This window comes from Zingiber officinale, chromosome 5B (genome assembly GCF_018446385.1).
Source record: "Zingiber officinale cultivar Zhangliang chromosome 5B, Zo_v1.1, whole genome shotgun sequence".
NCBI classification, from domain to species: Eukaryota; Viridiplantae; Streptophyta; class Magnoliopsida; order Zingiberales; family Zingiberaceae; genus Zingiber; species Zingiber officinale.
In genome coordinates, this window is record NC_055995.1 from 140,080,952 (window position 1) to 140,153,040 (window position 72,089).

General features: G+C 40.6%; 3 protein-coding genes across 3 annotated transcripts; 1 reads left to right on the forward strand and 2 right to left on the reverse strand.

The window, feature by feature from the left end:
• The first annotated feature begins 4,234 nt into the window (after positions 1–4,234).
• On the forward strand, positions 4,235–6,656 carry LOC121986425 (protein DETOXIFICATION 41-like). The gene is made up of 8 exons (XM_042540375.1): positions 4,235–4,599; positions 4,679–5,223; positions 5,295–5,381; positions 5,461–5,517; positions 5,596–5,834; positions 5,928–6,046; positions 6,143–6,229; positions 6,369–6,656. The coding sequence occupies exons 1-8, from the start codon at positions 4,273–4,275 to the stop codon at positions 6,441–6,443; spliced, it is 1,536 nt and encodes a 511-aa protein (XP_042396309.1). The 5' UTR covers positions 4,235–4,272; the 3' UTR covers positions 6,444–6,656.
• A 1,037-nt stretch (positions 6,657–7,693) lies between these two features.
• On the reverse strand, positions 7,694–20,977 carry LOC121987170 (receptor-like serine/threonine-protein kinase SD1-8). The gene is made up of 13 exons (XM_042541063.1): positions 19,672–20,977; positions 19,465–19,596; positions 19,229–19,365; positions 18,934–19,144; positions 18,606–18,843; positions 18,378–18,528; positions 17,966–18,272; positions 10,394–10,542; positions 10,148–10,209; positions 8,529–9,889; positions 8,311–8,447; positions 8,033–8,243; positions 7,694–7,943 (listed from the first exon to the last, which is right to left on the reverse strand). The coding sequence occupies exons 1-13, from the start codon at positions 20,975–20,977 to the stop codon at positions 7,705–7,707; spliced, it is 4,641 nt and encodes a 1,546-aa protein (XP_042396997.1). The 3' UTR covers positions 7,694–7,704.
• Positions 20,978–36,679: 15,702 nt separating this feature from the next.
• On the reverse strand, positions 36,680–47,919 carry LOC121987171. Its single transcript, XM_042541064.1, has 16 exons — positions 47,197–47,919; positions 46,483–47,092; positions 46,257–46,382; positions 46,037–46,173; positions 45,748–45,958; positions 45,424–45,661; positions 45,187–45,337; positions 44,772–45,075; positions 39,302–40,086; positions 38,578–39,187; positions 38,371–38,496; positions 38,151–38,287; positions 37,862–38,072; positions 37,534–37,771; positions 37,297–37,447; positions 36,680–37,185 (listed from the first exon to the last, which is right to left on the reverse strand). Exons 1-16 carry the CDS (start codon positions 47,917–47,919, stop codon positions 36,874–36,876), a joined length of 5,070 nt encoding a protein of 1,689 aa, XP_042396998.1. The 3' UTR covers positions 36,680–36,873.
• Positions 47,920–72,089: the final 24,170 nt, after the last annotated feature.

The window sequence follows — 72,089 nt, forward strand, 5'->3', positions numbered from 1 at the left end:
TTCTTTTACTTCTCAAAGTTAGCAAAGACAACATGTACAGGTTAGTTGAACAAAAAATAATTAACATAAAAGAAAAGAAGAGACAAAATTTACTTGGTTACAACCAAGGAGATTGTTAGTCCAAGCTTCTGAAAGCTCCACTAAAAATATCCTTATGGGGAGTAGTCTCTTACAACAATTAAGTACATAAAGTAGAAAGAAGTAAACAATAGAAGTAAGTGTTTCATTTTCGAGTTGTGTTGAAATAAAAAGGACTAGAGCTCTATTTATAACATGCTGGTTAAAAATGTTCGTTGGCTGATGTGGCATCTCCGGACGCTTGGAGTGGGTCCAGGCGCCCGAGCGATACATTCTATCTTCTTTGCAACGTCTTTTCAACGGCTTTAGAATAAAATTTTATCTTCACCTGGGCACTTGGACCAGTTCGGACTCCTGAAGTGTTGCTGATGTGGATCCAATAGTTATCTGTAGCAATGTCTCGAAAGGAGGTGCATGTTTGGTACCAGGCTGGTCCGAGCACTTGGACTTGGTTCGGAAGCTTGGACAAAGTCAACTATGACTTTGTCTGGCTGCTACTCCGATCGCTTGTGTAATTCTCCGGCCATCCAGAGTTAAGTTCATTCGAATCCAACTCCAGCCTTTATCCTCGAGCAGTCTTCCTCTTTGGCTTCTCGTCCCTTAGAAGCGCCGTGTGCGTCCTTCTCGCTCTGCCGGTGCTCTTCCACATCTTCTTATCCCTCGGATGCACCAAGTCCGTCAACTCGCTTCCCATACCATCCTTCTCGTCCACTGCGTCTTCCGCTTGACTTCTTATGTTCCCAAATCCTTGTACACTTAGACACAATACATCAAAAGCGCAGAGCCTAACTTAACTCGATTGATTACATCAAAACTTACTAAGAGTACTTACGGAAAGCCCTCCTCCAATGAAAGATCATTGTTCCAACAACTTGTAAAAGCTCTGTCTCAGCGAAAGATCCTTTCTTTCTTAGCTCAAACCTCTTTCTTAGGGAATACAAATCCTATTTTTTGTATTGTGTTGACTTCAACATCAGAGGGTTAAAGCTCTCACCGTCAGCCCCCACTGATGTATGTTATTGTCTCATATTGGAGGTTTGCATAGCTACAATGGATTGCTGATGAAGGCCAATCTCAGTACAGAACAGAAGGAGCTCTACTAGTAAGAACCCTTACTTAAATGGTTCGGCAGGCTAGGAGATTTGTAGTCCTGAAGGAGTATATTTTGACCGTATTAATATCCACTAAAAATATAGTTTGAAATAGTTTAAAACTTAAACCATTGCCAATGATATGTAATTGAATCTCTTAGATTTTTTCACTTACAAAAACTAAAAATTTTAATTTCCTTTTCTTTTTAAATTTATTTTTTTTTTAAAAAATAAAATAAAAAGCAAGGGGTATATATATACACCTTGCTTTTTTTTTAAAAAAATTAATTTTAAAATAATAAATTGCATCACCTTCACATGGGAGGACATCCACCTTCTTCGTGTGGGAGGCAGTGTGAATATCCTATCCTTGCTACTTGCTAGGGACACAACCTTCGCGTGGGAGGAACCATACCAACCATTACTAATTTTAAAGTCTTGATAAACATGCGAAAATGTGATGTATTCTATCCTTACTAAGAAAAACATTTATTCGACCAACAATTTAGTATCGTGGTCCGGGACGGATAAATGACCGAAGATTTAGTTTCCTATTGAGTAAATCATTTGTTGTGGGGGATTATTTTTTTTTCTCAAATAATTTAATATCATCTGTCTCACGACAAGATACACATAAATAGGAGTATTTTATCATAATACAGTGACTTTTTATATAAGAAAAATCAGACAACTAATAAAATATTTTACACTGTTAAAAATTAACCCTAAAATTTATTAAAACAATAACTTTCCTTTGCTTTTTAATTCGTTTACGAGTTACTCTCGCCTATATTTGAAATTAATACTGATAATTTTGTTCTGGGGCCACTGATTGTGGTAATACTTTATAGAGGAACATTAAGACAAGGAGCTTTAGTAAATCAAAAATGATAGATTAAATTCATAATTATCAAATAAGAGCAAAGTAATTGAATTTCCCACTATAAACATAGACCCCTTTATATATATATACCCCCGCGTCAATTCAAAATTTTGAATTGATTTTCATAAAATGCAAAATGAAGAAGCCATTATTACTTATTAGATAATATCAAAGAAATTAATGCGACTCGTGAAATCTATTATTATTTAAAGGCAAATTAGATATGGACAGAAGAAAAAAGATCTTCTTAGATTATGCCACCTATAAAAGGGCATCTAAGATATATTTTTTTAATATAAAATATGAAAAATGATACGCCCATGAAAATATTAAATACAGTGTCAGATGTTGACTTGTTTTAACTATTCAAAAATTACAGTTGTTACATTTATGATGGTACAGAAGAGATTCCTTCGCTCCTCACGTCTTCACTCGTCTGTCTTTAGACTATTAAAAAAAAAAGAAGATAAATTATATATAATTACTAATTTTGAACATCTAAATAATATTTAGAAAAAATAATATCATCCTATGCTAGCTGTTCATCCGAAAAAATAATTTTATAATTACTTACGATGGCATTACTATAAATTTTATACAGGATGACTGAAAAATATTACTCTATTTATTTTTTAAATTTTATATTTATAAATAATATTTCTTTAAATTTAAGGAATAAAATTTATTTTCTAATATTATAGAGAAAAGAGAAAAAATAAAGAAATTAATGTAAGGTATAGTGAAAAATGAATACCTAAGGGGGCGTTTGGTATGAGCATGAGAATGAGAATCGGAATGGGAATCATTGTATTGTGGAATGGGAATGAGAATCAGAATGGGAATCACTCTTAAAAGCAATGTTTGGTTAGTTGCATACTTTCTATCGGAATAAATCAATATTTCCTTTTTTACCCTTAAAGGAAAATAAGAGAAAAAAATTAGATGTGAGAGAAAAATGAATATGAGAGAAAACTATAATGAAAGAGAATGATGAGAGAGAAAGTACGATGAGAGAGAAAATGTGATGAGAAAGAATGAAGAGAGAGAAAGTGTGATGAGAGAAAATGAGAAAAGAGAGTGTGATAGAAGAGAGCATGATGAGAGATAAAATATAATGTGAGAGAAATTATGATGGGAAAGGATGAAGAGATAGAAAATGTAATGAGAAAAAATGAGGGGAGAGAGAGTGTGTGATGAGAGAGATTGAGGTGAGAGAAAGTATGATGAGAGAGAAAGTGTGATGAGAAAAAAAGAGAACAGTGAGTGTGATGGGAGAGATGAAGAGAGAGAAAGTATGATGAGAGAGAAAGTGTGTTGAAGAAAAAAAGGAGGGAGTGTGATAAGAGAAATTGAGGAGAGAGAAAGTGTGATGAGAAAAAAAAAAGAAAAGAGAGTGTGATGGGAGAGATTGAGGAGAGAGAAAGTATGATGAGAGAGAAAGTATGATGAAAAAGAAGGAAGAGAGTGTGATGGAAGAGATTGAGGAGAGAGAAAGTATGATGAGAGAGAAAGTGTAATGAGAAAAAAGAGGAAAGAGAGTATGATAGGAGAGAGAAAGTATGTGATAAAATGATGAGAGAGAAAATATGATGAGTGAGAACAAGGAGAGAGAAGTGATATGAAGAAAAAAAAATAAATAAATTTTGATATTTGATATTAAGGGAGAAAATTTTAGTTTTAGGTCAAGGGTATTTTTGTAATAAGAGAATATTTTGATTGATGAAAATAGGGTAATGACTCATTGAAGGGGAGGTACATGGGAATGAGTTATTATCCAATTTCAAAGATTCATTCTCTTATTCCTATTCCTATTCCTATAATCCAAACATTAACAATGACAATCAATGATTCTCATTCCCATTCCCCACTCCTATTCCCCTAAATCAAACGATTTAATGAAGTATTTTTTTTTTTTTAATTTAAAATTATGTATTTGGGATTTGATGTCTTTAATGAGGCACCTATTTTTTATTTTGCCGATGTCTTACTAAATTTCGGCAGTCAACTCTAGCTACTAGTCTTCTTCATGTTTTTTTTTTGTGTTCTTTGTTATCTACCCTTCTAACTCACGCTTGCTAACCATCCATCCTGTTAGATGTCAACAAACACCGCCTGACCGCCGTACAGCACACCACGACTGTTAGCTCCGGGAGAACCACTAAACCCTCCGATACGCCGCCGGCCCCTTCTCCTCAAAATCTTATTTAAGTTTGGGATGCGATGCGATCGGGGAGGGAGATAATGGGGGAGGAGAACAGCAGGTGGCGGGCCGCGGCTTCGGCCTCGCTGCTGGACATCGATGAGTCGTCGCGGGAGTCGGAGGAGATGCTGCAGTGGGAGCCGGTGCCGTGGAGGGTGGTGTGGAGGCTGGCGGCGTGGGAGTCCAAGAACCTGTGGCGCCTCTCTTGGGCCTCCATCGTCGTCCAGCTCTTGAACTTCATGCTCAGCCTCGTGACACAGATGTTCGTCGGCCACCTCGGCTCCCTCGACCTCGCCGGCGCCTCCATCATCAACGTCGGCGTCCAAGGCCTCGCCTACGGATTCATGGTACGATCGATTTTAAATGGATGTTTCATCATGATCATGATCATGATCGACGGTAATTAACTAACTTGCGCGCATGCAGCTCGGCATGGCCAGCGCCGTGCAGACGGTGTGCGGCCAAGCTTATGGCGCCAAAAAGTACCGCGCCATGGGCATCGTCTTCCAGCGAGCGCTGGTCCTCCACTTGATCGCCGCCTTCCTCCTCTCCTTCCTCTACCTGTTCTCCGGCCCCTTCCTCCGCGCCATCGGCCAGTCGGACGCGATAGCGGAGGTGGGCCAGGTCTACTCCCGCGGCCTCCTGCCTCAGCTCATCGCCTTCGCCCTCTACTGCCCCATGCAGCGGTTCCTGCAGGCTCAGAACATCATCAACCCCATGGCCGTCATCGCCGTCGCCGTCCTCCTCTTCCACGTCCTCATCTCCTGGCTCGCCGTCTTCGTCCTCGACTTCGGCCTCCTCGGCGCCTCCATCACTCTCAGCATCTCTTGGTGGGTGCTCGTCCTCTCCACCTGGCTCTACATCATACTCAGCCCTTCCTGCAGGGCCACCTGGACCGGCCTCTCCGTCAAGGCCTTCACCGGCATCTGGCCCTTTTTCAAACTCACTGTTTCATCAGCCATCATGCTCGTGTGAGTCAACCCCTCCGAATTCCTCCCCCTCTCTTCCTCTTTCCCCTCGCTCAAACTCCCATTCATCGCAGCTTGGAGGTTTGGTACGTCCAAGGGTTCGTGCTGATGACAGGCTACCTCCCAAATCCTGAAATCTCACTCGACGCCGTATCTATCTGGTAATCAATGACGACCACACAACTTACTTGTTGCCTATATATCAATTCCTCCTCACTGACAGTAGCTGATCGATTCCAGTGTCAATTACTGGAACTGGGATTTCATGATCATGCTCGGCCTGAGCAATGCAGCGAGGTTAGACGACTACTGCACTCGCAAGTCGCATCGATCTCCATGAATCGTGCACTAACGACCAGAGGCTGTTTGTTGCAGTGTCAGGATAGGGAACGAGTTGGGGGCTGCTCATCCTCGAGTCGCCAAGTTTTCAGTCCTTGTCGTGGTGACGACCAGCTTGATCCTTAGCTTGATCATCAGTGTGCTGGTCCTCGTACTGCGCACGCCCTTGAGCACGCTCTACACCAGCAGTTCTGAGGTGATAGCTGCAGTCGTTAATTTGACTCCCCTGCTTTCCATCTCCATTTTCTTGAATGGAGTTCAGCCAATTCTGTCTGGTATGGCATCGATCTAAAACTCCGTAATTGTTTTTTTTTTAATTTATGGACGATTAATGTGAAGTGTTCATGAGAATGGATTGGGTGATGCAGGAGTTGCTATTGGAAGTGGGTGGCAAGCCATAGTGGCTTATGTAAATGTGGGTGCTTATTACCTGATTGGACTCCCCATCGCCATTGTTCTTGGATTCAAGACTGGTTTAGCTGCGGCTGTAAGTGAAAACTAAAGATTTAATTTTATTTTTTTTTGATCTGTTTTGCTTTGGAAAAATTACTGAACAGTTGTTTCTGATGCTGTTGTGGTTCAGGGAATATGGTGGGGGTTGATAATTGGAGTCTTTGTTCAAACGGTCTCTCTCATCGTTTTAACTGCTAGAACAAACTGGAACAGAGAAGTACACAAACTGCTGCTCATCCATGAAACACTTTTTCTCATAAAAAAACAAAATCAAAATTTTAATTGTCTGAAAATGGAGATAGAAATTTTTTGTTTCCTTCTCTTTCAGCCTATGTGAGAATGGCTTCTTTTTGCAGGTGGACAAGGCGATCGAGCGCTTGAAGCATACTGCCGATGAAGACACTTTAGCGATAGTCGACGACATCGAGTGACAAGTCAGCAAAGTTAAGTTTTGTGAAGATTTAGTGTAGTATGCCCAATAATTTTGATAGAACAAAACCATTGAGTTCTGTGGTTCTATTTCAATTGAAGAGGGAGTTCTTCAGTCTACTTCAATCATTCACAGTCCTCTGAATTCAACAGTTTGAATCTCTAAAGCTAAAGGATTTGTATGTTTGAATTTCTAAAGCATGAACTTGATCGAATTTTGGCTCGTAATGTTCATTACATGGAGAATCAAAGATACAACATATAGTGAACATATATTTGAAATAAAAAATAAGATTTTAGTGAACATAGAAAGAGGTCATCAAAACATGTTTTGAGGTTCAAGAATAAACACTAGCAAAGACTAAGACAATCATAAGCAGAGGCTACCTACCAAGACATGCCTATATATTTGGTATACTAGATGGTTTCATCTCTCGTTACCTTTTCTTAAGATCATAAGGTAGTAGTGCATTGCAAGGTATTCATTCAAGTCTCTTGTTGTTGATGGTGATCCAAGCCAAAATATTTTAATTCGAAACAAGTCACATAATAAGATTAAACAAAGATAGTTATACATGTTTTACCTTTATATATTCGTGTTACATATACTTTAATCATTCAATTCCTATCGACCAACCATTTCAGTGATTGATACTTGGTTCACGGACACTAACTCTCGATTACTAACATCTGAGCTTACAGATGATAGTCTTGCAATAAAAAAGCCTGGTTGTTTAGGTTCTGGTAGGAGAGAAATATTATCGACACTCACCAACATTGTTAACACCGAAGACATTGTAGGTCTATCTTCTGGATGCTTTTGGACACATAAAAGCCCAACTTTTACACACCTTAGCACTTGATTTTTGGATAAAGGATAGCTGAAATTTTTATCGACTAAATCTAAGCATTTGTCTTCTTTCCACATGATCCACATCTGAAAAAACAATTGCAAAATGGATCATGATCTAAAAGAGAACCATATAGCATGTGAAATGAGAATGACCGAATAGATAATTATGCTTACGTTTCCTAGAAGGTTCAATTGTTCCATCGACTGGTCAACATCTCTGTTCCTTTTACCACTTATTATCTCAAGTACCAGTACTCCAAAACTAAATACATCAGATTTTATTGAAAAAATACCATTTATGATATATTCAGGAGACATGTAGCCACTGCCATATTCGTAGAAATATAAAATAAGTATTATGACATAATATGAAAAATAAAAATATTGATGATTCAAATTGTTTATGCTCACTAGGTCCCGACGACTCTCTTGGTAATTGATACGGATTCATCTCCTCCAAATATCCTAGCCATGCCAAAATCTGATATTTTGGGATTCATATTTTTGTCAAGAAGAATGTTACTAGCTTTAAGATCCCTATGAATGATCCTTAATCTTGAATCATGGTGAAGATAAAGTAGACCCCGAGCGACACCGAGAATGATGTTGTACCTTGCTCTCCAATCCAGTAATACAGTTTGAGCTTCACCTAAACACAACAAGCATTCATTTAAATCTGATCTATCCTTTCAAATAGTTTCAGATTATGTAAATTGACAGAGATCTAGATCAGCTAACCAAACAGAAAGTTGTCCAAGCTTCCATTGGACATGTATTCATAGATCAAGAGTCTTTCCCCTCCTTGGATGCAACAGCCAAGAAGCTTAACAAGATTTCGATGTTGCAGCTTCGCGATCAATGTGATCTCATTTTTGAATTCATCCACTCCTTGTGACGATGTCTTAGATAATCTTTTCACTGCTATCTCTTGATCGTCTCCCAATTTACCCTGCACACAATCAAATGTCTCAAACAATTATGTGATACTACTAAACCCCAAATACAGTATTCTGTACCTTGTATACAGGGCCAAAGCCTCCTTGACCAAGCTTGTTGTCTGCTGAGAAGTCATCGGTTGCGTCTTTAATTGTAGTCAAGTCAAACAATGGCAATTCCATGTCCTTTTCTTCTGCTTCATAGTCAATATGAGAACCTACATGTGCCACAAATTAAAGTCTTTTAGAATATATGTAAGCCAAGTAAAAGTAGTTAGGATGAGAATGAACAATAATACTTGTCTTCTTCCTCCTCCAAATCGAGTAAGCAACACAAGCAAGGAAAAGAATTGCCGGTGGAAGAATCACAAACATTAAGATATTACGATTAGCATGACGGGCTTCAGATGGTGATGCTGAAAGATTACAACAGTTTATAACAGAATAAGTAAAAAGACTGCAACATATATAGATTTTGATATATTCAGTTTTGCTTAGTTGCTCACAAATATTTGCCGTTCCATATCTGACATAAAGATCTTGTCCTAGCCCACTGCCATTCACGGTGATATCAGTGAGATCCTCTGTCCATATTAAGCAGCCACTGCCACTGCCACTGCCACTCCCATTCCCACTTATGATCGATGCGGCATATGCTCTGCATGCGCAGTTGCTCAAGCAAAAAAACCTGCACTCCTCAAAGTTCCAGTTTGCATTGAGTACTGTCGATCTGGACGCGTCGGGCAACTTCGTGACACTCAGTCTGAAGAATTCATCGGTATTATTTAGACAGTCCAAAGGCTTCGTCCTCATGCAGCCGGCTTCTCCGACCAGCATGTCCCAGTTATGTTGATTCCTCGGATGAAACCCACGCAAGCATGTGCACGGCGGCGAGATGTTGGAGCTGCAATAACTGTTGGGGCCGCACGGGAACATTTGATCGCAGTGGTCCTTGGGTATGTACCAACTGACACTCCAGCGCTGTTCAGCCTCGATCCACACGAGGAGTTGTAGCTGGCCGGAGGAGTTCATGGTCCACCTCACGATGGTCGAAGACTGGCAGCTGATCTGATTTTTATCCACGTTGAAATTGATGAATCCGACGGCGCCGTCCTTCACCTCTGCGAGACCACTGAAAAAGCGTCCATTCCATGTGCCTCCGCGCCAGAAGGGTCGTGTATCTAACAAGATGACTATTTGGGGGTCGCCTCGCACGTCTAATCCGAAGGTATATTGGCCTGGAGCGGGGTCCGTGGAGCTCATCCAGGCCATGGTGTTGATGTTGAGGATGACCCTTGTGCTAAGTTGCTTCTGCCCCAGCACCATGCCCGGCAAGAGCGTGTCCGTCGGGAAGTCGAAGCTCTGCCATGCGAAGCTGTTAGAGTCGTCGTTGCCGTTGCTGCCAGCCTCTTGGACCACGAAGTTGCCATCGTCGAGTAGCCGTGCGACTGGATATCTGAGGGCCAAAGCCGGCAACTCGGAAGACCAGATGGTAGCCGAGGCGTCTCCGTCGGTGACGATGAGTGTGCCACTAGTGGACAAAGAGAGGTTGCCAGAGCGGGCGGTGATTGGCGGCCGACGGTTGGCGACCCACACGACGGTTTGGTGGGGGATGTTGTTGTACCATATTCCGACGTAGCGGTTGGTGGACCCATTGGGGCTGAAGAAGCCAAGTCGGAGGAGACCAAAGCGGTTACTCCGTCATCGAGGAGAGGCTGATCAGGCGATAAGGTGTCTGCCCCACTGGAGACGGAGAAGGCAGGCCGGCTGAAGATAAGGAGGAAGAGGAGAGCGGAGGAAGATCTTTTAATAATATCAGAGGAAGATCTTTTAATACCAAATTGATAAAATCTACTAGTAATTATTATATTAGACTTTGGAAATCCTAAGCAATCTAAATGCAACTTTATTTTCAAACTTGAGAAACTGAAATGCAATGGCCTTAAACAGTTCGCTCTTTATGTCCAATAAAGCTCGTGTCTGAATATGTGGATATCAGCCAGTTAGCATCATCACGTAATAAGTAATTTGTGAAGTTCATGCAAGCCTCCATGTATGAGTTTAGATCCATGTTTAATTGAACATACTGATTTATATAGTTGTCATGTTGCTGCAGTTGAGAAATTTGAGTTCGTTGTTGCTGTACTAAGTTGTAACGATCAACCTCTCTGTGATAATCATTGCTGCTTTCTCTGTTTTCCTCCGTCTCATTGCCAAACAGATGTAGATCATCATCTTCTTTTGAGACCTCTGCAGAAGATGCAGCAACTGAGACTGCATTTTGGCTTCCAATTTTAACTCCAAGAGCTTCACCTGGAAATCTTGGTGAAAGAACTTCAGAAACGCTCGCATACTAGCGGCTGACATTGGGAAACCCATCTCCAGGCTTCGTGACGGCAACAAACTCTTTAACATCATCTTTGCTGATTTGATCCCCGGAGAAATATGGTTTTCCCAGATGGGAATTCCTTGAGAGTTCTAAGACCGGTTTCGGTGTGCAGATCTGTGAAGGAGCCGCTAGTATTTCAACTTCTTTCTTCGACCTCAATCTTTCTTCATCGCAGCAAATCACAGCCGCCAATGAGGACATGTATGAAGCTTCGATTTGATTTGCTGCCAACGAGGACATGTATGAAGCTTCGATTTCCCTCAAAGGTGGTATATATCCACATGCTCAGGAATAGAAAACTCTAGGGGTGTAAACAAGTCGTTCGTGAGCTATTCGAATCTCGATTCGATAAAAGTTCGTTTGAACTCGTTTAATGAGGCTCGTTAAGATAAACAAATCAAACTCAAGTTTCACAATATTCGGTTCGTTAGCTCGTGAACATGCATGTTCATTAAATTTATGAATCAACTTTTAAATAAAAAAATAATAGTTTGGATATTAAATTTATAAATTTTACACTCTACTTATAAAAAACATAGACAAATATATTAAATTTATTTATTAGAATACAATTATAAATTTTAACAAGAATATTATATTTTTTAAAAATATATAATTTAGTTTTTAATGAATATTTAAATTTATAATTTATATTTATTAAGTTCGTTTATACTCGATAAAAGTTCGAATAAGCTCGTGAGCTATGAATATATTCGTTAAATAAAAAAAAGGTAGATCCGTTACCTTAGCGGCCCCCCTAGTGCCGGCTCCACGGATATGGAGTGAGGTTCATGCAGGTACACAGGTCATAAGCGCATGGCGGGGTAAACCCCAGGTCGTCAGTTCCTGAGAATCGACCCCTGGTCATTACGCCAGAGATACCATGCGCTCATCGTCTGCGCTACGCCCTGGGGACTATATTCGTTAAATAAAGCTCAAGCTCGGTTTGATTATAAACGAGTCAACCTAAACATCCAAGAGTTCGGCTTGACTGGCTCGATTACAATCCTATAAAACTCCCTGCATCGAATAGCTGTAAGAAAAGTCGGCTTCCCTCAACCATCTTATGATTCATGGTTACTTTACTTGTATGAGGTGTTGCCACCATGGTTACTTTACTTCTGCTTTGTAGCTTGTGTTGTGACACCTACTGGAGCAAATGTCTGGAATTTTCAGAAAGGCTTTGTAAAATGACATGATTCTTCGTGTTCTATTTCTGTTGTAATTTGTTGGTGGATTAGTTGCTTATTACCTTGACCTTTGAGTTTAAAGACAATTAATTTTACTTTCACTAATCAGGTACTTCCAATGGATCCCTTGGTTTGTGATGTATCAAAAAATTTAGGAAGATCAATTGGAAATCCGATATCTCCATCTATTCCTCTCGACCACAATTTTCCCAAAACTAAGCATGACTATGATGTGAAAGCGGAACCAAAAACAAGACAAGAGAACTTACGATTTTTAAGATCTCAGACACTATGATCACAGTGTGATGTTTCCTTAGCTGAAACCTGCCTCTCACAACCTCAATCACGTACTTCAGAATTTTCTCAGTCTTACACCACTAGACATTGAGTGAAATAAGTAATTTGTCTATGTAAATTCTTAATCTCATCTTGGGTGCTACAACCAAGGTGTGAGGCTTTCTCAACTGGAACTTGCTTGGCACAACCATGATCATGACTACGACGACCTTCCATTGCATTCAATGCTTGGTTTGTTCAACTGGAATATGTCTGCTCTGATACCATCTGACGTTGGCAAGATAGCGATTATCATGTGAGCTAATGAACAGGGAGAATTGAAGAGGAGATAACAACAGAACCCGTCGTCCTCCAGATTTTTTAGAAAAAACTATCATTTAATAATTAAGGATAATTCCTCAAACAACTAAATAAATGTTTATATAAAATTTAAGCATTAAGACACAAAGAAAGGAAAGAAATGCTAACCTATAAACCTCAATTTCTAACCAAAAAAGGAAAAAGACACGTAATAAATGAACTTAAAATCTAAAAATATAAAAAGCTAAAATTATAAAAATTATCCTAAATATAAAAAAATAAAAATTATCAAAAAAATAAAAATGATTAAAAACTAGTAATAAAAATTTTCACATCCTTGAATAATTTGAAAGTGACCGCACAACCTATCAATTGCTACTATCCCTGAACTGGCAAAAAGCGAAGTGCTCACCTTCCGCATCCTAGTAATTCATCCTAAGTCAATATGAAGAAGCTAAATCATATAACTCAGGAACCCAATGGTCGGAGGGTGAGTTATTCGGTGGAGGGATTTAAACGTCGTCAACCCTGGGTTTACTCATCCCTCACTACAGAATCTAATTCATTCTAGGGTCATTAACTGCGACTTCTGATCATGCTCTCGGCCTGAACACTGTAGCAAGGTTCGAGGATTACTGTACTAGCAAGTCGCATCGATCTCCTTGAATCATCCACTAAGAACTAGAGGATGTTTGTTGCAGTGTCAGGACAGGGAACAAGTTGGAGGCTGCTCATCCCCGAGTCTCCAAGTTTGCAGTCCTTGTCGTGGTGACGATCAGCTTGATCTGTAAGAAGAAGAATAGGGAGAGAGCAAAAAATAATATGATAGCAATAAAATTTATTGTTAATTGATATTTACCCTAAAGACAATATAATATATAATGTTCAAAAGTACTTGGTCAATTGACCAATTAATAAATAACGGAATTATTTTAAAAATAATTCTGAGAATTATTCTAATAATTATAATAGAATTATTAGAATAATCCAAATACTAATTTGATTTGATTTGCTGATTTGTTCTGGTCAATTCTCTTTTATTTCTTTTACCCCCGACAAATTTAACGGGAGATCTTTGACATTGAGTTTGCTAGCTAACTTGTTGAAACGTTATTTGGATAATGACTTAGTAAAGATATTAGTGATTTGATCTTCATCAGAAATATAAGAGACGGATAACTGTTGAATTTTCATACGTTCATGAACAAAATGAAAATCTATTGTTCATTGATATTTGCTCTAAGGACAATACAATATATAATGTTCAAAAAGTACTTGGTCAATTGACCAATTAATAAATAAAAAAATTATTCTAAGAATTATTCTAATAATTATAATAAAATTATTAGAATAATCCAAATGCTAATTTGATTTGATTTGATGATTTAATCCGATCAATTTTGATAATTCTCTTTTATGATCAATCAGCGTATCGGTCTTCATACTGCACACACCCTTGAGCAAGCTCTATACAAGCAGTTCTGAGGTGATAGCTGCAGTCATTAACCTGACTCCTTTGCTTTCCATCTCCATTCTCTTGAATGGAGTTCAACCAATTCTATCTGGCATGTGACATCGATTAGTTTAAAGTGTTCATGACGATGGATTGGATTGGATGATGCAGGAGTTGCTATTGGAAGTGGGTGGCAAGCCATAGTGGCTTATGTAAATGTGGGTGCTTTTGGACTTCCCATTGGCGTTTTTCTTGGATTCAAAACTAGTTTAGCTACGGCTGTAAGCGAAAACTAAGATTTAAATTACATTTTTGATCAGTTTTGCTTTGGGAAAAATACTGAGCATTTGTTTCTGATGCTTCTGTGGCTCAGGGAATATGGTGGGGGTTGATCATCGAAGTCTTTATTCAAACAGCATCTCTCATCATTTTAACTGCCAGAACAACTTGAAACAGAGAAGTACACAAGCTGCTGCTCACCCATGAAACACTTTTTCTCATCAAAAAATAAAATCAAAATTTTCTGTCTGAAAATGGAGATAGTAAAGAAATAATTATGCTTACATCTAGGAAAGAAATGTATAATTGACGTTAAATAGAATAACGATTATCTTACAGGTTGAGAGATCCTCCAAAATTTCTCAAAAAAAAAGAGAAAATATTATTTAATAACATAGTATAATTTCTCAAACAACTAATGATGTTTATATAACGTCTAAACCCTACGACATAGATAAAGAAAATAAATCTTAAACCATAATTTCTAACTCCTAAATAAAGGAAAGAAATCCTAACAAAAAAGATGAAAAAGATCTCAATCCTTAAATCCTTAAACGGAATCAAAATAAAAAAATATAATAGGATAAAAATTACTAAAAATACCTTAAATACTTATAAAAAATTAAAACTTATAAAAAAATTATCAAAAATAATAATAAAAATGTTCGAATCCTTTTGTATCACCACCTCGGGTTAAAAAAACTCGTCCTTGAATTTAGAATAATATCATGTGCTAGTCCAAGAAGAAGATCTTCTAATATTAAATTGATAAAATCTACTAGTAACTATTAGATGGGAATTCCTTGAGAGTTCTAAGACCGGTTTCGGTGTGCAGATCTATTAAGGAGATCGTCATCTCAACCGCTAGTATGTCAACTTCATTCTTCGACCTCAATCTTTCTTCGTCACAGCAAATCACAGCCTCCAATGAGGACATGTATGAAGCTTCAATTTTCCTCAAAGGTGGTAAGTATATATCCATAGGCTCAGGAATAGGAAACTCCCTGCATCCATTAGCTGTAAGGAAAGTCGGCTTCCCACAACCATCTTCTGATTCATTGTTACTCTTCTTCTGCTTTGTAGCTTGTGTTGTGGCACCTACTGGCTACTGGAACAAATGCCATCTGGTAGTAAATTTTCAGAAAGGCTTTGTAAAATGACATGATTCTTTGTGTTCTATTTCTGTTGTACTTTGTTGATAGAGTAGTTGCTTATTACCTTGATCTTTGAATTTAAAGACAACTAATTTTACTTTCTCTAATCAGGTACTTCCAATGGATCCCTTGGTCTGTGATGGACTAAAAAATTTAGGAAGATCAACTGGAACCCATATCTCCATCTATTCCTCTCACCACAAATTTCCCAAAACTAAGCATCACTGTGATGTGAAAGTGGAACCAGAAACAGGACAACAAAACTTACGATCTTTAAGATCTCAGACATTACTATTACAGTGTGATGCTTCTTTAGCCGAAACCTGCCTCTCACAACCTCAACCACGTATCTCATGATTTTCAAGGTCTTACATCATTAGACATTGGGTTAAATCTGTAATTTATCTCTGTAAATTCTTAATCTGGTCTTGGGTGCTACAACCATGGTGTGAGGTTTTCTCAGTTGGAGCTTGCTTGGCACAACCACAATCACGACCACGATGACCTTCCATTGCATTCAATGCTTGGTTTGCTCAACTGGAATATGTCAACTCTGATACCAACTGACGCTGGACAAGATAACGATTATCATGCGAGCTAATGAGAAGGGGGAATTGAAGAGGAGATAAGAACAAAACCCGTCGTTCTCCAAATTTTTTCAAAAAAACTATTATTTAATAACTGAGGATAATTTCTCAAACAACTAAATAAATGTTTATATAGAATTTAAGCATCAAGACACACACACAAAAAAAAAGGAAAGAAATGCTAACCTATAAACCTCAATTTCTAACTATGAAGAAGGTAAATCATATAACTCAGGAACCAGTGGATGGGGGTGAGTTATTCTAGGGTGCATGGATTTAAGTAGAGCTGTAAATGAATCAAGCGATCGTAAATAAGCTTGGTGTTTAGCTTGATACGAGCTTGTTTATGTTCGTTCAATATATATAAGATTAATTAAATAAACAAGTTTGAACAGCTCGTTAAGCTAAATAAACAAGCTTGAACACATATATGTTCAGCTCGTTAACATTCATGAACAACGTTCGTGAATAATGTTCGTGAACAACGTTCATGAACAATGTTCACAAATCATATTCATTAATAAAACTCTTTTCAATATGCTAAATAAACAATAAAATAAATAAATAAATTTAAATTATCAAATTTAATAACCAATCAAATAAACTTGAATTGAAAGCTTGATAACATCTAAATGAACTAAGCTTGAATCAAGCTCAAGCCAAACTTGAATTGAGAGTTTGATAATATCCAAACAAACCAAGCTCAAGTCAAACTTTAAATAAGCTCAAGCTCATAAAAAATAAATCAAGCCAAGCTTGAATACTCAATTCAAAAGCTTGCTTTATTTTAAGCTCGGCTCGGCTTGTTTACAGCCCTAGATTTAAGCGCCGTCAACCCTGGGTTTACTCATCCCTCACTACAGAATCTACTTCATTCCAGGGTCAATAATTGGGACTTCTAATCATGCTTGCCCTGAACACTGTAGCAAGGTTCAAGGATGACTGTACTAGCTAATCGCATCAATCTCCATGAATCATCCACTAACAACTAGAGGATGTTTGTTGCAGTGTCAAGATAGGGAACAAGTTGGAGGCTGCTCAACCCCGAGTCTCCAAGTTTGCAGTCCTTGTCGTGGTGATGATCAGCTTGATTTGGCAGTAGAAGAATAGGGAGAGCAAAAAATAATATGAGAGCAACAAAATTTATTATTCATTGATATTTACCCTAAGGATAATACAATATATAATGTTTATTGAAGCGTATCTGTGCATGCGATCGACGGCGACAATGACGGATGACCTGCACAGTGTGGATTCAGCCCTTCTTGAAAAAATTTTCTAGTTCCGTGCTTGATCATCGGAGTTTTTGTTCAAACAGCATCTCTCATCATTTTAACTGCCAGAACAACTTGGAACAGAAAAGTACACAAACTGCTGCTCACCCATGAAACACTTTTTCTCATTAAAAAATAAAATCAAAATTTTCTGTCTGAAAATGGAGATAGTATTTTTTTTTCCAGGCGAACACTTGAAGCATAGTACTGCTGATGAAGATACTTTAGGGATAGTCGACGACATTGAGTGACTAGTTAACAAAGTTACGTTTTGTGAAGATTTAGTGTAGTATTTCCAATAATTTTGATAAAACAAGATCCATTGAGTTCTGTGGTTCTATTTCAATTGAAGAGGGAGTTCTACAGTCTACTCCAATCATTAACAGTCCTCTGAATTCACCAGTTTGAATGTCTCAAGCTAAAGGATTTGCATGTTTGAATTCAGAATTCAACAGTTTGAATTTCTAAAGAATAAACTTGATCAAATTTTGTCTCGTAATGTTCATTACATGGAAAATCAAAGATACAGCATATAATGAACATATATTTGAAATACAAATAAGATTTCAGTAAACATAGAAAGAGGTCATCAAAGCATATTTAGAGGTTTGCGATTTAGATGAAAACTAGTGAAGGCCAAAGGGAAACCTAAAGTTTGCAAGGTATTCATTCAAGTTTCTCGTTGTCGACAGATATCCTTGTCAAAATATTTGCATTTGAAACAAGTCAAATAATAAGATTAACAAGGATAGTTATACATATTTTGTCTCTACATACATATGTTACATGCGCTTTCATCACTCAATTCCTATCGACCAGCTATTTCAGTGATTGAAACGTGATTCACAGACAGTAACTCTTGATTACTAAAATCTGAGCTTAAAGATGATAGTCCTGGATTAAAAAAACCTGGTTGTTTAGGTTCTGGTAGGAGAGAAATATTATCGACACTCACCAACATTGCTAACACTGAAGACATTGTTGGTCTATCTTCTGGTTGCTTTTGGACACATAAAAGTCCAACTTTTACACACCTTAGCACTTCATTTTCGGATAACAGATGGCTGAATTTTGTATAGACTAAATCTAAGCATTTTCCTTCTTTCGACATGATCCACATCTGAAAAAAAAAACAATTGCAAACTGAATTATTATATGGAAGAAAATCATGTAGTATGTAACCAAAAGAGAAATGTATAATTTGCAAAGAAATAATCGTGCTTACATTTCCTAGAAGGTTTGATTGTTCCATCGATTGTCCAACATTTCTATTCCTTTTACCACTTATTATCTCAAGTATTAGTACTCCAAAACTAAATACATCCGACTTTATTGAAAAAATTCCATCCATGACATATTCGGGAGACATATAACCACTGTCATTATCGTCGAAATATAAAATAAGTGTATATTAAAAATAATAATAATGGTGATTCAAATTGTTTATGCTCACTAGGTTCCGACGACTCTCTTGGTAATTGATTCAGATTCATCTCCTCCAAATATCCTGGCCATGCCAAAATCAGATATTTTGGGATTCATATCTTTGTCAAGCAAAATATTGCTTGCCTTAAGATCCCTATGAACAATCCTTAATCTTGAATCATGGTGAAGATAAAGTAGACCTCGAGCGACACCGAGAATGATGTTGTACCTTGCTCTCCAATCCAGTAACACAGTTTGAGCTTCGCCTGAATACAACAAGCATTCATTTAAATCTGATCTATATATCCTTACAGATAGTTTCAGATTATGTAAATTGACAGAGAAGATCAACTAACCAAACAGAAAGTTGTCCAAGCTTCCATTGGACATGTATTCGTAGATCAAGAGTCTTTCCTCTCCTTGGATGCAACAGCCTAGAAGCTTAACAAGATTTCGATGTTGCAGTTTCGCGATCAATGTGATCTCATTTTTGAACTCATCAACTCCCTGTGTGGATGTCTTGGATAATCTTTTCACTGCTATCTCTTGTTCCTCACCCAATTTACCCTGCACACAATCAAGCGCGCGTCAAACTTGCTCAAACAATTATGTGCCACTAGTATTATAAACTCCCTAGACAGTATGTTCTACCTTGTACACAGGGCCAAAGCCTCCTTCACCAAGCTTGTTGTCTGGCGAGAAGTCATCGGTGGCGTCTTTAATGGTATTCAAGTCGAACAATGGCAATTCCATGTCCTTGTCTTCTGCTTCATAGTGAATCTGAGAAGCTATAATTGCAGCAAATTAATGAGTTTAGAATATAATTGCAACAAGCCAAGTAAAAGTAAAAGTAAAAGTAGTGAGGATGAGGATCGGATGAACAATACTTCTCTTCTTCCACCTCCAAATCGAGTAAGCAACACAAGCAAGGAACAGAAGAATTGCCAGAGGAAGAACCACAGTCAGTAAGATATTCCGGCCAGAATGATGGTGCGAAGATTCAGATGCTGAAGCTGATGCTGAAAGATTAGAACAACATTTATAAATGTTGATGATCGATATATTCAGTTTTGATTAACTAGCTGCATGCTCACCTAAATCTGCCGCTGCCAATCTGACATATAGATCTTGTCCTAGCCCACTCTGATACACTGACATATCAGTGAGATCCTCTGTCCAGATCAAGCAGCCACTCCCAGTTCTTATGTCCAGTTCAGCATACGCTCTGCAGGAGCAGTTGCTCAAGCACAAAGCCCTGCACCCCTCCAAGCTCAAGTTTGCAACTACTGTCGATCTGGACGTGTCGGGCAACTTGGTATCACGCTGTGTGAAGAATCCATCGGTGTTGTTCAGGCAGTCCAGAGGCGTCGTCCTCGTGCAGCCGTCTGACCCATCCAACATATTCCAATTACGTTGGTTCCTTGGATGAAACGCCGGCAAACATGTGCACGGCGGCGAGATGTTGGATCTGCAGTAACTGTTGGGGCCGCACAGGAAAATTTGATCGCAGCGGTCCTTGGGTATGTACCAACTGACAATCCAGCTCTGTTCAGCCCACACGAGGAGTTGTAGCTGGCCGGAGGAGTTCATGGTCCACCTCACGATGGTCGAAGACTGGGAGACAGGCCTGTAGCTGAGATGATCTTTGTTAAAGTTGAAACTGATGACTCCGTCGGCGCCGTCCCTCACCTCTGGGACGCCACTGAACCAGCGGCCGTTCCATGGGCCTCCGCGCCAGTAGGGTCGTGCATCGGACCAGATGAATAGTTGGGGGTCGCCTCGCACGTCTAATCCGAAGACATATTGGCCTGGAGCGGGGTCCGTGGAGCTCATCCAGGCCGTGAGGTTGATATTGAGGATGGCCCCTGTGCGTAGCTGCTTTTGCCCCAACGCCATGCCCGGCAAGAGAGTGTCCGTCGGGAAGTCGAAGCTCTGCCATGCGAAGCTGTTAGAGTCGTTGCCGTTGCTGCCAGCCTCTTGGACCACGAAGTTGCCATCGTCGAGGATCCGCGCGACTGGATTCCTGAGGCCTGAGGCTGGCGACCCCGAAGACCAGATGGCGGTGGTATTGTCTTCGCCGGTGATAGTGAGTGTGCCGTTGGTGGCCAAAGAGAGGTTGCCGGAGAGGGTGGTGATTGGGTGTCGACGGTTGGCGACCCACACGACGGTTTGGTCGGGGATGTTGTTGTACCATATGCCGACGTAGCGGTTGGTGGAACCGTCGGGGCCGAAGAATCCCAGCCGGAAGTTGCCGCCGGAGGAAACCAAGGCGGTTACTCCGTCATCGAGGAGAGGTCGATCAGGAGATAAGGTATCCGCCCCACTGGAGACGGAGCAGCTGAGGAGGAGGAAGACGAAGAAGAGAGCTGAGGAGGAAGAGCAGCTGATCCTTCTTCCCATTGTTGATTGATTAATAACAACAAAAATATGGATCTCAAAGAACAAACAATGGGATGGTGATATGCTGCGCGGGTACGAGGGGCGGCCCCCATGCGACAGTCAAACTGTTGACTTGGATCGTGCATTTTAAATATAGTCTGACTTTCTTTCCTTTGACTTTAATGCAAGTAATAAGGGCTCGTATAATAAATTTTAATATAGTCTGACTCCAGCTAAGGCGGCGTATAATAATAGATTTTAATATTGTCTAGCTCTTCATTATTTTAATATAGTCCAACTCTTTCTCGAACCTGTAAACATTCGCCGAAGTTTTGTCAAATGTCTTAACATTTTGAATTAAATTAAGATATGATTAAGTCATTATTTAACAATAGAATTATAATTTTATTATTAATTTAGTCGTTAAGTCATAATTTTCTTACAATACACTTAGAAATAAATAGATCTCTACAATATTTATCTTTATTAAAATTCAACCTCATCTTAGTATTTATTCTTCTAAATTCTTTACTACTCCATCACAGTTGTGAAAGTCCAACTTTTACACCTTAGCACTATTTTTGAAAAACAGATGACTAAAATTTGCAGAGATTAAGGAGATAATTAGTTGGATGGAATGATAGTGGAGAATAGGAAAAGGATTGAAAGTAGGTATTTAGTTTGAGAGATTGATAGTGGATTCCATGGATTCATTATCTAAATATGAGAATGAGTCATTACCTAACAAAAAGAGGGAAATGAAAAAAAAAAATACTATTTGAATTCAAATCACACTTATATCCATTCTCCACTTCTAAATAATTGCAAAATAAATAAAATGAAAGTGACAAGAAATTTACCAATCGTAAACAAATAATCATGTTTACATTTTATTAAAGGTTCAATTGTATCATAAGTGTGTCTATTCATTTTACAATTTATTATCCCCAAATTAAATATATCAACTTAACTGAAAAGATACCATCCATGCAAGGCTGTCTCAATTATTTGTGAGGTCCTAAAAAAATATTTAGATCTTTAATAATTTTTAAAAAAAAATAATATAAATTTTTTATATAAAATTTAATTTTGAAATGAAAAATTACTAAATAAATTTTTATATTCAATGTTTTGATAATAGTTATTTTTTCAATGTATAAAATTGTTAAATTATTTAAATCTTTCTTGACAAATATTGAAGTTAAATAAAATTTTATTAATTTTAATTTTAAAAAATTTATGGAAGCTATTCTATCCCTTTATTAGGAAAAAGTTTAATTTTTTAAAATAAGATTTAGTATTTCAAATTTTGTTTTTAATTTTGGATTTAGTATTTCTTTTAAAACTTTTATTTTTGAAAATAAATCTAAACCGTCAATATCATATAACATTTCGGCTAAGTTGGATGTAATGTAATCGAGCTTGTAATGTAATCAAATTTGTAATGTAATGTAATGTAATGTAATCTTGATTACATTACTACGTTTGTTAATATAATATATGTAATCTTTGATTACAAGGGTGATTATATTCTTTTGTTTGATATCCATTATTTTTTTATAATAAATGTAATTCATATTATTATAAAATAATAAAAATATCCTGTGATTTCTACTGACGGCCGCCGCACCTCTGTCGGAGCTTGCGCCCGGTGACCGATGACGGCCGGCCGGTGACCAACAGCGGCGGGCGGCGGACGGCGACCAAAGGCAGCAGTCGGCGACGACCGACGACCGGTGACCGGCGGTGGCGACCGGTGGGCAGGTGGCGGCCGACAGGCGGTCGACTAACTAAGGGTATATTCAACATTCAAATTTTGGTTAAACAGTGACCTCGTAATGTAATCGGATTACATAGTATTTGGTTTGTAATCCAGATTACAAAACTTCTCTACCTTTTGCAGTCGAGATTATATTACATTACAGGTTTAAAGTTAAAACAAACAAAATAATCAGCCTTGTAATGTAATCATGATTACATTACAAGGCAGATTACATCCTACCAAACATAGCCTTCATGTTGTAAAAAACTTTTAAATAAATATTTTTCTTTTAGAAAATTATCATTGAAATAGTTTTAACATTTCTATATAAAAAAAATTAGGACCCTAGATATAGACCTATGCCTTAGTTGGCACTACATTCATTATATATTCCGAAAATATGTATAGACGGTGAAAGAAATATCAAATAAGTATGTATGCAATAATATGAAACAATAAAAATAATGATGATTGAATTTATCTATGCTTAGTTTTGACTAGACCTGACCATGGTTTGGAACTGTCAGTTTTATGGTTCCTGATAGGTGGATCCTTAACCTTAACTGCTTAAGATCGTTATAGTTCATGGTTCATAACTCAATTCATGGTTTGGAACCTGGTTTACAGTTCGTCACAGTTCAAGATTATTAATTAAAAAATATAAAATATATTTAAAAAAAGGGTCTGTAGTTATTTAAGTTGCCTACGTATCCCTTAGGATATAGGGGAATCAAAACCCACAAAATTATTTTACATTTGAAAGTGACCTTTGTTATTCACTTCTATTTCCTATTCATGTTGTATTAGTTTCTTCAGTATCAAAATCTTCAACTTTGTTATCTGAAACTTGTATTCCTTGGATTCTTTTTTCTGCTCTAGTCTAATTATCGAGTAATGCTTGAGCTTTCAATGAGTCGGGAGACAAAGTTGATTGTCGTTCATCTAATATGTTGCCACCGACATTAAGCGTCTGCTCTACAACAACAGTTGACACCATATAAGCTAAAATTTCTTTGACAATTATGGAGAGGACAGGAAAGCTTTGAGTCTTTTATGACTACCACTTTAGGATATAAAAATTTTTGTTATCTATTTTATTAAAATCAAAAGTAGTAAAATAATTCTCAAATTTCTATGTGGAACTTGAGGATCCTCGTGGACGTTTCATCTGTTCTTTTAATAAATATCATATTATTACAAATAGTTTATTGTGTTTTAGAAATATTAGTTTGTATTCCATATTTTACATAATATTGATTATAAATATTATATAAATAAATTCTAATATTATATATAATATTAATCTTTACATAGAATTAAAGCATCATAATACAAATTTAACATTTATGGTAAACCTTCTAATTTAAATCTAGGATTTAAAGCAAATGCAATTAATAAATTTCAAGAATAAAATAAAAATATTTTTCCCATTTATTTTTCATAGCTAATATATAAGAAGATAAAGATTCATTATTAATATATTTATTTAAAACTAATACTATACTAGAAAATTCTCTAAAACTAAACAAGCAGTGAGATAATAAATACCGAAAAATTGTTCGATTGCATCATTAAATATTTTTTAAATTTCACAAATACTACTAGAAATATTTCATTGTTATGAAAATAAATATATATTAGTATTAGTATTTTATATAAAAAAATGAACATAATAGTTATTTATATTGCAATGAATCTTCTAATAATTGATATATATTACGTAACATTTTTTTAGGTCTTATTCCATTAGTTTTACAAAACCTATCCCATTATTTCATTATTGATGGATGCGACCATAAATAAGATATTGCAGTTCTAATTTGTTTAATATGATTTTATAAAATTTTTAATTTATCTTGAACCAATATATTTAAAACATGGCATACACAACAAATATTAAAAAATAAACCACCAATAACATGTTGACAAATAAATTTTAGGTTTTCTATAAAAGCGGTATTAAAACTAGCATTATCTAATGATATTAAAAATATTTTATGAGTTAATTCATATTCTTCTAAAATTAATAATATTAATTGTGTGATGTTAGCAATATGTGATTCATCAAAAACTCTATAAGCTAACAATCTTTTATGGAGGTTTTAAAAGTTATCATTCCAATGGAAAGTTATACCCATATACAAATGTGTTTGCCAATGATCATTTCAAATATTGGAACATAAAGAAACTTTATTATTTAGCTTACTAATTTCATCAATTTATTCTTTTTTTTCTTGTTTTATTAATTTCTTAATTGTACGAGTAAGTGTAGTCCTAAGAACGCATTTAGCACATGGATTAAGAGATTCTTTACAAAAATATTTTAAATGTGCATTTAGATTTAAAACTAAAAGAAAGATATTCTACGGAAACAAATTTAACTAATGATTTTCTTAATTTATTATCAAAATATAAAAATAATCTGGAATTAATACTATCGCTAGTTGAAGAAAATCTATATAATTGTATTTGAGAACGGTCGAGTCCGTATTTCGTCGGATGCTTTGTTTCTAAAGTGTTGTCTCAACGACCCATAGTTGCCACCGAACTGAAATTTGTAGGAAGCATTGCAGTGCTTATATTTTGCACATAATTCACTTGACGAAAGAGTGACATTCTCAAAATATTTAGTGAAAATAGAAAATTTTAGAGGAGAAATTTTCCTAACTTTAGAAAAAAATGGCATAAGTACTTTCTTATGTTTCAGTTGTCGGAACATGCTCGATCTCATCATCAGTGGATTGAATGTTGAGGTTCTTGTGTGGATTTACTATGTTCTTTTCCTTCTGAGATCGAGATGATGAACCTTTATGACCTCTTTCCATTGTAGTTAAAAGTTAGAAATGAAAGTGCGTAAAAATGAAGACTTGGAGTTGAAAATGTATAGAGAATGTGAAATTGAGAATGAGAGTAGAGAATATGTGTGTGAAAATAATGAAATGAACTCTCTATTTATAGAGTTTGGATAGTAACAGAGTAAATTATAGTCATTGATAAAAAATAGTCAAATGATCTTAATCGTTGAAAACAATCCAAAACAATCATTCCCCCCTGGCTAAGAACCGCTGGTTAACCGATAGTTCCAACGGATACAAAAAAAAAACAGTTTGAAACAGAGGGTTGAACAAGCTATTAACCAGCAATCTGCCAGTTTTTGGGGGCTTGGAATTGCAACTAGCCTGGCATCCTACCAGGTCAGTTACGGTTCAACCCAGTGACCCGGGTCAACAGGTAACTGGCCCATTGACCTGGCTCAGGGTCAGGCCTAGTTTCGACAACTCTCTTGGTAGTCGATTATGATTCATCTCTTCTAAATATCTTATGAAAGCATTATAGATACCTCAAATATAATCCTTATAATTCATCTAAGGAGCTAGTTATCATCATTAATAAAGTTAAAATCGAAAACCAAATGCAACGATAAACGAATGGACTGCCTTGAATTCATAGCTAAAATCATTGATTCTTACTTGTCATTGAAGTTCCTTTAAGCGCAGTGGATGATCTTCTACATGAGTGGGTGACAACCAGATCGATAAGTACTTTAGGATAGTTTTGATGTGATTAACCGAGTTAAGTTAGGTCATGCATGTGTCTGATGCCTTGTGTCTAAGTGTGCAGAGACTTAGGAATACAAGAAGTCAAAAGGAAGATGCACCGAGCAAGAAACATGGCACGGGAAGCGAGTTGACAGACTTAGTTTATCCGAGGGACGAGGAGCTGTGGAAGAGTACACTAGTGGAGTGATAAGGATGCATGCAGAGCATTTGAGGGATGAGAAGGCGTGGGGGAAGCCTGCTCGAGGATAAAATGAGAGTTGGGTTCGGATGAGCTCAACTCTGGACGGCCGGAATATCACCTAAGTAAGCGAAACCAAGAATGGTTAATGCTGAAATTGACCATTTGGATGAACAATACTCAAGGCGCCTCAGATGGGACTGGAGGTGTCTCGGATGAATAGTATTAGAGGCACCTTAGATGAACAGTAACCAAGACACCTCAGACCACATTGAAGGCGCCTCCAACACGGCAGAGCCGTTGAAGAGTTGTTGCCTGCGTGGATAAAACTTTATCCATTGAGGGCGCCCTGGATGACATCGGAGGCACCTCCAAGTCATGTCATCATAACAGTAACTTTGTTCAGAATGCTAAAATAGCACCATGAAGTTAGGAGTTTAATAATACAAAAAGTATTCACTTCTCTACTTCTTTTCTTGAACTTCTAATCCCTGTAAGGGGCTTCTCAACCTCTGATCTTGATTGAAGAAGGAGATTTTTATAGTAAGCTTTTTATGTCTTGGATCAACAACCACTTAGGTTGTCATCATAAAAATTTATGGAGTCCCTATCTTGTTGTTATTTATTTTAATTAATTAAATTATGTATCCTTGCTAAAATAGAAAGCAAGAAAATTTTTCTAACTTATTTTCCAAGTTATTCACCCCTCTAGTCAGCCCACGATAGACCAACAATTGGTATGAGAGCTCAGACGCCTTAGAAGGACTAACTGCTGACTAAAACAACAAGACAATTGAATTTGAGGGGAAGTTCGTGCTATGGAAGTGTCGTATGAAGGTATTCTTTAAAATTAATTTCGATATACTTTTAACAATAAAATATAGTTTTGAAGACCCCGGGATGAGAACGGAGAGGAAAAAGAAGAGCTCTAATGGAACAAGAAGTAGTAGACTGACTTATCACAAAATAGAGTTCCATCTGCTAAGTGTACTACCACTCTAAGAAGTCAATCGGATCGGGGCCTATGACTCTACCAAAGAACTCCGGAAGAAGTTCCTAGAGCTTCAAGAAAGAACATCAGAGGCCAATCTAGCAAGATGGTACATCCTCTGAAATCAACTAACGAACCTCTTGATAGAAATGGGAGAGAAGGTGGCTCAATTGCATGCGAAACTAAAGGAGCTAATAACTAAACTTAACAACTTCGGAGAAATGATAACGAATCGAGACTCACTCAGATACATGCTCAATGCTTTTCCGAGAACCCAAGAGTGGACATCAATAGTCGAAGGAGCATGTCGCCAATACATTAGTAGTTGGCCAATCCTTTCTTCCTCTATATCTAGGTGCATCTACATCGGATACCTTAACATGTATACAAATTCCATCTAATGCACCAACATAATACTACAAGTAGGAGACAATGAGCATATTTAGCTACAAGTATGAATTTCATCTAATCAGAGTTTTCTAATCAACATTGCTCCACTGTTGAAAATTAAAATGAAGATAGAAATTAAATCGAAGATAGAAATCAAAGTTATAGAAATTAGGAAAATTATATTTCATCTTCTAATCAGCGTTGCTCTACTATTGAAAATTAAAATGAAGATACAAATCAGTAAGATCCAAAGTTACTGCAATCACAAAGCAGGTAAACTCAATGTGAAGCAGTTGCTTAGCAATCGTAGAAGAAGAGTAGTAGCTTACAACAGTTGTAAATCAATTGTGAGAGTAACAATCTTGGAGCAGTTGTAGTAGTCGTGGAAGAGAAAAAGAGGGATTGGCGAAGGAGTCGATGGGTTAGGAGGAAGATGTTAGTATTAGCCTAGTACCAATTATGAGATGACGAACAAGGATAATTTTGTATCATATTTCATTAATTAATAAAAGACAAAGTTGATTATTATATTTACTTCAGTTTAGTGCTGAATGAATAAGTATAATAATGTCCTAGGGTAGTAGGTTCTAGTCTATAGCATACCAATTAGTTGAATTGATAGTGGGAGCTTGTAGATATATATAGAAACCACTTTTAATTATTCTTAGTCAAGCATTAATATGCAAGGACAATATTAATGCATTGAGACTAGTATATAGGTCAAAAAGACTTAATCTCACAAGTTATGAATATGAGATATCACGTTGGCACATGAGTATATATTAGAGAATATATATTGAATTGACCCGCTATGAGAATATTTCATGGATCGTTATATGAGTGTTATAAACATTCTTATGTGACTATTAGTATGAATAGTCATTAGACCTGAAGTCACTACAACTCCATACATAAGGAGTTGTGTACTTTGGTATCAGCAAGCATCACCTATAACAAGGTGGACTATAAAGTCGTGTTGGGGTTGTAAAGTTACAAACATAGTCCCACATTGAAAATACATGGAAAAGATCATAAGTTTATAAGAAAAAAATATCTCCATTGGCATGAGACCTTTTGGGTAGAGCGTAAAAGCAAAACCATGAGGGCTTAGGCCCAAAGTGGACAATATCATATCATTGTGGAGATAACTAAATTCTTTTAGATTCTACAATTCGATCACTAGATATACAATAAATTATGTGGAGGGATGTGAGTGATATATATGAGATCTATCTCTTCCATTTAACGGAAACGATATCTGTGGGCTCCTTGATTAGTAGGACACAAGAATGTATGATCATGCTCAAATGATCTATGCCTCATTGATCAATTTAGATATCAATGATTGAAGGATTGAGTCATACAATATAATAGACACGGAAAGGTTAGGTCAGATCTCGACATTCTCGTTACTTGGGTAGCAATGATGCATTGCTAGATGTCACTCATTGTTTATGTATCTAAAATGATTTTAGATACATTGTCAATGTTACGAGAGTCTATTAGGTCACACACAAAGAACATGTTGATTTGAAGATGGATTATAGGGTTAAGTCTAATCCAAATTATATACATTGAGTTAGACTCGAATAAATTCAAATTAGACTCATTGAGTAATGAATTAGACTCATTGATTTATTAGGTTAATGGCTTATTGGGTTAATGATTAATTCAATATACTAAATCCAATCCATTAAGATTAATGAATATTAATAGAGATTAATACATCATTAATCAAAGGAAGATCAAGAGACAAACGTCTTGTATTCATTGGATGAGTACAAAAGTCATTTGTAAAAGTAACCTTAGTTGAAGTAACCTTTTCGGTAAAGTAAACTTTTGGTGAAGTAATCTTTTGGTAAAGTAACCCTTTTTGTAAAGTCACCTTATATAGGTGAAGTAACCTTTTGGGTGATGGTGATCTTCTTCCTCTTCGTCTCTTGGCCAAAAATAACGTTGTGTAGTTGCTAGTACAACAAAGGTTGTTTCTTCTCTAAGTCGTGAGTTAGTGAGACAGACGAAGAATGTGTTCGTGTGGATACCGTAGAGGTGTGGACGTGCTGATCAAGCTGAGATCTGCATCAGACTCAAAGTTACTGTCAGGAGTATCAGTTCACGTAACAAAGGTAGCTATTCTATTTGATAGAATAAGAAAATAATATAGTATATAGTATTCATAAGGATCTCTGGAGGAATTCTTTTTCCGCTACATTATGTGTTGTTTATATATAAGATCTCTATAAAAAAATCGACCATTCAAACAGAAGAGAAAAAGAAGGGTTGAGATATTTACGTGATTTCCTTTTATTTATTCGTCTTATTTAGTTTTCTTACCTCCAAGTAATCAGAGGCCAATCATAAGAAGAAACTACCTACCCAGACTTGCCTATATATTTGACATTCAAAGTTCAAACTAAACAGAACTGATGCATGGTGAATATGAAGCGGTGGAAGAGAGAGTGTTTTTTTTTTTTTTTGGCTCAATTTCCACAGCCCCTTTTTCTTTTGGGTTGGGGTTTGGCCTAAGGCGGGGGACTCCCCATGTGAACGCCGCCACCACAGACCCTCCTCATGCCATCGCCTCTTCACCCTCTCCGCCGGCTACACACCGTCTCCTCTCTCCCTATGCCGCTAGATAGCCCTTACTCACGCCACCATTCCTTCCTCCTCTCCTTCTTCGTTCTCCTCCACACCCTCATCGCATCGCCCCCATCATCTTCGATTGCGCTGCCACGGCCAGCCCCTCCCTCCGCCTGCTGGCACGGTGCCCACATGGCGGCCACCGTGCGCAATGCCATCTCCTAGGGCGGCGCCGGTGCCGCAGGCTTGCCGAGCATGATCCCCTTCGTTGCCGCCGGCCACACCGCCTCCTCCCCTTCATCGTCGCCAGCCACGTTGCCTCCTCTCCTTCCTCACTACGGCCAAGCCTTCTCGACCTTCTTCTCCTACAGTACAGCCAACCACCGACGTTGCTCCGTAGTCCACGCAAGCCGGCAACAAACCCGACCTTCTAGCCCTCACTGCATCGCGCCCTTTGCTGTGCTCTACCTCCATAGCCGATCCAACCTCTGAGCCCTCGCTGTCGCGCACGCTCCATTATGCTCTGCTTCTCCAGCCGATTCGGACTTCGAGCCCTCACTACTACATACCCTCTGTCATGTTCCACCTCTCGGAGCCTTCTGACTACGATTACATCCTTGCTATTTGCTTTGAGGCAGATTCCAACTAAGGCATCCAAGGCTTAGCTTCCTCGACTTACCGTATGCTTGGTCTTGTCGACCAAACAATTAGTTCATCTCTGATTGGCCCCGCCATTCAAACGCCCAAACACATATCCCACTCCATTGTACTATAAAAAAATCCTACCCCTACAAGCCAAGATACGTGTGCATTTGTATATACAATTATATACATATATTTACTATTGTTCATCTTATTCATCTCTATTGTTGAAGACTGACTTGAGTATTGGAGTAGATGAGTTAAACACCCTGGCCTTAATTCTAACTCAATCTCTTCTTCACTTCTCTACTCCACACAAGTTTTTTAGACGATTCGGTTCTCTTAGCAGTGCCTAGTGACACCCTTCTATAGCTCCACAGACATCTCTAATGATCCCACTTCCCTTTAGCTCATGGCGACCCCCATCAACATAGAAGACAACTTACCTTTTCTTCAGAGACTCCGTGACCTAGTCACTATTGAAGACAACTCACCCTTTCTGACCTCCTGGTCATGACGACTTCATCAATATCAATAAGTTCATTGACTGATGGCTCGATCATATTTTGGCCAAAATAAATTGGCACTATCTGTACAAACTCTGAGCTAAGACACTGCTATGGTTAACACTAGAACTGTTGATAATTGTGACCCCGACAGAGAAAGAAGTCGTGACAGAGTAGTAGTTATAATCTAAGAGAACATCAATGAAATGGTGTCCAAGACATTGTAGGTTTTCTTGCAGTAATACCCATTCCTACAACCACCATTAGCAGGAGGTCTTCCTCCTTTAGCCGACACACCTCCTCCTACAGGTAAGAGGAGAAAATAGATAGAGCGGATTATTCTCTTCCACGGGTGTTCAGGAGTTGTGGGATCGAACCTATTATTATTCTTTCCCCGACTCCGCGAACAATTGAGAATCGTGGATTGGGCTATTCTCTCCTTGAGTGGGATTGAGCATATTATTCTCTCATCGACTCCGCGGACATTTAGAGAGTTGTGGAATTGAATATATTATTATTCTCTCTCTGACTTTGCGGATGCTTAGGAGTCGTGGGATCTAGCTATTCTCTCCCTTAGTGGGATCGAGTTATTCTCACCATAAAAAAGAGATTTATAAGCAAGTATAAAAGGTCTATAGCAATGTTTTACAACTGCTACTAAACCTATTGCACCGGTTAAATAACTGTTGCAGATGTTGGCATCGCTAAAGGCAACCGAAATGAAAAAACTAACCGATGGTTTAAGCCTCAAAGCCGCTTCTGATGGATACCTATTGAAGCAGTTAATAACTAATTTGATTGTAAACTTATAGAACCGGTCATGACTGATTCTATAAATCACTATAGATCGGCTTGAAGGATTATTTTTAGGAGCGGTTAGTAACTGATTTAGAAGGTCGCATTGTAGAAGGGGTTAGGACCGGTTCTATAAATTACTATGCAATTCAGAAGGATGACTTTTAAAAGCGGTCTATAATCGATGCTTGTAACTGATCCTATAAGTTGCTTATGTAACGATGACACTAGTTATAGGAGTGGTTAAAAACCGCTGCTAATTATATATAATTATCGATTTCAAAAATGATCTTATATCATATTGTAAATGTATATTTTCAAACTAAATGCTCAAATTAAATCAATTGACAATATCCATATTTCATTTCACAAATCTAATTTATATTCATAACACATAATCAGATTATCAAATCAACAAGTCATATTCATATTTCATTTCAAAATATTCATAACACAACATTTAACACTACACTATACCACTAACACAATACTTCCTTCAAAAATAAATTTTCTCCACCAAAAAACATCAAAAGGCTTTTGCTCCAAACAACAAAAGGCATTTGCTCTAAGCGACAAAAGGCATTTACTCCCAACTTCAATAGTAACCTTCAAAGAATGGAAAGACATAAATAATGGAAAGAGACATAAAAGACTACATGGATATAAAGAATGATAAATCCCCTAATGACTTTAGTGGTCAAAGTAAGAATATAATTTTTTTCGCTGTTAGAACATATTTCATGACTAAGGTATTACATGACAATTTTCAAAAGCTAGCTAAATTTGATAGAATTTGAGAATTTTCATTTGATAGAATCTTACAAGAATTCTAGAGTGCATGGATGACTATTGTGGATAACATGCCCCTTGTTAAATAAATATATGGTGTCAAAGTCTCCACTTTGGTGGAAGGTGAGTTTTGGAATTAAGACCTAGCATGTAGGCCACTTCGAAAAGCAAGATATATCAACAAAACTTTCATGGACCGAACTTTTTAGGGATTAAGTGCTTTAAAAATATTAAAAGTATCATCTCAACATACAAAAGGAAACTCCCAAATTAGCACACATTACTTTGAAATAAAATAAAATACTAAGTTTATGAAAGCAAGATATCCAATCTCTATTTTGAGGGCACTTAAGCATGCTTGAGTACATTATGATATTATCTAAATCCTGTCATGTTATGACCATCCTTTTTAAAACTATTATGTGTCTCTGCATTTCTATCTATCCAAGTAAACAATGCGAAAAACTGATCACTCCCACTTTTGTTTGTGCATGAAGCTTCCATCTTAATTTTTATCATTTGAGCTAAACATCTTACGCAAATCGCATGATTCTCAAAATATGTTAAAGTGGAAATAATTTTTATCATATGAACTAAACCAAGTTTGATATACACGGAAATAATTTTTAAAATAAGATGGGGCATAGTGAGATCTTTTCCCCACTGCTAAAAAGGGATGAGGGAACATAAAATATGTTATTTGAGGCTACACTAATAGGGCTCACGAAGAACCAAGCCACTCTAATACGAAGAGAATCCTATCTATAGATTTTGTTTTTTTAAAACAATTACTAATTCAAAAAAAGACAAACAACTACTGAACAAGATGAAGATAACAACTAAATAATAAATTGTTTTAAACATCATTTTTTTTAAAAAATAGAAAGTTAGAAATATATACTCTAACAAAAATATTTGTATTTAAAAACTAACCTTCTAGTTATTATCTGATTCTACTGATGGGGAGGACCTACACCTATTTTCTTCCATAGTTGATGGAGCTTGTTGTTGCATAATATTTACAAACATAGTTGTCATCTGCAAAAATAAATAAATTTGGTATCATGTACTTAACTATACAAATAATTTTAAACAATTATTTTTTTATGAGTAATGTTATTACTTGTGCTAGTAATAATTCATATCCATGAGAACCCCCAAAACTTCTCGACATCATACTGAGCATTACTCGTGCAAAATTTTAGAGCTGATCATTTTCTTGCATTTCTCTTCTCATATGCTCTATTTCCATTTGTCATTGTGCTTCTTGCAACTCCATATTTTTAATTTTCTCTCTCATTTCCTTAAATTTGTTTATCAAATATGAATTAGAGTGGTAATCTTGCCAATACATTGAGTTGCGTTTAGATTGCTCTGGGAACACTTGGCTAAACAACGTACCAGCTCCTAAATATCGTACCCAACTAGAATGCTCGTGTCCAAAAACCTCACTATATAAAGAATATAATTAAAGTTGAACCATATGTAATAACTTTTATAAAAATAAAATGAAATTATAAGTACATTGTTACCGAAATGCCTACTCGTGGACTTTTATTAGTTATATTCCTTCATGTTTATCTTTGAGGTGATGATCCACATACTCCTTATTAGTTTCAGCGCCTAACTTTCTTTCAGTCTTGGCCACAGACTCTTTTTCCATCTCAGCGTCAGACTCTCTTGTAGTCTTGGCCACATACTCCTTATTAGTTTTAACACCAGACTTTCTCGCAGTCTCAACCATAAACTTCTTATTAGTCTCAGCACTAGAGTCTCTTGCAATCTTGACCATAGACTCCTTATTAGTCTCAGTACTAGACTCTCTTGCAGTCTCGACTATAGACTCCTTATTAGTATTAGTGTTAGATTCACTCACAGTCTTAGCCATAGACTCTCTCTCAGTTTTAGCACCATATTTCCTTAGTTGAAAGACATTCAACCTTACGATAAGCTCGATGCCCCTAGCTCCGAGCTAGCGATTCACCTCATGACAGGTCTGGCAATTCTTTTCTCGACTCCTCAGTCAGAAGACACTCCGCCTTATGACATGCTCGCAACTCCTAGTTCCCTGCTTAGCAATTCTCCTTACGACAGGCTCGGAGATTCTTTTCCTGATGGCTTAGTTGGAAGACACTCAGCGTTACGACAGACACAGAGTCCCTAGCTCCGTGCTAACAATTCACCTTACAACAAGCCCAGAGATTCATTTTCTAACTCCTCAGTTGGAAAACACCTAGCCTTATGATAGGCTCAGAGCTCCGATCCCTCTGCCGTGCTCTACTTCTCTAGCCGATTCGGTCTTCGAGTCCTCATTGTGTCTCACCTTCTGTCGCGTTCCACTTCTCGGAGACTTCTGTCTCCGATGACCTCGCCACTATTCACTTTGAGACAGATTCCAGCTCTGGCATCCAGGGCTTAACTTCCCCAACTCTACTGTACACTCGATTCAGATCTAGCTCTCCATTTGGTCAGGCTGACCAGACACTCAGTTTATCTCAAATTGGCCTCGCCGTTCGAATGCCTAAACTCATGTCCCACTCCTTCCTACTATAAAAAATCCCCACTGCGTCATTCCTCCACCTTCTTCTCCCTGAGCGTAGCAGACCACCAGTGCCGCTCTGTGGTTCACACAAGTAGGCAACAAACCCAACCTCCAAGCCCTCATTGTTGCGCACCCCCTCTGCTATGCTCTGCCTCCATAGCTGATCCAATCTCTGAGCCCTCGCTGTCGCACAATCATCATGTTCTGCTTCTCCAACTGATTCTACCTTTGAGCTCTCGCTGCAACGTGCCCTCTATCGTGTTCCACCTCTCGAAGTCTTCTGGCTCTGATGACCTCGCCGCTATTTGCTTTGAGGCAGATTCCAACTCCGACATCCGGGGTTTAGCTTTCCTAACTCTACTGTACACTCGATTTAGATCTAGCTCTCCACTTGGTCCTACCCAGACTCACATCCCACTCCTTCATATTATAAAAAAAAAGTTCTACCCTCGCGGGCCAAGGTACGCGCGTATTTGTACATACGATTACACACACATATTTACTACTGTTCATCTTCTTCATCTACCCCATTAGAAACTGACTTGAGCATCAGAGTGGACGATCCGGGCATACTAGTCTCTATGCTAACTCTCTCCTTCGTTGCTCTACTCCACGCAGGTTCTTCAGACGATTCAGTTCACCCTGCTACACCTGGTGACGCCCTTCTACAGCTCCACAGGCATCTTTGATGATCCACTTCTCTCCAGCTCATGGTGACCCTATCAATACAAAAGACAACTCACCTTTTTTTAGAGACTCCATGACCTTACCAATATTGAAGACAACTCACCCTCTTTTTCTTCTGGTTATGATGACTTCGTTAACATCAGGGACACCTCACTAGTGACTCCCGCAAACGGAGGTCCTTTCTTCATCTTCCTCGATTATCTCCAAGGAGTAATGCATGTCAGCAAGTTTGTTGATTGGTGGCTTAACCATCCATAATATTTTGGCCGGAACAAAAAGTATACTAGAGAACCCGACACTAGATGGTTTCATCACTCGTTGCCTCTTTTTTTAAGATCATAAGGTAGTAGTGTATTGCAAGTATTCATTCAAGTTTCTTGATGATCCATGCCAAAATATTTTATTTAGAAACAAGTAACACAATACAATAAAAAAAGAGAGATATACATGTTTTACCTTTATATGTGTGTTACATGGACTTTCATCATTCAATTCCTATCGACCAGCAATTTCAGTGATCGATACTTGGTTCACGGACTCTAACTCTCGAATATTGACATCTGAGCTTACAGATGATGGTCTTGCAATAAAAAAGCCTGGTTGTTTAGGTTCTGGTAGGAGAGAAATATTATCGACACTTACCAACATTGCTAATACCGAAGACATTGTTGGTCTATCTTCTGGTTTCTTTTGGACACATAAAAGTCCAACTTTTATGCACCTTAATATTTGATTTTCGGATAACAGGTGGCTGAAATTTTTGTCAACTAAATCTATGTATTTTCCTTCTTTCCACTTGATCCACAGCTGAAAAAAACAATTGCAAAATGAATTATGAAATCTAAGAGAATCATGTAGTATGTAAAATGATATGACCATAGAGAAATGTATGATTTGCAAAGAAATAATTGTGCTTACATTTCCTAGAAGATTCAATTGTTCCATTGATTGGTCAGCATCTCTGTTCCTTTTACCACTTATTATCTCAAGTACTAGTACTCCAAAACTAAATACATCGGATTTTATTGAAAAAATACCATTAATGATATATTCGGGAGACATGTAACCACTGCCATAATTATAGAAATATGAAATAAGTATATTGATATAATATTTAAAATGAAAATAATGATGATTAAAATTGTTTATGCTCACTAGGTTCCGACGACTCTCTTGGTAATTGATTCAGATTCATCTCCTCCAAATATCCTAGCCATACCAAAATCTGATATTTTGGGATTCATATCTTTGTCAAGTAGAATATTGCTAGCTTTAAGATCCCTATGAACGATCCTTAATCTTGAATCATGGTGAAGATAAAGTAGACCTCGAGCGACACCGAGAATGATGTTGTACCTTGCTCTCCAATCCAGTAATACAGTTTGAGCTTCACCTGAACACAACAAGCATTCATTTAAATCTAAGCTATCCTTAATTTCAAGCAGTTTCAGATTATGTAAATTGACAGAGAAGTTCAACTAACCAAATAGGAATTTGTCCAAGCTTCCATTGAACATGTATTCATAGATCAAGAGTCTTTCTCCTCCTTGGATGCAACAGCCAAGAAGCTTAACAAGATTTCGATGCTGCAGTTTCGCGATCAATGTGATCTCATTTTTGAACTCATCGACTCCTTGTGACGATGTCTTGGATAATCTTTTCACTGCTATCTGTTGATCCTCCCCCAATTTACCCTGCACAAAATCAAATATCAAACTTGCTCAAACAAAATTATGTGCTAGTATTAAACCCCCAAATACAGTATTCTGTACCTTGTATACAGGGCCAAAGCCTCCTTGACCAAGTTTGTTGTCTGTTGAGAAGTCATCGGTGGCATCTTTAATCGTATTCAAGTCAAACAATGGCAATTCCATGTCCTTTTCTTCTGCTTCATAGTCAATATGAGAACCTTCACGCGCAACAAATTAATAACTTTTAGAATATTATATACAAGCCAATTGTAAAAGCAGATAGGATGAGAATGAATGATACTTCTCTTCTTCCACCTCCAAATGGAGTAAGCAACAGAAGCAAGGAACAGAATTGCCAGAGGAAGAAGCACGATCATTAAGATATTACGATTAGAATGACTGCGTAAAGCTTCAGATATTGCTGATGCTGAAAGATTACAACAGATTATAACTGAGTAAATATATAAAAAGGTTTCAACAGTTTTGACTTAGCTAGCTAGCTGCTCACCTAAATCCGCCGCTGCCGATCTGACATAAAGATCCTGTCCCAGACCACTCCGATACACTTTGATATCAGTGAGATCATCTGTCCAGATCAAGCAGCCACTTTCAATTCCACTTATGTTGGACGGAGCATATGCTCTGCACGAGCAGTTGCTGAAGCACAGAGCCCTGCACTCCACCAAACTCAAGTTCGCATTGACTGTCGATCTGGACGTGTCGGGCAATTTGGTGCCACTCAGTGTGAAGAATCCATCGGTGTTATTCAGACAGTCCAAGGGCGTCGTCCTCATGCAGCCGTCTACCCAGTCCCACAAATCCCAATTACGTTGGTTCCTTGGATGGAAAGCCGGCAAGCATGCGCACTGCGGCGAGGTGTTGGAGCTGCAGTAACTGTTGGGGCCGCACGAGGACATTAGATCGCACGGATCCTTGGGTATGTCCCAACTGTCACTCCAGCGCTGCTCAGCCTCGATCCACACGAGGAGTTGGATATGGCCTGAGGAGTCCATGATCTCCCTCAATATAACTGAAGACTGGTTGATGGCCGAGTAGGAGACTTGATTAATATTTTGTTCCACGTTGACGTTTATGAGCCAGCTAGCTTTCTCCGTCACCTTATAATGAATCCAAGAGATCGAATATATTACAGTAATTAATTATGGAAGAATCGATAATCAATCTCGATCGAATGGAAATTAATGTTTTTGTGGGATCGCATGCATGCACACCTCTGGGATGCCACTGAACCAAAGGCCGTTCCATGGGCCTCCGCGCCAGAAGGGTTGGGTCCCTGTCCAGATGAATATTTGGGGGTCGCCTTGCACGTTTAATCCGAGGGTGTATTGGCCTGGAGCGGGGTCCGTGGAGCTCATCCAGGCCGTGAGGTTGATGTTGAGGATGGCCCCTGTGCGGAGCTGCTTCTGCCCCAGCACCATGCCCGGCAAGAGCGTGTCCGTCGGGAAGTCGAAGCTCTGCCATGCGAAGCTGTTAGGGTCGTTGCCGTTGCTGTCAACCTCTTGGACGACCAAGTTGCCATCGTCGAGGAGCCGTGCGACTGGATTCCTGAGGGCCGAGTTCGGCGACTCGGAAGACCAGCTGAGGGTGGAGGTGTCTTCGCCGGTGAGGATAAGCGTGCCGTTTCTGGTCAAAGAGAGGTTGCCAGAGCGGGCGGTGATTGGCTGCCGACGGTTGGCGACCCACACGACGGTTTGGATGGAGATGTTGTTGTACCATATGCCGACGTAGCGGTTGGTGGAACCGTTGGGGCTGAAGAAGCCCAACCGGAATCTGCCGCCGGAGGATACCAGAGCGGTTGCTCCGTCATCGAGGAGAGGCCGATCAGGGGATAAGGTGTCTTCCCCACTGGAGACGGAGCAGGCAGGCCAGCTGAGGAGGAAGACGAAGGAGAATAGAGCGGAGGAGGAAGAGCAGCTGATCCTTCTCCTCATTGTTGATTGATTAATAACAACAAAAATATGCATCTCAAAGGAAATTAATGAAGGCAACTTGTAAACTTGGATCATGCATTTTAAATATGTTTTCTATAAAATAGGCGTCATGTGGACATGAATATAATTGTAGATCTAGTATTTTTTTTTCCGTAACGATTAATTAATTAATTAATTCTCTTACTTTTGACTTTTTTTAAGCTGGCATATTCCGTTTACACCTGCTAATCCTACATTGATAGGCTCGATTTCATAAAAAAAATTCAACTATCTAAATCGAAAAACGTCAGGGGGCCTATCAACTTAGCGCATTCTTGAGTTAATCATTTATTAAGAAAAATTCATCAGTCAACCACTAAGTAAATGGTCTATTGAGAAGTCATTGGTGGCGTCTTTAATTGTGTTCAAGTCAAACAAGGGCAATTCCATCCTTTTCTTTTTCTTCTTCTTCTTCTTTTTCTTTTTCATAGTCAATATGAGAACCTACATGTACAATAAATTAGCTAGTGACTTCAGAATATATACAAAAGCCAAGTAAAAGTAGTTAGAGTGAGAATGCACAATACTTCTTTTCTTCCACCATCAAATCGAGTAAGCAAGGTAGCACAAGCAAAGAACAGAATTGCCAGAGGACGAACTGTTGGATTAAATCTTCAATTAGATAGGCTCATATGTGTTTTGTCATGTGGATTATGCCGTTAAGATACTCAACCTGTTAAGTAGTCTAATTCTGATTTATTGGGTTTTGGATTATTGGATATAAGTTAGATGTGTCCTTTAACCTGATCCATTATCATTGATAGGCTGATAATGAATATGGATCCGCTACATATTGGATCAGTCCCCGTTGAATTAGAGCATGAGACAGAACTCCTCATTCCTCATTGACGAGAGTATTAGGTGTCGTCACCCTAGTTCCTTTGGAAGACTTCTCCTCCTCCTTTTGTAGGGTCTCAATATTGAGAGGACGACCACAATGGCTCTTCCATTGCAATTGGGTTCATTGTTATTATTTCTACATTTATTTTGTTATGCTATATTTTCGCTGTTAATAGATCCTTGTGTATTTCCTGTGTTAGAATTCTTTCGGTTTCTAGAATTCATGCGAACTAGGGAATCATAATTTCTAACAAGTGGTATCAGAACCATGTTGTTTCATCATTTTCATAGCAATAAAGTTAGTGTTTTTCCTCAATCTATTGTTGTCATGCTGGATTAAGTTCTGCTAGTATTTGATCATCGAAAAATATTATACATAAGCAAACCTAGGATAGACTTGCTTTCCCACATTTTGTGTATTTCTGTGAAGAACGACAGAAACCATTGCATTTGATTCAAATAAAATCATCTAGAATTGACTGACTTGATTGATCGGTTAACACCAATCGATTGCTTGACCAAGGCAATTGATTGATACAACTAAACTCGAGCATCAAATCGATTTGAATCAATTATTTGCCTCGACTATATCTACCATTTCGCTAATCGATTGATGGCCTTGAGGTTAGACATAGAATTGATTAGTAGAATTGATTAGAGAGACTAATCGATTGACAATATATGCCAATCGCTTTATAGCCTTAAAACCGGATACAAAATTAATTTAAATCGATTAGCCAGATCGATTGCTTGAGACAATCGATTGCTGGCTCTCGGCAAGCGATTGTTAATTCGGAAGTCGAGCACAAAAGGCTTGGCAAATCAATTGGTAACCACCAATCGGTTGCCAAGTATCAACAATTGATTGAAAAGTGCAATGTCGAATAAAAAAAGGTTTTGTAACCGACTAGTGGGATTGATTAGGTGATACCAATCGATTGACATACATCATCAATCCATTGATGGTCTTAAAGTCCCTTGCAGTAGGCTTTTAAATCGACTGAGGTAATTGATCAGTTGATGTCAATCGATTTGCCCTATGGTATTAATCGATTGAAAAGTCTAATTTAATTAAGGTAAATCAAGTGCTTATCTGTTCAATTAAGGTTCCTAGGGATTTCTTAGGTCTATCTACACACGTGCTACTAAATTGAACTATTGTGATGACCCAAAGGAAGACACCTAGGTATATTTGGTGTATTTTGTATAAATAGATGTATATCTATACTAAAAATAATTGGTCCAAAGGAAAATTATGTATATGCCAGATATATGTTCAAGGTACCTGACAACTACGGAACAAAATATTTTTGTTCAGATCATTCACAAAATATGTTAGCCCAAAGAAGAAATATTACGTGGCTAATTAAGATTGTTGTGAGTTATGGACCAATATATAACTCCTATAAAGTGTCAAAGTATGCACATAATGTGTCTGTCCAAAGAAAGACATATTATATGACCACATAAGATTTGAAATATATTAGAGAGTACTACTAGAAAATTATATTTTTTTTAATCCACAGTGTAACTTTGTAATTGGTATCTCGTAAGGAGCCCATTCATATGCTTCTATTGCATATTTTTATGATATTTATTATCTTACTTATCTATGTTCTTTGATTTAATTAAATTGTGAGCTAACATTATTATTTTTCTCTTCTAATTCACTAATTCACTGTAATCAATAAATGTCAATAATAATAATATCTCAACATTAACTGGATCAAACTTTGCTGAATGGAAAGAATGCGCAATCCTAGTCTTGAGCTGTATGAACTTAGATTATACATTGATACACAATCGTTCTGTACCCCTGATTAGTACTAGCACTATAGAGCAGATGACTGAATTTCAAAAGTGAGAACAATCAAACCGCATGAGTCTAAGTATCATGAGGTTCTCTATTCAATTAAAGAGTCAATAATTGAAAGGGGGGGGATGCTAGGAGTTTTCTAAGCTAATTAGCAGACTATTTTGTGGCAAACAAAAAGGTCGAAACTACCACACTTCTTTCGAAGTTGGTGTCTATTCAGTATAATGGAAAAGAAAATATCAGGAAGTACATTATGAAGCGTTAGATCGAATGGATCAGTAGATTCAGATCTGATGACTGATGAACAATAGGCGAGATCTGAGGGTCACAACTCTTCAGATCTGATGGATGAGATTAAAGTGGGATATGTGAAGGGTTATAACTCTTCAGAATGGACGATCCAGATCGATCCAGCTCAAAGAACACATCCACTCACCCAAAAGGCATTCAACCTCTTCAATTGGTATAAATAGAACCCTCCAGATGCTGGAAAATTCATTCGAATCATCGAATTCATCTATTCTACTCTCTCTTGAGCATTCATCTCATCTTGTGCATAAAAAGTCCAAAAAGCCTACGAGAAGGTTCGCTGGCCTCGGAATTCGGAGTGCTACGATTCCGAGACGTTCGTCGTTGTATCTTGGGAACGAATTGCTGCTATCTGTTAGCACCGTAGCGGAGCAATATCATTTACGGAGATAGTGTCGAACACTAGTCTCGACGATCCATATCAGTTTGCGCTCTCCGGGAGATACCGCATCCAACAAGATCTAGCTCTCCCCTTGGTCTAGCCGACCAGACACTCAGTTTATCTCTAATTGCCCCGCCGTTCAAATGCCCAAACTCATGTTCCACTCCTTCCTACTATAAAAAAGCCCCCCTGCGTCATTCCTCCAACTTCTCCCTAAGCGCAGCTGACCACCGGTGCCACTCAGTGGTTCACACAAGCAGGCAACAAACCCGACCTCCGAGCTCTCACTGCCGCACATGCCCTCTGCTATGCTCTGCCTCCATAGCTGATCCAATCTCTGAGCCCTCGCTGTCGCACGGTCTCCATCGTGTTTTGCTTCTCCAATTGATTCTACCTTCGAGCTCTCGCTGCAATGTGCCCTCTATCGTGTTCTGCCTCTCGGAGCCTTCTGGCTCTGATGACCTCGCCGCTATTTGCTTTGAGGCAGATTCCAACTCTGGCATCCGGGGCTTAGCTTCCCTAACTCTACTGTATACTCGATTTAGATCTAGCTCTCCACTTGGTCCTGCCTAGACTCACATCCCACTCCTTCATACTATAAAAAAGTCTTGCCCTCGCGGGCCAAGGTACACGCGTATTTGTACATACGATTACACACACATATTTACTACTGTTCATCTTCTTCATCTACCCCATTAGAAACTGACTTGAGCATCAGAGTGGACGATCCGGACGATCCGGGCATACTAGTCTCTATGCTAACTCTCTCCTTCGTTGCTCTACTCCACGCAGGTTCTTCAGACGATTCAGTTCACCCTGCTACACCTGGTGACGCCCTTCTACAGCTCCACAGGCATCTTTGATGATCCACTTCTCTCCAGCTCATGGTGACCCTATCAATACAAAAGACAACTCACCTTTTTTTAGAGACTCCATGACCTTACCAATATTGAAGACAACTCACCCTCTTTTTCTTCTGGTTATGATGACTTCGTTAACATCAGGGACACCTCACTAGTGACTCCCGCAAACGGAGGTCCTTTCTTCATCTTCCTCGATTATCTCCAAGGAGTAATGCATGTCAGCAAGTTTGTTGATTGGTGGCTTAACCATCCATAATATTTTGGCCGGAACAAAAAGTATACTAGAGAACCCGACACTAGATGGTTTCATCACTCGTTGCCTCTTTTTTTAAGATCATAAGGTAGTAGTGTATTGCAAGTATTCATTCAAGTTTCTTGATGATCCATGCCAAAATATTTTATTTAGAAACAAGTAACACAATACAATAAAAAAAGAGAGATATACATGTTTTACCTTTATATGTGTGTTACATGGACTTTCATCATTCAATTCCTATCGACCAGCAATTTCAGTGATCGATACTTGGTTCACGGACTCTAACTCTCGAATATTGACATCTGAGCTTACAGATGATGGTCTTGCAATAAAAAAGCCTGGTTGTTTAGGTTCTGGTAGGAGAGAAATATTATCGACACTTACCAACATTGCTAATACCGAAGACATTGTTGGTCTATCTTCTGGTTTCTTTTGGACACATAAAAGTCCAACTTTTATGCACCTTAATATTTGATTTTCGGATAACAGGTGGCTGAAATTTTTGTCAACTAAATCTATGTATTTTCCTTCTTTCCACTTGATCCACAGCTGAAAAAAACAATTGCAAAATGAATTATGAAATCTAAGAGAATCATGTAGTATGTAAAATGATATGACCATAGAGAAATGTATGATTTGCAAAGAAATAATTGTGCTTACATTTCCTAGAAGATTCAATTGTTCCATTGATTGGTCAGCATCTCTGTTCCTTTTACCACTTATTATCTCAAGTACTAGTACTCCAAAACTAAATACATCGGATTTTATTGAAAAAATACCATTAATGATATATTCGGGAGACATGTAACCACTGCCATAATTATAGAAATATGAAATAAGTATATTGATATAATATTTAAAATGAAAATAATGATGATTAAAATTGTTTATGCTCACTAGGTTCCGACGACTCTCTTGGTAATTGATTCAGATTCATCTCCTCCAAATATCCTAGCCATACCAAAATCTGATATTTTGGGATTCATATATTTGTCGAGTAGAATATTACTAGCTTTAAGATCCCTATGAACGATCCTTAATCTTGAATCATGGTGAAGATAAAGTAGACCTCGAGCGACACCGAGAATGATGTTGTACCTCGCTCTCCAATCCAGTAATACAGTTTGAGCTTCACCTGAACACAACAAGCATTCATTTAAATCTAATCTATCCTTTCAAACAGTTTCAGATTATGTATATTGACAGAGAAGTTCAAGTAACCAAATAGGAATGTGTCCAAGCTTCCATTGAACATGTATTCATAGATCAAGAGTCTTTCTCCTCCTTGGATGCAACAGCCAAGAAGCTTAACAAGATTTCGATGCTGCAGTTTCGCGATCAATGTGATCTCATTTTTGAACTCATCGACTCCTTGCGACGATGTCTTAGATAATCTTTTCACTGCAATCTGTTGATCCTCCCCCAATTTACCCTGCACAAAATCAAATATCAAACTTGCTCAAACAAAATTATCTGCTAGTATTAAACCCCCAAATACAGTATGCTGTACCTTGTATACAGGGCCAAAGCCTCCTTGACCAAGTTTGTTGTATGTTGAGAAGCCATCGGTGGCATCTTTAATCGTATTCAAGTCAAACAATGGCAATTCCATGTCCTTTTCTTCTGCTTCATAGTCAATATGAGAACCTACATGGGCAACAAATTAATAACTTTTAGAATATTATATACAAGCCAATTGTAAAAGCAGATAGGATGAGAATGAATGATACTTCTCTTCTTCCACCTCCAAATGGAGTAAGCAACAGAAGCAAGGAACAGAATTGCCAGTGGAAGAAGCACGATCATTAAGATATTACGATTAGAATGACTGCGCAAAGCTTCAGATATTGCTGATGCTGAAAGATTACAACAGATTATAACTGAGTAAATAAAAAGGTTTCAACCTGTATAAATTTTGATATATTTCAGTTCTGACTTAGCTAGCTAGCTGCTCACCTAAATCTGCCGCTGCCAATCTGACATATAGATCCTGTCCTAGACCACTCCGATAGACTTTGATATCAGTGAGATCATCTGTCCAGATCAAGCAGCCACTTTCAATTCCACTTATGTTGGATGGAGCATATGCTCTGCACGAGCAGTTGCTGAAGCACAGAGCCCTGCACTCCACCAAACTCAAGTTCGCATTGACTGTCGATCTGGACGTGTCGGGCAGTTTGGTGCCACTCAGTGTGAAGAATCCATCGGTATTATTCTGACAGTCCAAGGGCGTCGTCCTCGTGCAGCCGTCTGACCAGTCCCACAAATCCCAATTACGTTGGTTCCTTGGATGAAAAGCCGGCAAGCATGCGCACTGCGGCGAGGTGTTGGAGCTGCAGTAAGTGTTGGGGCCGCACGAGGACATTAGATCGCACGGGTCCTTGGGTATGTCCCAACAGACACTCCAGCGCTGCTCAGCCTCGATCCACACGAGGATTTGGATATGGCCTGAGGAGTCCATGATCTCCCTCACTATAACTGAAGACTGGTTGATGGCCGAGTAGGAGATTTGATTAATATTTTGTTCCACGTTGACGTTTATGAGCCAGCTAGCGTTCTCCGCCACCTTATAACGAATCCAAGAGATCGAATAATTAATCTTGAAAGAATCGATAATCAATCTCGATCGAATGGAAATTAATGTTTTTGTTGGATCGCATGCATGCACACCTCTGGGATGCCACTGAACCAGCGGCCGTTCCATGGGCCTCCGCGCCAGAAGGGTTGGGTCCCTCTCCAGATGAATACTTGGGGGTCGCCTTGCACGTTTAATCCGAGGGTGTATTGGCCTGGAGCGGGGTCCGTGGAGCTCATCCAGGCCGTGAAATTGATGTTGAGGATGGCCCCTGTGCGGAGCTGCTTCTGCCTCAGCACCATGCCCGGCAAGAACGTGTCCGACGGGAAGTCGAAGCTCTGCCATGCGAAGCTGTTAGGGTCGTCGTCGTTGCTGCCGGCCTCTTCGACGACGACGAAGTTGCCATCGTCGAGGATCCGTGCGACTGGATTCCTGAGGCCTGAGGCAGGCGACCCGGAAGACCAGATGGCGGTGGAATTGTCTTCGCCGGTGATGATGAGTATACCGTTGTTGGTCAAAGAGAGGTTGCCGGAGAGGGTGGCGATTGGCTGTCGACGGTTGGCGACCCACACGACTGTTTGGATGGAGATTTTGTTGTACCATATGCCCACGTAGCGGTTGGTGGAACCGTTGGGGCTGAAGAAGCCCAACCGGAATCTGCCGCCGGAGGAGACCAAAGCGGTTGCTCCGTCATCGAGGAGAGGCCGATCAGGGGATAAGGTGTCTTCCCCACTGGAGACGGAGCAGGCAGGCCAGCTGAGGAGGAAGAAGAAGGAGAATAGAGCGGAGGAGGAAGAGCAGCTGATCCTTCTCCTCATTGTTGATTGATTAATAACAACAAAAATATGCATCTCAAAGGAAATTAAATGAAGGCAACTTATAAACTTGGATCATGCATTTTAAACATGTTTTCTATAAAATAGGCGTCAATATAATTGTAGATCTAGTATTTTTTTTTTCCATAACGATTAATTAATTAATTCTCTTTCTTTTGACTGTTTTTAAGCTGGCATGTTCCGTTTACACCGGCTAATCCTACATTAAATTAATTAAATGAGTCTAAGTCCAAATTAGACTCATTTAACACATGAACTAAATTGAGTCTAACTCAATTAGCTCAATTTGGATTACTCTTAATCCAATTTGGTTAATCATATGAACCTAATCCTTTAGGTTCATCAAATGAACCTAATCTCCATCTAATTGTCCTTTGTGTGTGACCTTATAGGTTCTTATAACGTTGGCAATGCTCCTAAACCCATTTAGAATCATAAGTAATGAGCGGTATCTAGCAACATATCATTACTACCCAAGTTACAAGAATGTTGAGATCCAGCATCACCTTATGACTACTAATTGTGACTCTTCACAATATATGACAAGTATCCTTCTATCCTTGACATCTAGATTGATCAATATGAGACATAGACCGTATCATCCTCTAATCAATCTAAATCTTGAACTCCAAGTAGACTCACTCAATCAAATGAGCTCAATATCTCATATTGACTCACTTGGGCATGACCATGCACTTAGTGGTTTCACTCTATCAAGAACATCGATGTCACTCCCGTCATATAGGAGGGATAGATCCCATCTACATCACTCACATCCCTCCGCATAATTTGTTACATACCCAGTAATCGCCTTTATAGTCCACCCAGTTACGGGTGACGTTTGACGAAGCCAAAGTACGTAACTCCTTATGTAGGGAACCATGGTGACTTCAGGTCCAAGGACTAGTAGTCATACTAATAGCCACATGAGAAAGTATATGACACTCATATAACGATCCATGATACTTTCTCATGGCGGATCATTCAGTATATATTCTCCAATGCATACCCATGTGTCAATTTGATATCTCCATATCCATGACTTGTGAGATCAAGTCATCGAGTTGACCTACATGCTAGTCTCGTCGCATTAACATTGTCCCTGAATATTAATACTCGACTAGGAATGATTAGGAGTAGTGTTCCCTATATCATCTCACTATCGGTTCAACTAACGGATTGATATAGGTAAGAACCCTCTACTCAAGGATGCTATTATACTTAGTTATTTGGCACCAATACAAGTAAGTATAATAACCAAAACAAATGCCTTTATCTATATACAAGAATATGAGAAACTTATTTTGACAGTGTCCAGATTGTTCGGTTCTGACTTCGGATTTCACCTTCAGAAATCCTAGGTCGAACCAACGCCTATTGTTCCCTCACTGGTGAATGCGTCCTCACTTACTCCACTCAGGAGAGTTTACCTGTTTGTCAGATTGATTCTCCAGATCAACTGGACTTTTGCTAAGTGTCCGAATCTCCAGGACTTTCTGTTGGATCGAAAGCGCTAGAGGGGGGGGGGGGGAAGGGGTGAATAGCGCTCGTGGCTATTTCACGTTTCGGAATCGTAAATCGTTCGAGTAATAAAATACACAGCGGAATAATGAAAAGAAAATAAAGCAACACAGAAAGACACGAGGAGTTACTTAGTTCGGAGCCTGTGGCGACTCCTACTCCAAGGCCCGCGATCGTTGATCGCATCCGATGGGCAACAACTATAAGCTCGAATAATAGTTACAGAGTTATTACAATCTACTTGAAATGAAAAGTATACTGACAACACGATTGTGTAATTTTGAAACTTCGGGTCGTCGAAATCTCGTTGCAGCACTTCAGGATTGTCTCGGTAGCAGTTTGTAGCAGAAAGATCACTTGGAAGTCGTTGTCTCAAGCTGCTGGTCGAAGTCCCCTTTTAAACAGTGCTGGAGGTGCCTCCAAGGCTGTCCGAGGCGCCTCCAACGAGCCGATTCAGCCGCGTAGATCAGCGCAGACTCCTTCTGCGCTTATCTTCCTCAAGGCGCCTTAAAGGCCAGTCCAAGGCGCCTTGAACCCCAGCTCCAAGGCGCCTTCAAGTCCATATAGGGGGCCTCCAGCGTTTCTGGACAACTGGCTTCGGCTAGCACCCGAGGCGCCTCCAAGCCCCATGGAGGCGCCTCGGACACTGTTCATCCGAGGTCTAAGTTGCTCCTTTGTTCCTGCACATTGTGTTAGTCCCAAACACAAGCCCTTCAAAACAAAGTTAGCACAGAAATAATATGATAGATAAACTTGACAGTCGTCGGACTGTCCGGGTCTGACTTCGGATTTCCAACCGGAAACCCTAGGTCGACCCGATGCCTACTGTTCCCTCTACAGGGAACACGTCCTCACCTACTCCACTCAGGAGATTTACTCGTTGCCAGTGTGATCCTCCAGATCGACTGGACTTTTGCTCAACGTTCGAAGCTTCCGGACTTTCTGCTGGACTTCTGCTTCCCGGCTGGTCTAGTCTTTCACCTGGTTCGCGACACCAGGACTTTTCACCTAGGGTTACCCCCCTAGGACTTTTGTTTGAAGCTCTCGACCCGCCAAGACTTTCTGCATAGGGTTACCACCCCCTATGACCTAGGGTTACCACCCCCTAGGGTTTTCCATCTGCTTAACCGCAGCTAGGATTTTCCTGAAACACTCAATCAAGTGCATTAGATCACAAAACAACTTAACTTTAAATTCCTTTGCCATTATCAAAACAACGGTCGATCGTCGAATGCTTCCCGCACCAACAATCTCCCCCTTTTTGATTATGGAAATTGAAATTCAAAGCTAAGTAAAATAGATACATAAAGTTTAAGTAAGCAAGTTTAATAGATTTTAAATGCATGCATGGTTAAGCTAAACGCTTAAACTTTGTCAGGCTCCCCTTTAATAAAGGCATTCTTAAAAATTTTATTAACCTTTCTTTTGAATTTCCCTACTCTCCCCCTTTGTCATTCATAAAAAAAATAAGCACGTTTGAAAAAAGTCTTAAGTCTTTGTGAAGATTTTTAGGAAAGAGAAAATAAATCTGAACTTTTTTAAAAGCAACATCAAATTCACTAAGTTAAAACAATTTGAGCTCGAAGTTTGGTTTTAAAAAAATAAATAAATTTTGCTGGAGAAAGAGTTTTTTAAAAGCAACATTTCTTGTAAGTCAAATTTACTAAGTTAAAACAGTTTGAGCTCGAAGTTTGGTTTTCAGTGTTCGTTTCACGTCGGGTTCACCAGTAGTTTTAAAACATTAGGCTTTTAATAAGGGACAAGGTATTTTGGTAACACTTGGTTTTGTATAATATTCTTTAGCTAAGTGAAACCAAGGTTTAAGGAGCAATTTTTCTTTCAAAAAGCTAAAAAGTTAACTTTGAAAAGTACTTAGTTAAATTTTCAAAATACTTTAGCATTTTAAAATGGCCAGAATTGTGAAAGCTTAGTCTAAAAATACTTAGCTAGAATTTTCAAAAAGGTACACAAAAATGATTCGAAAGTTTAAGGTTTTGAAAACTTAGCTTAAAGTTTAAATTTGAAAGAATTTTTCTTTTAGTCAAATAATTAATTTAAAGCTTTTGAGGGCAAGGGAGGAGCTTTAATCCTTAATGTCCAAGCATGAGTTGAGTTAGTGATCCTGTCCGAACCAGAAGTCAGCAGACGCTGGGCACGTGACGCTCCAAGGCTCGCTGATGTAGGTCTCCAACTAGTGTCGAGATGCTCCGGCTATCCTGCACAGAAGTCGAGCCGGGAAGGGGATTCCCAGCGACGACCCTCCGACGCTCAAGTCAGGTAAATCACGATGAACAAGGTGGCTCCAGAAGTCTCAGAGTACATACCCTCCTCCTCTGTCGATGAAACCTGAGGTTCTTTATATAGAGCTGTGAAAGGTTCGGGCACGTGTACCAAGGTGCATAAGTGTCCCCTGTCCTATCCTAGGTATGCGGCTGTCAGAAAGCTTACCTGTCCTTTCCTAGGTACGCGGCTGTCAGAAAGTTTACCTGACCCATATCGCTACAGTCAAAGCATGCCCTCGATGGGACAGCAGAATCCCCTGTCACAAGATTTGGAGCATGACACACACGTGAAACCTACAGGTTGTTGGAGAAAGAAATCCTCTGGCCATTTCCTTTGCTCCAAACTTGTAGTCCGAGCGGAAAGATACCTAAACATCCGACCGGACATCCGCAGTGGTTTACTTGTGCTTTGTGGAGACTAACAAACAGGGGTGCTTTATGACTGTGATCGGTCAAAAGGTCAGCTCGGCCCATGACCTTTTTAACTGAGCGTCGGAACCCCGATTTGACAGGGTGCCTACCAACTATGAGTGCAAACCGGCCGGACCTTTCCGGGTACTCGATTCCATCGGCCGGCCGGTCGGACCAGGCCCTCTCCGGATGGACAACTGCCACTGTGACTTCCACTTGGCGTTGACTTCACAAGAAGGGGGCCGCTCTTCCTACTACCGGATCACTTGCCTTCCCTTCAAGTCTAGTCGAAGGAGGCGAATAGTCTGACTGACTGGACTGTGAGTCTAGCCGAACGGCTCATCCATGCTAATATTCTACGCCCGGTCAGCGGCGGAGATATCCTTGAATGAATCAATGATGGCTTTTGCCGGATCTCCTCGCGTTCTGCGTCAATCTTCGACATCAATGTCGATCATACCTTCAATAAATGCTACGAATGATTGACTGCCACGTGGAGCAATGCCATCAGAGGACGGAGGCGGTTGCATGGCATTTTGATGTAACCGAAGCAATTCGAAATAAACGGCTAGATGTATGCATTGATTCCCGTGACCTGGATCCGACGGTGGGGGCCGACCGGCCCTCACACTATAAATTCCTCGTTTCCTTCTCATCTTCGCACGCCTCCGTTACCTCTACTGTTGCTCTCTGCGTTGCGGGGCTCCGGCGATCTTGTTGCTGCCTTCTGACGCTTTCCGGCGCCTTTCCTCGATTCATCTCCCCTCAGTAAGGTTTTAGATCTCTCATTTTTCCTTTCCGATATCTAATTCGCACTTCTGCTCTAGTTTTTGAAACTCCATTTCCCCGTCTTTGAAACTTCCTTTTTGATTTCTTCTGTCCCGATCATGGCCAGTTCTTCTCATCCCGAAGAACAATCCTTAGGCCCATGGTATACTACCATGCGATCTCGTTTCGAACAACGGGATTTTGATATTTTGGCTGACAATTTCGAAATCCCCGAGGATATCGAAGTTCGCCTAGCTGGTCCTGCCGCTCGGCCTCACAGACCACCGCGCGGCGGTTTCTGTGTCTTTCGCGACCAATTCACCGCCGGTCTGCGGTTCCCCGTCCATCCTTTTATAGCAGACGTCTGCAATTATTTTGGCGTGCCGCTCGGAAGTTTAGTACCAAACACCTTCCGTCTCCTCTGCGGCGTTGTCGTTTTGTTCAAGATTCACAACATTCCCCTCCGACCGGAGGTCTTCTTTTATTTCTATTATCCTAAGCAAGCCGAGCCGGGCACCTTTATGTTCCAAGCTCGGCCCGGTTTGGTCTTCTTCAATAAACTACCCACTTCCAATAAACATTGGAAGGACTATTATTTCTACCTCCGCATGCCCAGTCAGCCAAACTTTCCGACCCAGTGGCAAGTCAGTCTACCTCCCCCTCCCGAACTGAAGAAATTCAAGACCCGACCGGAATATCTTCACGCCGCAAATGTACTAGCCGGTCTACGACTTGACATCAACAAGCTTCTTCACGAGGGAGTGATGTACATTTTTGGGCTGAGTCCTATACGGACCCCGCTTCCGACCGGCTTCGGTAAGAACTTTGCTTTGGCACTTGCTTTAATTGCTAACTGATTTCTTTTTCTCTTCGTGCAGCTGACATCGTCATGGACTCGGTGATGGCCGGCGTTCTAAAGAGAAAGGCAGCAGCGCTGGAGGCTGTGGCGGCAAAAGAAATGAAGGCGCTGGGTATTCAGCCGGTCGGTTCTCACGAAGGAGAAAGCGGCACCCAGGCTGAATCGGCCGCTCAGGCCTCTCAACAGCATGTGGACAGCGGCGCTACCCCCTCCAGGGAACCCGAGGAAGGGTCCGTTCGGGAGGAGGATCAGCCGCTGCAAAAGAGACGCCGAGTGGAGACCCCGCTACGCTCGGCTACCTCCGCGGTCCAACCCTCTGACCGGGCCGCCTCGACTGCGAAAGGGAAGGCGCCGGTGCCTGAGACCATTTCATCTGACCGGACGCCTTCTGACTGGGACGAGCTGACTGCTCCGGTCGAGGCCACTCCGGTCGACACTCTTCCCCCCGCTCGCCGTTCCGTCCAACGTTCGACCATCCATTCGCGGTCTTCTGCGCCAGCTTCTGATCCCGGTCGGGCGATCCCTGGTCACGGCCGCACAATACGGGTTACTCTTCATCTTCCGACTGAAGAGTTGCTGCGAGAAGCGGACCGGACGACCGTGCCCGAGCACACTGTTACTTTGAAAGGGCCCCTCGCCGAGATGTGGGCCGACGCTCGGGCGCGCGTAGCACTGATCCCTCTCCAGAACTTAGCCAATAGCCACATGCAAGCGGCTACGGGGGTAAGTTCTTCGTTGTTTTTTTGTTTTACCTAAAATATTTCCGCTCGGCTTCTAACAACTGCGACTTCTCGTTTCAGAGGTGGGTAGAAGAGATAGCAGTTCTGGCTATGGCGGACGAGGAGATAAGGCAACTGCGGGCGGCGGTGGTCCGAGCGGCTCCCAAGGACCTTCCTACTCCGAAATGCAAAAGAGTCAAGAAAACTCAAACTCGCTGGAAAGCGTAAGAAAACAGTGATCGGGCCCACGCCTAGCCGAGTCCGAGCGACAGTCAAGTCGCTGACACAAAGATAACTCGCCACCACCGGAAGAACACGCCATCTCCGATCCGGAGAAGAAACGTGGAGGCCCGGGGCCCGGAGTTGAAGATAAAGGAGCCGACGGAGCTCGATCGGGAGAAGGCAGGCCGCTCGGCCGATGCGGAGAAGATTGAGCGTCTGAATGAGGCCCTGACAAGCTCCCAGGCAACCTTCAAGGAATACCAGGATGCCGAGCCGAGCCGAGTCGCCGCTCTCCGACAAAGTTACATCCGATCGCCGAGTTCTCGGAAAAATTTGCGAGCGGATGTACTCGGCTCGACCGCAATTACGGCCACTATGACCTATCTGAAGGAAGGGCCTTCTTCCGGAGTCCACCAATATTCCGGCCGGCGATCAAGTGGAGCTCCTGAGCAACATTCCGAGGGACCTCTACGACTATATCGAGTAATTTTTGTAATTTCGCAGCTCGGCTGAACATGAACCTTTTTGTACTTAGGCCGCTCGACCTAAGGTTCTAATTTTAATGAAATGCTTTCCTTTCGTGTACTCTATCTTTTTGCACTGTTCCCTGGCCGACACTTATACGGTCCGCTCGTCTTCTATCACATCATACCTTGGGCATTCGAGGTGCATTCTTCCGAATGAAGTGTTTTCCCAGCTCTCCGTCCGGCGAATATCAACTGGTCGCCGAATCGCCGCTATGCCGATCCGAACCTTTTTACCGAGTCCGATCGGAAAATAGCTTGATCCGACAATCGTGGGAATACGAATGATCGCAGATGTCGGCGATATTCCGCTCGGATTATTTATAGACGCCGCTCGTCTCGATCTTTAACGACGGTGCTCGTCGATCTTCCGCCGGAGGGTTTATAGACCCGCTCGTCTCTTGATCTTTAAGCGGTGCTCGTCGGTATTCCGCTGAGGGTTTATAGACGCCGCCTCGTCTCTTGATCTTTAACGACGGTGCTCGTCGGTATTCGCTCGGAGGGTTTATAGACGGCTCGTCTCTTGATCTTTAACGGTGCTCGTCGGTATTCCGCCTGAGGGTTTATAGACGCCGGCTCGTCTCTTGATCTTTAACGCCGGTGCTCGTCGGTATTCCGCCGGAGGGTTTATAGACGCCGTCTCTTGATCTTTAACGACGGTGCTCGCGGGCTCGGAGGGTTTATAGACGCCGGCTCGTCTCTTGATCTTTAACGACGGTGCTCGTCGGTCTTCCGCCGGAGGGTTTATAGACGCGCTCGTCTCTTGATCTTTAACGACGGTGCTCGTCGATCTTCCGCGGAGGGTTTATAGACGCCGCTCGTCTCTTGATCTTTAACGACGGTGCTCGTCGATCTTCCGCTCGGAGGGTTTATAGACGCCGGCTCGTCTCTTGATCTTTAACGACGGTGCTCGTCGATCTTCCGCTCGGAGGGTTTATAGACGCCGGCTCGTCTCTTGATCTTTAACGACGGTGCTCGTCGATCTTCCGCTCGGAGGGTTTATAGACGCCGGCTCGTCTCTTGATCTTTAACGACGGTGCTCGTCGATCTTCCGCTCGGAGTTGCTCTTCGCCTTTCCCCCAGCTTGGATAATGCCCTCCTGGCCGCACGGCTCAGGATCTACTTCATCGAGTATTTTGGCTCGGATAATATACCTCCGTCTGAAGGGCACGGGGCCTTCGATCTTTGAGCGTTTGGCTCGACCCATTTACTTCCGGCCGAACGGCACGGGTTATTTGCTTACAAATCTTAACCACATAAACCTCCCGACCGATCGGCTCGGGGGCCTTCGCGCTACGATGATAATGCCTTATATTCGCTCCTTTGACTTTTCATCTCTGCATTTCAAGTATTTAGTCGGAAAATGAAATACACAGGGTGATTTATAGTGATACACCTTTCACCCCGCCCGGTAAGGCTGGAGGTGGTTCGCGCTCCACGGTCTATCTAGCTGCCGTCCGTCCTCATCCTCCAGATAATACGCGCCCGAGCGGAGCTTTTCGATGATTTTGAAAGGGCCTGCCCATGGCGCTTCAAGCTTGCCGACGTCGCCGACCGGCTTGATTTTCTTCCAGACGAGATCGCCGACTTGGAACGATCTGGGAATTACGCGCCGGTTGTAGTTTTGCTTCACCCGCTGACGGTACGCCATCAGTCGAACGGACGCCTTTGCCCTCTCCTCTTCTACCAAGTCCAGCTCCATGTTTCTTCGTTCGGTGTTGTCATCATCATAGTTCTGGATCCTGGCTGACTCAACGCCTACTTCGACCGGTATGACAGCCTCACCGCCGTATACCAAATGGAACGGTGTGACTCCCGTCCCTTCTTTTGGCGTCGTTCGGATAGCCCACAAGACGCTCGGCACCTCGTCCGGCCAACTCCCTCCCAAATGGTCGAGCCGAGTGCGCAGAATACGAAGAATTTCCCGGTTGGCGACTTCAGCTTGACCGTTGCTCTGAGGATAGGCCACGGACGTGAAATGTTGCTCAATGCCGTAGCTTTGGCACCAATCCTCCAACATCTTCCCTGTGAACTGCCGCCCGTTGTCGGACACCAATCGGCGAGGGATGCCGAACCGACAAATGATGTGCTGCCAGATAAATTTTTTAACCATTTGCTCAGTGATCTTTGCCAGCGGCTCGGCCTCCACCCACTTGGAGAAGTAATCTACCGCCACTAGTAAAAATTTCCTCTGCCCGGTCGCCGTCGGAAATGGACCCACAATATCCATTCCCCACTGATCGAACGGACATGAGATGGTTGATGCCTTCATCTCCTCTGCCGGTCGGTGGGAGAAGTTGTGATACTTCTGGCATGAAAGGCATGTAGATACTGTCCGAGCGGCATCTGCTTGTAAAGTTGGCCAAAAGTATCCGGCCAAGAGGATCTTCTTGGCTAACGAGCGTCCGCCCGGATGACCTCCACATGATCCTTGATGTACTTCCTGGAGGATGTAAGATGAGTCCTCCGAGCTTACACATTTTAGCAGAGGACGTGAGAAAGCTTTCTTGTAAAGCTGATCTCCGATGAGTGTAAACCGACCGGCTCTTCTTCTGAGGAGCCGGGCTGCATATTCATCGGATGGTGTGGTGCCCGAACGGAGGAATTCTATAATAGGTGTCCTCCAGTCACTTGGAAACGCGAGGCCTTGCATCCGGTCGACATGCGCCACCATCAGCGTTTTTTCAATTGGCTGCTGAATGGCGATCGGCGTTATTGAGCTCGCGAGTTTGGCCAACTCATCGGCCGCCTGGTTCTCCGTCGGGAATCTTCCGAATAAGCACCTCTCGGAAAGTAGCTTTGAGTTTCAAAGGCCTCGGTAGAGAGTTTAAGCCGAACACGCTTGATTTCAAAGGTGCTGGAAAGTTCTTGAGCGCCAACCGTGAATCCGAATGGAGAGTTACCCGACCGGCCCCCACATGTCGTGCCGCTTGTAATCCGGCTATAAGGGCCTCATCCGCCTCATTGTTGGTGGCCTTGTAGTCCAGGACGGATAGGTGCATCTTTTCTTCTTGCGGTGAGATAAGTAATATCCCAATCCCGCTCGAGCCGAGTGGAAGACCCATCCACATATATCTTCCACAGAGCTTCCGGCTCTGCACTTCGGTCACAAAATCAGCCAAGGATTGGGCTTTAATCGCCGGGCGGTACTGGATGTCAAACTCGCTTAATTCTCGTCCACTTGATAAGCCGTCCGGATGCTTCGGGTTCAACAGACTCTTAGTGGACTGCTCGTCCGGACAATGATTGTGTGGGCCAAGAAATACGGTCGAAGGCGCGAGCGGCTAGAACCAATGCAAAGGCCAACTTCTCGAGCCCGGTGTAGCGAGATTCAACATCTTTCAAAATATGGCTCAGAAATACACCGACTGCTCCTCACCGTTCGACCATACAAGGGCCGAGCCAAATACATGTCCAGTGACGCACCTCCGATCGGCTTGGCCAGTACAGGCAGGGAATTCATATATGTTTTCAACTCTTCAAATGCTCGGTCACACTCTTCGTTCCACTGGAACTTAGTAGCTCTGCGTAGGATCTTGAAGAATGGCAGGCTCCGGGCGGTTTTGGAGATGAATCTGGACAAAGCAGTTATCCGACCGGTCAACCGTTGCACTTCCCTTGTGTTTCTGGGAGGAAGCATGTCTTGCAGAGCTTTCACCTTGTTGGGATTTGCTTCGATCCCCCGCTCGGTCACTATATACCCCAAGAAACGCCCTCCTTTAGCCCCGAACAGGCATTTCTGGGGATTTAGCTTGACTCCATATTTGCGCAGTGTTCGGAAGGTTTCTTCCATATCCTTGAAAAGATCGGCCGCTCGGACGGATTTGATAAGAATGTCGTCCACGTAAACTTCCAGGTTCCGCCCGATCTGCTCCTTGAATACCTTGTTCATCAAGCGCTGATAGGTGGCCCCGGCATTCTTCAATCCGAACGGCATCACATTGTAGCAATATGTGCCATCGGACGTTACGAAGCTCACCTTTTCTTGATCTTCGCGGGCGAGCGGTACCTGGTGATAGCCCTGGTAGGCGTCGAGCATGCAAATTAACTCACAGCCGGCCGTAGAGTCCACCAGCTGATCTATCCGGGGCAGAGGATAAAGATCTTTGGGACATGCTTTGTTTAAGTCCCGAAAGTCAATGCAAACTCGCCACTTGCCGCCCGGCTTGGAGACCAATACCACGTTGGCTAGCCAGCTCGGGAACTGCACCTCGCGTATGTGGCCGGCCTCCAGAAGTTTCTCTACTTCCGCCCGGATTATGGCATTCTGCTCGGCGCTAAAATCTCTTTTTTTCTGCTTTACTGGCCGAGCGTCAGGTCGGACATGCAACTCATGTTGCGCTAGGCTAGGCGAAATTCCGGGCAACTCGTGTGTCGACCAAACAAAGACATCATGATTTTGCTGGAGGCATTGGATCAGCTTCTTCTTCTGTTTTTCCTCTCGGTCCGAGGCGATGAAAGTGGTGGCCTCCGATCGGGTCGGATGGATCTGAACTTCCTCCTTTTCATCATAAATTAAAGCAGGAGGTTTCTCGGTTATGGCGTGTACCTCGATTCGGGGGACCTTCCGAGCGGAAGAAGCTTCTGCTCGGATCATCTCTATATAGCAACGCCGAGCTGCTAGTTGATCTCCCCGCACTTCTCCAACTTTGTCCTCCACGGGAAATTTTATCTTCTGGTGGAAGGTTGAGACAACCGCTCGGAATTCGCCGAGCGCCGGTCGTCCCAAAATGACGTTGTAGGATGAGACGAAGTTTGTTGTCCTGGTCCTCCTGAGCGGCTCTTCTCCCAGCGAGGTGGCCAACCGGATTTGTCCGACCGGCTGAACTTCATTGCCCGTAAACCCGTAGAGCGGGGTCGTCATTGGAAGCAGCTCGGCTCGATCAATTTGCAGCTGATCGAACGCCTTCTTGAATAGTATGTTGACCGAGCTCCCTGTGTCAACAAATATGCGGTGAATGGTGTAATTTGCTATTACCGCTTTAATGAGCAGCGCGTCGTCATGGGGTACTTCTACTCCTTCCAAGTCTCCGGGCCCGAAAGTGATTTCCGGTCCACTTGCCCGCTCTTGGCTACAGCCGACCGTATGGATCTGCAGCTGCCGAACGCCTGCCTTTCTTGCTCGGTTGGAGTCTCCTCCGGTCGGCCCACCAGCAATAACGTTGATTTCGCCCCGGGAAGTATTGCTCCTGTTTTCTTCCTCCCGAGTGGATGGTCGGGACCGTTCCCTGGACGTCCGGCGACTCTCCTGTCTTGGGGATCTATGTCGGTCGGACGTATGGTGATGTCGCCTCTCTATGCGGGTCCGGTCGGCTTCCTGGGTCCTTTGCCTCGTGTTGAGGGGAGGAGACCGTCGTTCGGCTTTCCGGGGAACAGGATTGGACACAAAGGGAAGGCTTCGGCAATCCCTCGTGTTGTGCGTATCCGTTTGGTGGAATTTGCGAACATTGGGGTCCACCTCTTCTTTGGCTTGGGCGGGCACCCACTTCTTGCACGTGCGATCCGGTGTGGGGAGATCGAATTGCTTGACCCTTGGTCCTCTAGGTGGTTCCTGAGCGGAGTCCGCTCGGCATGAACAAGTGCACGCTCGGTTGGAGCTTCTTTTTCCGAACGGCTTGCGCTTCTTCCACGTTTATGTATTCGTTGGCCCGATGTAGCATGTGATCATAGTCTCGGGCGGCTTCGGATGAGCGGAAGAAGTCCCCATCAACAAGGCCTTGTGTGAAGGCGTTCATCATCGTTTCCGATGTGGCTGTTGGGATGTCCATCGCCACTTGGTTGAATCACTGGATGTAAGCTCGAAGCGATTCTTTTGGTTCTTGCTTGATGGCGAACAAGCTAACGCTTGTTTTCGATAACGCCGACTGTTGGCGAAGTGGTGGAGGAAGGCCGTTCGGAAGTCCTTGAAGCTTGTGATGGATCCGTCCGGCAGCCTCACGGAACCACCGTTGAGCGTGGTAAGGAAGACTCGGCACTTTACTCCATCGGTGTATTGGTGGAGCGTGGCGGTATTATCAAACTTACCCAAATGATCATCCGGGTCCGTTGTTCCATTATACTCGCCGATCGTAGGGGGCACGTAGTGCTTGGGCAGAGGATCTCGCAGAATGGCTTCCGAAAATTGGCGGTTGGTCCGCTCGGGAGATGAGTCCGTCCGGGGAGCTTTCCCCTTCTTGTCATCCCGCCTCGGCATTTCATCTGAGGAAGATCCTATATCTCTTCGGGCTGGCGTGGCTCCAGGGGTGGAATGCGACGGTGGCTGGAGGTGCTTCCGCTCGGCCCCCCGACGCGGACGTTGCTTGTTGCTCCGCCCGCTCGGCGGATGCTTTTTGCTTTTGCTCCACGAGTTTGGCGGCCCTTATCTCGACCAGAGCGTCGAGTTCCTCCCTTGAAAGCGTCACCGTGTGCTGTGGTCCATTGTCTCCTGTCGGATGCAGGAGCGTTCCCACAGACGGCGCCAATTTGATCCTGTCCGAACCAGAAGTCAGCAGACGCTGGGCACGTGACGCTCCAAGGCTCGCTGATGTAGGTCTCCAACTAGTGTCGAGATGCTCCGGCTATCCTGCACAGAAGTCGAGCCGGGAAGGGGATTCCCAGCGACGACCCTCCGACGCTCAAGTCAGGTAAATCACGATGAACAAGGTGGCTCCAGAAGTCTCAGAGTACATACCATCCTCCTCTGTCGATGAAACCTGAGGTTCTTTATATAGAGCTGTGAAAGGTTCGGGCACGTGTACCAAGGTGCATAAGTGTCCCCTGTCCTATCCTAGGTATGCGGCTGTCAGAAAGCTTACCTGACCCATATCGCTACAGTCAAAGCATGCCCTCGATGGGACAGCAGAATCCCCTGTCACAAGATTTGGAGCATGACACACACGTGAAACCTACAGGTTGTTGGAGAAAGAAATCCTCTGGCCATTTCCTTTGCTCCAAACTTGTAGTCCGAGCGGAAAGATACCTAAACATCCGACCGGACATCCGCAGTGGTTTACTTGTGCTTTGTGGAGACTAACAAACAGGGGTGCTTTATGACTGTGATCGGTCAAAAGGTCAGCTCGGCCCATGACCTTTTTAACTGAGCGTCGGAACCCCGATTTGACAGGGTGCCTACCAACTATGAGTGCAAACCGGCCGGACCTTTCCGGGTACTCGATTCCATCGGCCGGCCGGCAGTCCAATCGGACCGGCCCTCTATGGCCGTCCGTCCGGTCGGACCACATTCTCCTCTGGGTGGGCGGCTGTTCCGGTGACTTCCACTTGGCGTTGACTTTGCAAGAAAAAAGGGGGGGGGCCCGCTCTTACTACCGGATCAGTTAGATTGATTGTTAATTAGTTAATTTCGCTTTAAGTAAGGTATCAGAGCCCTAATGTTCATGCCTAAAAAAAAGTTTAAAAATCAAGTACTTGTGTTCGCGGCCACATGTCTAACCAGTTAGCTACTAGCTGATTACCTAGAGGGCAATAGCTTTCACTTGGTTAGTCAAGTTAAGTCACTAGATCCAGTTAGATTTGACTAGTGCTGGAAGACTTGACTTGATTACTGTTGACTAGGTGTTTAACACTCAGACTCATATTGATGCACAGATATAAGCATTCTTGAGTCCAGGCTGTACCCTATGCATCTCACGCCGTTCTATATTTTTCAAACACAAGCAAGGTAAGCCTAGGTGTTTGTGAAATACTCTGACTGAATTCTAGGGGAGCAAGATTTCTAGGGTAGAGCCTAAGCTAATTTCATATTTTTGAAAGTATAGTAAAATTGGAATTTTAAAAACAATATTTTCCTAGAATTTTTAAAACATACGATGATTTTGAAAACTGTACGAAGCTGATTTGAAAATCCTATTCTACCCAGCACATACCTATTTGCCTTCTAAGTGTACTGAACTCAAGTTCAGGTAAGGGTTTAGTGAAAATGTCAGCCAGGTTTGACTTGGACTCAACATAGCTGAGTACAATTTCACCCTTAACCACATGGTCTCTTACAAAATGGTGTTTTACCTCTATATGTTTGGTCTTGGAGTGATGAATTGGATTTTTGGTTAAGTTAATTGAACTTATATTATCAATAAATTTTTTTATATTTTTGTATTCTAGCTGATAATCTTTTAGTGTATGCATCATCCACAAAAGTTGGGAAGCACATTCTCCTAGTGCTATGTATTCAGCCTCAGTAGTGGATAGAGCAACACAGTATTGCTTTCTGTTTGACCAACTTACTAGCCACTGACCTAGAATTTGGCAGCTCCCACTTGTGCTTTTTCTATCTAACTTGCACCCGGCATAGTCTGAATCAGAGTAGCCAACAAGGTCATGTGTGCAAGTTCTAGGGTACCAAAGTCCTACATTTAGGGTGCCCTTAATGTACCTAAGTATCCTTTTAACATATGTTAGGTGTGACTCTTTTGCACAGGATTGATATCTTGCGCATATACCTACTATAAATAAAATATCGAGACGACTTGCAGTTAGGTAGAGTAGGCTACCTATTATACTTCTATAGTACTTTGGGTCTACTGATTTTCCGTCTGGATCAGAATCAATGTTGCTATTTGTTGCCATTGGAGTCTTTATAATTTTTGAGTTTTCCATGCCAAATTTTTTAATTAGTTCTTTAGCATATTTGGTTTGGTAAATGTAGATTCCATCTTTGGTTTGTTTAATTTGTAAACCTAAGAAAAAATTGAGTTCCCCCACCAAACTCATCTCAAATTCGTTTTCCATTAAACTAACAAATTCTTTTAAAAGTTTAGTGTTGGTTGAGCCAAAAATTATGTCGTCAACATAGATTTGGGCAACAAAAATATCTTTTTCTATGGTTTTGACAAATAGAGTCTGGTCTATTTGACCTTGGTTAAAGCTCTTGGATATTAGGTAATTAGATAACCGTTCATACCATTCCCTAGGTGCTTGTTTTAGTCCATATAAGGCCTTTTTTTAGTATAAATACATGGTTTGGATTATCTAAATCCTCAAAACCTGGGGGTTGACCTACATATACCTTTTCTTTAATAAATCCATTCAAAAATGCTGACTTGACATCCATTTGGTATAATCTAAATCCTTTATGTGCTGCATAAGCCAGCAGCATTCTAATGGATTCGAGTCTAGCTACTGGTGCATAGGTTTCGTCATAATCTAAACCTTCAACCTGACTGAAGCCTTTGGCTACTAGTCTGACCTTGTTTCTAACTATTTCACCCTGATCATTCAATTTGTTCCTAAATACCCATTTAGTGTCAATTATGGACTTATCTATAGGTTTAGGTACAAGTTCCCAGACTTGGTTTCTTTCGAATTGTGCTAGCTCTTCCTGCATAACAATGATCCAGTCTGGGTCTGGTAGGACTTCTTCTATAGTCTTAGGCTCAATCTTTGAAATAAGGGCAATCTAACTCAGGTTTCTATACGAGGATCTAGTTCTAACTCCTAAGTTTGGGTCACCCAAAATTTGGTTAGGTGGGTGAGAAGTACCTATTCTTGTTGGCCTTACATTTATGTTAGGAGTTAGTTCCTCTGGTTTACTAGTTTTAAGTTGAATTTCATCGTCTTCTATAATTCTTGGGTTAATGTCAATATTTTGATCTATATTTGGTAGATTATTTTCTTCATCAAATATTACATTAGTTGTTTCTTCAACTTTTAGGGTATTTTGATTATAGACTCTATAGGCCCTACTGGTTGTAGAGTACCCTAAAAAGATTCCTTGGTTTGATTTGGGTGTAAATTTTCCTAAGTAGTCTTTAGTGTTTAAAATATGAACTTTACATCCAAATACTTTTAAGTAGTTTAAGTTGGGAATTTTATTATAATAAATTTCATAGGGGGTTTTATTATAAAGTTTGTTAATTAGAATTCGATTTTGAATATGGTTTGCCGTATTTATTGCTTCAACCCAAAATTGATGATTTAGATTATATTCGTTTAGCATGGTTCTAGCGGCTTCTTGTAAGGTTCTATTTTTTCATTCTACTAGCCCGTTCTGTTGGGAGGTTCTAGGGCATGCAAATTCGTGTTTGTATCCGTTGGTTTTACAAAATTGGATAAATCTAGGATTTTCAAATTCCCCCCATGATCACTTCGAATCCTTTTAATTTTAGTATTTTTTTATTTTCTGTTAATTTACAAAAATTACTAAAGACTTCAAAAGTTTCATCTTTTGTTTTTAGAAATTTTACCCAGGTGAATCTGGAGTAGTCATCAATTATAACTAAGCAATATTGGTTCTTGCTTAGTGACTTGGCTCCATGAGAATCAAATAGATCTAGGTGAAGGAGCTCAAGTAAAGAGTTAGTTCTATCTAGATTGGTTGACTTGTGGGTTGACTTGGTTTGTTTTCCTTATTGACAGGGATGACAAATTGTATTTTCTAGATTTCTTAATTTGGGCAATCCTCTGACTAAGCCTTTTTGACTCATTTTTGAAATGAGTCTAATATGAGTGTGACTCAGTCTTCTGTGCCACAAGTTGGTTTCCTCTTGTTGTGTCAAGAGACACTTAATTGAGGGTAGGTCAATTGTATAGATGTTATTTTTCCTAAGTCCTTTAAGTCTGATTTTGGGGTTGTCAACGTTTTCAATTAAGCATCCAGAATTATCAAAGGTAACTAAGTATCCACTATCACATAACTAGCTAATACTCAATAGATTGAAGTTAAAATTTTCAACTAATAGAACCTTTTGAATGATAAAATTGGAGTTAAGTTCGATATTACCTCTTCCGATTACCTTAAGTTTACCGTCGTTGCCGAACACAACTGACCCTAGATTCTTCAGTTTGAGCTTAGTGAACTTCAACCTATCTCGAGTCATATGTTTGGAGCATCCACTATCTATCATCCATTGATCCAATTCCTACACATAAAGTAGTTGATTTGGATTTAATGGATTAAAAGATAGTTTAATTGAAATAAGCTCTCTATTCGTACTAGGTTTTCAATAGTTAGTAGGTTAATTAGTTTGAAAAATATTTTAAGTTGATACAAATTTATTATTATTTAAGTTAATTAATTTTGACAAATAATTTAAATTAATTAATTGAAAAATAATTTAAGTTAATTAATTTTGAGAAATAATTTAAGTTAATTAATTGAGAAATAATTTAAGTTAATTTTGACAAATAATTTAAGTTAATTAATGAGAAATAATTTAAGTTAATTAATTTTAAAAAAAAATAATTTAAGTTAATTGATTTTGAAAAAATAATTTAAGTTAATTAATTTTGAAAAAATAATTTAAATTTGAAAAGTAATTTAAGTTAATTAATTTGAAAAAATAATTTAAGTTAATTAATTTTGAAAAAATAATTTAAGTTAATTAATTTTGAAAAAATAATTTAAGTTAATTAATTTTTGAATTAATTTTAATTATGAATTTAATTTTAAATTAATTTTAATTACAAATTTAATTTTGAATTAATTTTAATTACGAATTTAATTTTGAATTAATTTTAATTACGAATTTAATTTTGAATTAATTACGAATTTAATTTTTTATTCCTTAATCATCTCACCTGATCTAAATTTTCAATCAGGGAATCTTATAATTATTGTGAGATGAATTATGGTTCAATTTTATGGTTTAGTTTAACTTTGTGTTAGATTCAGGTTTAGCTTTGGGTTCAACAAGTAGACATTCTTTGGATAAACTTCTGGGCTATGGTGAGTCGCAAGGACATCATTAAAGTAACCATGTCTTCGAGGTTTTCCAAATAGTCCTACCCATTGAACTTAGTACAAAACCTTGGTCTAACTGGTTAGGATCCATAAAGGGTAGTTTCGGTCAGTTCCACTTAGCCAAATGCACTAGGTCGAAGCCATATTTTCCTAGACATGTGATGACTAAGTTTCCCCAACGTACTATCATCCAATACTTCACCAGTACCGTGGGTCAAGTTAAACCTAGCCCATTTTAATCTAACCTTAATTACTCGGCCGGGTAGTCTACTCTTGTTTACCCTTATCGAGTGGATTAATTTTGGAGGTGCCAGCTATTCTGGAGCCTTCCTTTGGATTTTGATTTAGTTTAAATTTAGTTTGATTTTATTTGAATTTAATTTTAATTTAATTTAATTTGGACTTAAATTTAATTTAATTAAATTTTATTTTATTTTTAATTCAATTTGAATCTAGTTTTATTTTTATTATTTTTCTTCTAGCTCCCCCTGGATCATAGTCTCGATATGGTTTATCGAGGTAATGTATTTGATCCTTAGGGACCCAATATTGTCCAAGTCCAACTTGATTGATCAGGTTGGACTTGGGGACCCATGCTTGGACCATTTTTCTATTTGTTCTTTGTATAAGTGATAAATATGATTTATATTTCTTTTTCGATTTGAATCCTAGTCCAGTTCTATTGTAAATTGCCCTTTGTGTTCCAAGAAGTAGGTCAAGGTTCTTGGAACCCAAAGAGAATCATTCTAATATTTTCTCCAGATCCTTGACCAGAGTTTTCAAGCTGGAATTCTCTTTCTCAAGTTTTTGGACTTGAGTCGAGTTTCTAGTCTGAACTGGTTCAGTCAAAGATTCGGAGTTAGTCACTTCTTTAAGGACAGCTACTTCCTTTAGAAGTGACTTAATTCTAAGATTAGACTTAGCTAATTTTTGTAACAAATAATTAACTAGGTTGTTAAGTCGAGGGATACTTACAGAGGGATCGGGCCCTTCGGAAACGGATACGGATCTGTGGCTTCTTTCCGATTCTACTTCCGACTCACTCTCGCTCTCGGACACATCGATATGGTCTCGGGCCATTAGGGCAAGAAGGCTCGTTTGTTCGAGCTCGTCGTCGGTATCCTCTTCTGAAGATTCTTCAAAGGTTGCTTTTAGTACCTTCTTCTTTCTTTGCTTCTTTGCATCCTTCTGATTGGGGCAGTTAGCCTTGATATGCCCCTTCTGGTTGCATCCGTAGCAGGTTACCTCAAACTTGACCTTTGAGCTCAGTTGACCCTCCTTGGATTGGACTGCCTTCTTTAGGTCTTTTTTGTTGAAGCCCTTCTTTTTCTTGTAGAGCTTCTTTACCAAGTTCACGAGTTCGGTTGTTAGTTCGTCGTCTTCATCATCTGAGCCTGGTTTTGGTTCCGACTCTGGCTCAGTTCTTCGTTGTGATCTTGGTTCGCATGTTCTACTGGTACCTGCAAGCAAAGCTACACCTTTCTCGGGTGGCTGTGTATTAGTCTGCTCATGAAGTTCAAATTCAGAGAATAATTCGTCTAACCTAATGGAAGATAAATCCTTGGAAACTTTGTATGCATCTACCATTGATACTCACAATGTGCTCCTCGGAAAAGCATTAAGTGTGTACCTTATGATGTCCCTGTTCTCGACCTTTTGCCCGATCGCGTGGAGGGAATTTAGGATGTCTTGTATACGAGCGTGAAGTTGGCTGGCCGTCTCATCTTCCTGCATTTTCAAATTATATAATTTATTGAACAAGAGGTCTCTCTTGCTTACCTTAGTGTCGGACGTGCCTTCGTGGAGTTCGATCAGCTTCTCCCAAAGTTCTTTTGCGCTGGAGAATGATCCAACTCTGTTGAGTTCCTCCTTGGCCAGTCCGCACTGGAGGGTGCAGGTTGCTCTAGCATCAGCTTCCACCTTCTTGATTAGGGTCGGTTCCCATTTTTCACAGGGTGTTGGCTTGCCGTCTTCATCGGATGGCAGTTCTAGTCCAGTCTTGATAATCATCCACGTGTCGAACTGTGTCTTGAGAAAGGTTTCCATTCGCCCCTTCCAATATCCGAAGTCTTCTCCAGAGAAAAGTGGGGGGCGAACAGTGTTGAACCCTTCTTGTTGGGCCATTAGCGATATGCAACAAAAAAAAAAAATAGAAATGCCCCAAGATTAGGTCTTGGATTAGCAGTGCGGGAAATAGAGTTAAGAATTTGCGAGCTCGAGTGGTGTTGCACCAGTGTCGAGCAAAACTGATTCGAAAAAAAAATTAATTAGAATATAGCTATTAAGCTAATTCTAATTGACTCCATAAAATTGAAAATACCACGTAAAAAAAATTGCGTGATTGGTGGTTGCACCAGATCAACGTGACCCCGCTCTGATACCAATTGTTGGATCGAAAGCACTAGAGGGGGGGGGGGGTGAATAGCGCTCGTGGCTATTTCGCGTTTCGGAATCGTAAATCGTTCGAGTAATAAAATATATAGCGGAATAATGAAAAGAAAATAAAGCAACACAGAAAGACACAATGAGTTACTTGGTTCGGAGCCTATGGCGACTCCTACTCCAAGGCTCGCGATTGTTGATCGCTTCCGGTGGGCAACATCTATAAGCTCGAATAATAGTTATAGAGTTATTACAATCTACTTGAAATGAAAAAGTATACTGACAACAAGATTGTGTAATTTTGAAGCTTCGGGTCGTCGGAATCTCGTTGCAGCACTTCGGGATTGTCTCGGTAGCAGTTTGTAGCAGAAAGATCGCTTGGAAGTCGTTGTCTCAAGATGCTGGTCGAAGTCCCCTTTTAAACAGTGCTGGAGGCGCCTCCAACGAGCTGAAGAAGTGAAGTTCAAGGCTCGGTTGGTAGCAAAGGTTTATTCACAGAGAAAGGGGATTAACTATTGATACGGGATCTAGCGAGCGAATCTAGAAGATGACGTTGTAGTCAAAGTCAAGGTGATGTGGCGGTCAAAGTCAGGATAGAGAAACATTCCGTACTTGGTCCTGTTGATCACCCAGCCTCAAAATTCTCGAGTCTTACCTGCGCGGCTCTGAAGCATGACGTTCAGATAAGGCTGGCCGGGTACACATTTAGTCGAGTATAAGGACTCTAGAATTTTACTCTGAAACTAAAGAAATAAAAAGCTCGGTCAGTAAATAGTTGACCGAGTTCAAAGGAGAACATAAGGCTCTTTATGTAGGCCTGGTTGGACAAAGTCCGGCCGGACTCAACGCCACTTAGTCTCATAAAGATCTTAATATACAATTAGCCGAATAAGGGTTGGTCGGGCAAAGTTCAGTCGGCATCTAAGACACTTAGCCTCACAAAGATGTTAATATATGATCAGCCAGATAAGGGTCGGTCGAACATAAGATTTTCTGTGTACGCCGGTTTGGGCAAAGTCCGGTCGGACTCAAAGACACTAAGCCTCACAAAGATCTTAATATACGATCGGCTGAATAAGGGCCAATCGAACATAAGGCTCTCTGTGTATGCCCAATCGGGCAAAGTCCGACCGGGTTCAAAGATACTTAGCCTCACGAAGATCTTAATATACGATCGGCCGGATAAGGGCCAGTCGAATATAAGGCTTTCTGTGTATGTCCGGCCGAGCAAAGTCCGACCTGACTCAAAGACACTTAGCCTTACAAAAACCTCAGTATACAATTGGCCGGATAAAAGCCAGTCGAACAAAAGGTTCTATGTGTACGCCCGGTTGGGTAAAGATCGGACAGGCTTAAAGACACTTAGCGTGGTTAAGGATGCCTATTATTGATAAAAAAATTTCTAGTATTGTGTTTAAATAAAATTTCTAGTATTTAAATAAACTTTTCTCCAAGATAATGAGTTTTTGGATGCCTATTGTCTAGTATTGTGTGACATCAACCAGTCTTTAGAAGATTATTTCCGGCGTTTTAATAGCTTATGTTATATACGTTAGGTGTTTTGTTGGCCTTTAAATTAAATTATCTTATAAACCAAAGAAATATTTTTGACATTAATGTGTTATTATTATTGTGTTAATAGAAATTTTATATTCTTTCATTTTATGATATGAAAATATAAATATTATTACTATGCGAAAATGATAGTTGAATTACAAGTTAATTTAAATTTGTATATGTAGTAATGTAATTTGAGGTATTGAGTGTAAATGATTGCATATATATACAAAATTAGTTATTTATTTATATGTAAATGAGTTTTTTTATGTATTTTTTCTAATTATTAATTATATATGATAAGATTTTAAGGCTTTTTGGTAGGATTGTACGATTCTACGATCCGATCTTGACCGATCCAATCCTGACCCTAAATCGATTCTCCGTAGGATCATGATTCTACAAACTATGAGCTCCCCTACCTCAAGTGCACAGTGAAGAAGACGTATGCTCCACCTGCACCAGTCTATTCCGCTGCTACTCCATGAGACGGTGAAGGAGACTCAGGTGGCAAGGTACTTGGTTCTGATGTGGTGTATGGGATGGTGGTCAACGTGTGGATGATCGGACAGCAAATGTCGGTGTGGAAAGAGGTGGGAGAGTTCAATCCCACCCACACCATTCCCTAGGGTGGTGAGGCGGTGTTGGTGGACTTCAAGAGAAACTTCTTCGAATTCTTATCCTTCGGATTGGGGCAGGGGTCCTGCCTGAAGATATAGTTGGGACATTACATAGACTCGACCCCGGGTCTGGCCTGGACCCTGCCCAGGCCCGTAACCGGGTCGAACCGGAACCGGCTCGGCAAGTTGCCGGGCCGGTTCCGGTTCATTGATTGTAAAACCGACGAACCGCCGGTTAACCGACGGGTTGAACCGGCGGTTCAGTCACAATTTTTTTTTTTAAAACGGCTTGAACCGCCGGTTAACCGGCGGTTCACCGGCGGTTCATAGCCGTTGGAACCGCCGGTTAATCGGCGGTTCGTAGCCGTTGGGAGGATTTTTTGGGTATTTTTTTTTTCAACGGTTAGGATCATTTGACCGTTTTTTGATCAATGGCTATGATTTAGTGTCCGTTACTATCAAAACTCTATAAATAGAGAGCTCATTTCATCATTTTTCACACACATCTTCTCTACTCTTAATCTCATTTTCGTATTCTCTAATCTCTACACGCTTTCGTTTTCAATTTTCAATTACAATGGAAGGAGGCCGCGGAGGTGCATCATCTCGAGCT

Coding starts and splice junctions, on each gene's coding strand:
- LOC121986425 (XM_042540375.1), top strand. CDS start 4,273: ATGCGATCGGGGAGGGAGATAATGGGGGAGGAGAACAGCAGGTGGCGG. Junction 4,600..4,678: donor GCCTCGCCTACGGATTCATG/GTACGATCGATT, acceptor GCGCGCATGCAG/CTCGGCATGGCCAGCGCCGT. Junction 5,224..5,294: donor TCATCAGCCATCATGCTCGT/GTGAGTCAACCC, acceptor CATTCATCGCAG/CTTGGAGGTTTGGTACGTCC.
- LOC121987170 (XM_042541063.1), bottom strand. CDS start 20,977: ATGGGAAGAAGGATCAGCTGCTCTTCCTCCTCAGCTCTCTTCTTCGTC. Junction 19,597..19,671: donor ATTGGCAGCGGCAGATTTAG/GTGAGCATGCAG, acceptor CTAATCTTTCAG/CATCAGCTTCAGCATCTGAA. Junction 8,448..8,528: donor TTGGAGGAGGAAGAAGACAA/GTATTATTGTTC, acceptor TGGCACATGTAG/GTTCTCATATTGACTATGAA.
- LOC121987171 (XM_042541064.1), bottom strand. CDS start 47,919: ATGAGGAGAAGGATCAGCTGCTCTTCCTCCTCCGCTCTATTCTCCTTC. Junction 47,093..47,196: donor GGTTCAGTGGCATCCCAGAG/GTGTGCATGCAT, acceptor ATTCGTTATAAG/GTGGCGGAGAACGCTAGCTG. Junction 45,338..45,423: donor AAGAGAGTCGTCGGAACCTA/GTGAGCATAAAC, acceptor TAATTATGGCAG/TGGTTACATGTCTCCCGAAT.